Source organism: Cervus elaphus, chromosome 11 (assembly GCF_910594005.1).
Source record: "Cervus elaphus chromosome 11, mCerEla1.1, whole genome shotgun sequence".
NCBI lineage: Eukaryota > Metazoa > Chordata > Mammalia > Artiodactyla > Cervidae > Cervus > Cervus elaphus.
Genome location: NC_057825.1, coordinates 52,022,200 through 52,094,288, shown reverse-complemented (window position 1 = coordinate 52,094,288; position 72,089 = coordinate 52,022,200). Strand labels below are relative to the sequence as shown.

Below are 72,089 nucleotides of genomic sequence, written 5' to 3'. Positions count from 1 at the left end.
ATCCTTTTGTAGTAATCAAAAGTAAGCTAAAACTCATGGGAGAATACATAAGCATTATCAAAGTGTAGAGTGGTGGGTAAAACCAACAACAGAGCATATCCTGAATATTTTAATTAACATTTTTAATATTTTAATATTATTATCTTAATATTTGAGTGTATATATATATTATATATATGTTATATATATATTTATATATATCGTGTATGTGTGAGAGAGAGAGAGAAAGAGAAAAGGGGTAGGAGGAGCAAGAGAAAAAGAGAGGGAGAAAGGGAGGAGGGTGAATTTGACAAGTAACATTGATATTTTAAAGTTATATGTTTCTAAAGTCATTGTGAACATCTTATGTTCTTTATTATACTCATCCAGGGAATATCTTGTAAAACACATTTCACAGGCAGGCAAGATATTTCACTTTTTTTTCTTTCAATGGTTTAATCCACTCGTGATTTCAAAACTTAAATACTTTTAAAGATTCTGTCCCTTTGGAAATGCTAATCTCAAAAGGATTTTTCTTTCTTTTTTTTGATGTAAAAGTAATCATTTATGTCTTGGCAATTATATACTGCATTCTATTTTATTTCTATTGCATTTTTCAGATTAATCTTATTCTTCTATTATTCTAGTTACAATCCTGTCCGTTTCCAGTAATGCTGTTAACACAAAGTTAAAAAAAGTATTCTTAGAAAAGAAAAAGATTTATGCTGAAGTTTTATAGAAGCTTATTTTCCCTTACTTTTCCTTTTTGCTTCAAAACATTGCACTCCAGTAATGCTTTTACATTTGAGGCTAAGTCTGCAGCTGAGAAATATTGATTCTTTTATCTGCAGGATGTTCTTGTCCACCGCAGACAGCATAAATGAATGAAAATACATTTATTTCCATCCCTTTCAGAAAAGGCTTGCAATCTGTCTATGGCCTTTCATGATCAAGACACCAAGTCCTTTGGCTTAATGTTATGTAAAGCATAAGTACAGAACAGCCTCAATAAAAGTTTCTACCTCAGGAAAGTGAAAGAATCAAGAGGGACTTGAAATCTTTTGTATAATAATGCATGTCATTCAATGTTTATTAAGTGACTTCTAAAACTAAAAACTAGCTTAAAGTTTAGAGATAGAATAACCAGAAGTGTGAATGCTCCATAATTTCTTGAAATATCATCCACTCTAGTAAGAAAAGATCAGCTCTATGGAAAACAGCATTAGTATTTGAGAAATTCCTAAAAGGAGAATCTTAGTCTATCAAATGACCCAGATTATAGGTCCAGTTATCAGCAATTAAATTCTCAAATGTAAAATAAAGTTCAAAACACTTACCTTACAGTACCCTCTAGCAGCCTAAGTCACTTATTCTGTGGATATATTGTTTTGTTCTTTGTATTCTTATGGTTCAGTTACTGGTATTCCCTATTATGTCTTCAATATTTTCATATTTCCAGGTACATCATAATATTTCAAACTGTTGTGCTGGGGAAGATTTGAGAGCCCCTTGGACTGCAAAGAGATCAAACCAGTAAATCATAAAGGAAACCAATACGCAACATTCACTGGGAGGACAGATGCTGAAGTTGAAGCTTCAATACTTTGGCCACGTGATGCAAAGAGGCTGCACAATGGAAAAGACCCCAATACTGGGAAAGATTAAAGGAAAGAGAAGGGAGCAGCTGAGGATAAGATGGATAGATAGCATCATCGACTCAATGGACATGAATTTGGGCAAGCTCCGGGAGAGAGTGGAGGACAGAGGAGCCTGGCACGCTGCAGTTCATGAGGTCACAAAGAATCAGATAGGACTCAGCAACCAAACAGCAACAAATAATGATAACCAAATATATAACTATGTATATATATGTATGAATTTGTTTAATGAAATATCGAAAAGCAGTTGTAGTGGTTGAGGACTTTCATCTTGTGCTTGAAGGTTATTGAGGAATCACTGTTTAACATCTAGGGGTTTTTACTTAAAGTACATCAGGTGACTTCCATATTATCCCTTCAGATGACCATATTTCCTTTGTTGTTGTTGTTCAGTCACTCAGTCATGTCCAACTCTTTGTTATCCCAGCCCAGGGACTTCAGCGTGCCAGTCTTCCCTGTCCTTCACCATCTCCCAGAGTTTGCTCAAACATATGTCCATCGAATTGGTCATCCATCCAACTGTTTGGTAGTTAGAATAGGAAAAAGGAGTCCAGAAAGGCAGTGGCTAAAAGATAAAGAAGGGAAAAGCCCACAAAAATAGAACAAAGGAAGGTCCGAGGACCAAAGTGAGCACCTCAGGTAAGACAAACAGCACTTCTGGCTAGCCCAATCTATATAGGGAAGGCCCAGGGAGAGGAGGGGGAAAAAAAAAAATATATATATATATATATATATATATATATATATGTGTGTGTGTGTGTGTGTGTGTGTGTATATATTTATAAAGAGGACCCAAAATTGGGCTGAGAGCTTCTCTTCATGTCTTTTGGGTTGGCCCACCCTCGCGTCTCAAGGATGTATTTTTCTTTACTTTCTAAATAAAACTGAGCTGTAACATGGGGCTGTAACACTGGTCCACCCATCACTTCAAATTTTTGTTGCCAAGAGGCAGAACTGAGGAAATTACAAATTTCTCTGACACAACCATCTCATCCCATATTTCCTTACCTATTAAAGATATTTTTCACATGTTCTACTGTTCAAGCGCATGAAGCATGAAATTATTATATATTCCTGATTCTAATTTGCCAGGCTTTTGTCTCTGTTGACCTTATGTCTATTAAACCCCAAATGCTTTAGCTAATGGCCAAGGTGTTACTTATTTATAAGAAATGAAACTAAATTGAGAGGGGGCTTTCTCAATTGGATTAAATGTGAAGGTTGCACTAGCATACTGAAACTATCATTCTTGCTAGTAATTTTTTTCTTTCATCCCTGTATTAAGATGTTTATAGTCTGTATGTTAGGGTATATGAAGGAAGAAAAGTAAAGGGGATCTTAGAAAATTAAATTATTAGGTTAGCTTTACTTTCTCAATCTTTCTTGATAAGACTTGTGCAGAATGTCCATTTAGAATTCAGCTAGAAGTACACAGAAATTTCTATGACAATCAGCCAGGCATATCTCAGGCAAGCCATGGTTTACTTCTGAAGAATTCCCTCATGCGCCCAGGTGGTCTGGACTAAGGAAAATTAGGTTTTCTCACAGGAAGCAATTGTTTTTTTGAAACTGTGTGTATGTGTGCGTATTTCCTCAAAAACAGGGCCTCAGGATAAGATAACTTGTAAATGAATGATTTGTCTCATTTTTCTCTAATGAAAGATAATCTATGCCAAAGCACAGAAGAGAGGAAGATCTTCTAGGACAAAAGAATTGTACCAGCAATAGTGATAGTTCTTATTCCTGGAAATATTTAATGTTGGTTCAATAAGATAAGAACTGTGACTCACATAATTCTCTAGCCTATTTATACCCACATTTAAATAATTAAACATTATGGAGATAGCAATGCTTACCCTTAGTTTGGAAGAACAGAATTAAAATGGATTTCCTAGAATAGGAGTAGAATCAGAATTTAATACCATTTAGTAGAATCCATCAATTTACTTAAGAGTTTGTCATTTACAAAGTTCATTTGTGGACATTATCATAGATAAATCACCAGCAAAAATGATGAGGTAAGACAAAGCTATTAATCCTTTTATGAATATAAGAAATTAACTGATTTATCATAATCAGTTTTCAAAGATCAGAAAAATATCATCATGACAGTCTTCCCTTAATCACTCAATTGCAAACAACTCCATCATCCTCCAAATTTTCAGTGAAATATTATAGCTCTATACTCACTATTCTCACCTATAAGCTTCCCAGGTGGCTCAGATGGTAAAGAAGTTGGCTGCAATGCAGGAGATCCAGGTTTGATCCCCGGGTCAGGAAGATCACCTGGAGAAGGGAAAGATTACCCACTCCAATATTCTTACCTGGAAAACTCCATGGACAGAGGAGCTTGGCAACTACTGTCCATGGGGTCGCAAAGACTGAGCAATTAACACTAACTAACTACTCTCCCCTATAGACTCTAACCATGATGAATAAGCATATCTAAACATATTTTGCAATTCAGAATGTACAAGGCACTGATTTAACTAAATGTTTGTATTTATTCACTTGCTTTTCCTAACAGTATTATCTCTAATTTGTAAATAAAGAAATTAAAAACTCAGTAAAAGAACTTGTAAAATATTACTCTAGCAGTATGTGGCAGAGCCAAAATTAAAACAGAAACCTCACGTTTTTATACACCTCATACTGTCTCTTTGAGTAAAGAATATCATATTTACTCATATACTACTTAGAATGTATAGCAGAATGCTTTGAGAATACTAGGCAGTAAGGAAATGCTCATCAAATGACTGAACTAAAAATAAACAGGGAGTGGCAGCAGTCTGATAGCTACCAGGTGGCAGGTATCATTCTCCTTCCTCAGTGCCCTTAGGGCAAAACTTCTATATAGTCTGGCTCCTATCCTTACCTCCTCAGTGTGATTTTCTCAGGGTGACTGGAGATGCTGTGCCTTGGACTCAAAGTCCCAAAAATTCCCACCCAATAAAACATAGTTACAACAAACTATCAATAAAATAAACTAAATAGGACTTCAAATAAAGAAGAAGAAAAAAAAAAAAAAACATGTTCAAGAATAAAGATGAAAACAGGTCAACTTGATCTTGACAACATAATCAGAATCCTATCAGTGAGCAAACATAAAAGGGCCAGAAATAGTCTTAATATTGTTCCCTCAACAAGCATATAGATCTTAGACAAACAAAACATAGTTTAATATAAGCTAGAAGACAAAATATTGAAAGAAAAGTGAATTTGTGTGAGGCAGCTAAGTTAAAGGTGAAAGCTGTCATATAACAAAGGATTTCTGTCTAATGCAAACGGTGTGAACTGCATAAAGGTTTAATTTGTTTGATAAAAGTGATATCATGCATTTAGACTTAACTAAGACATTTCAAACTAATTATTTTTCGTAATTTTAAGTCCCTGTTTTTCTCTGCTCTTATGATATGTGTATCATTTAAATCTATATACCCAATCTATATATCACAAACTATTATAGCATAATATGTAAACAAATATTTGCTGACTTTATGAAGGGCAATATTATCTCTACAAATAAAATAAGAAAAATAATTTTAAAATGTAGTAATATACTCAATACTAAATAATATAAGAAAGATATCATTATATTATTAAAACTTCATGTTAAAATTCTGTATTCTATGAAGCTTAAAATACCTATTTGCATACACAACATAGTTATATGAAATATACTTGAAATATGCATACAGATTTTGGAAAAGGAGAAGCATGACTGATTAAAAAATGATGTCTGTGGAGGAATAACGTAGATGAAATGCAAATTTTAAAATATTATTTTTTCTGATTATGCAAAGTTGGCAAAAGTTGTGAACAGACTCCAAAATGCAAGGAAGGGATACATAGCTTAAATATATTTTAAAACGATCACCTGAAATGTGATTAGTTCTAACAGTCTGAATCAAACCCGTAAGAGACCATAGAATTCATAGCAGCATAATTCTGGGATCTTACAGACAACATTCATGTATCTGTCCACTCATGAACTTTTTTTTCTGACTTGTGCCAAAATAAACCTTTAGAAATCCCATTGTTTCTCTATAAGAGGGGGTCATAGATATGCCTACCTGATTTACTTGTTGCATAGATTTTAAATGGTAAGTGTATAAAGGACTTAAGCAGTTATTTAGCCTGTTATATAACATTAGCAATTGCTTTTTTTTTTTTTCTTTTTCCATTTTAGATTAGAAATAATGTCAGTTAGTAACCAATGACTGTGTAAGAAAAAGGGGGAAGGACTTGGTTGGCTCTCAGATTAAACAGAGTATTGGCATACAATGAATAGATTTATCACTTACAAAGTAAAAATACAGAAACACATTTGAGCCAAACAATGTGTGAAAATAAAGTGGAGGCACCTTTGGCATTATGTGTATGTATGTGTGTTCAGTTGTTTCAGTCATGTATGACTGTTTGTGACCCTATGGACTTCAGCCTATCAGGCTCCTCTGTCCGTGGGATTTTCCAGGCAAGAATATTGGAGTGGGTTGCCAAGCCCTCCTCCAGGAGATCTTCCCAACCCAGGGATCAGACTTGCATCTCCTGCATTGCAGAAAGATTCTTTACCATTGAGCCACAAGGGAAGCCTAATGATAGACCTTCACAGTCCTTGTTCAGTCACTCAGTTTGTCAGAATCTTGTGACACCATAGACTGTAGCCAGCCAGTCTCCTCTGTCCATGGCATTTCACCAGCAAGAACACTGGAGTGGAGTGCCATCTCCTCCTCCAGGAGATCTTCCCCACTCAGGGAATGAACCTGTATCTCCTGCACAGGCAGGTGGATTCTTGGCTGCTGAGCCACAAAGGAAGCCCCAAAATGGACTTCAGGTCTACACAATGCAAGAAAAAAAGCTTAAGCTTAGCTTTTCTTCCCAAAGCCCTCATTTCCTCAAAGTCATCACACACCAATGGCCCATCATATAATGATCATTGATGGCATTTTGGAAAGCCCCTAATCCAACCGATAAGAAGAGGCCCACCAACTATATTTCTTGCTTTTTTTGTTGTTGTTTTATTGGGGCATAGTTGCTTTACAACATTGTGTTAGTTTCTGATATACAATGAAGAGAATCATTTATGTGTATCCATATATCCCCTCCCTCTTGGGCCTCCTTTCCATTCCCTCCATCCCATCACTCTAGGTCATCATAGAGCACTGAGCAGAGCTCCCTGCTCTGTACAACAGCTTCCCACTAACTATTCCACACATAGGGGTGTATATATGTCAGAGGGCAGAAGACCTAAATAGACATTTCTCCAAAGAGGGCATACAGATGGCCAAGAGGCAGAAGAAAAGATGCTCTATTTCCTGCTTTTAACCAATAAATAGTCGGGCTTACCCTGCTTTTAGTTGATTGCCTAACTTTGCTTTTGATTTCCTCTGCCCAGTTCTTCAAATATAGTACACTTAAACTTAGAATATGATCACACTCAAGTAATGTTACTTTTCTTTGACACCTGACCCTATTCCAAGATAAGGAATTGCTTTATTCTAGAGAGACTGCAAAAGTTTAAAAGTCAAAAACACAAAGCAGAATTCATAATGGAAATTTAATTTTAGAAAGTATAAATGTTTTTCACAAAAGTAACTATAGTTATTATATAGCACACACATGTATATCTATCTATTTCTATTTCTGCGTCTATTATTTCTATTCCATCTCCATGAGATTTTGCTGCTTGACGTTTTTCGGACTTGTGGTGGATGGAGAGCAAATGTGACACTGACCCATGACTTCAGTCTTGGCTTTGTGACCCACTCGGAAAGTATGCTGCTAACATATGTGATACAAGCACAGGCTTGAAATGTTTTTAAGAGTGTGGATGTTGCCCTCTAAAGCTCCTGCCTTCATCATAATAAGAACTTCTTCCCTGCACCTTATGATATGGATCCAAAATGAAAATATGTAAAGCATACATGAACCCAATTTGCCAATTCTAGCCAGACCCCACTGCTAGAAAAAGAGCTTCCCGGCAGTCCAACCAGGCTAACAAAACCCAAACACCTAGCAGACAGACAAGGTGCAATAAATGATTGATATTCAAAGATGCCAATTTTTAAGTGTTTTCTTATACAAGAATAGAAAGTAACCAATAAATACTATCTGTCAGTTAAATAAATGCATTACAAGCTATTTTATTATAGCATATGTATCCTCTCTATATTGGCACAGGTGAGCTTTGAATATTTTATTGATTCTGTTTGGTGAAAGAAATACTGCAAATATGTAAATAATATTGCCCATGTAATATAACAATGAATAAATATAGATATAAGATGCTTTAAAATGTTAAGTTTATCAGTATGACAGGACATTTAAATAATATTTACAGTAAAAAAAATAACCATTATACACACTCAAACTATGCCCATAGGATGAAAATAATATATGTGTTCTCTGAATCTTCACATATAATGCCTTCAGTCATTAAATCATTTCCTTTAGTAAGATTTTTAAAGAGATCTTGGCAACACATAGTCAACTCCAGAAACAACATATTAACCATTAATTCAAACTAGTGTCTATAAAAAGTCATCATATTTAAAACTAGAATGTTTTCGTGAATGTATGCTCAACTTTCTTCCAGGTTATATATTTTCCAAAAAGTGTGGCTACAAGTTGCTTCTGAATTTGTCACACAGACTTCAGAAAAATACGTTGTTAGTAAGCACTATTCATTTGAGTTTCATTGACATGAAAGAGTTACCACAGCTTTGCAAGTTTCCCACATTACAAACATTATCAATTAAAACGAAAGGAATTCCATAGATAGTGAAGTAATATTCAGTCAAGATATAATAGTAGTAGTAGTGGTGTTAGTCACTCAGTCATGTTTGACTTTTTGTGACCCTATGGTTTACAAATAATATCAAGATCCTTGCTGAGACCTTCCAAAGCTTTTTTCTTTATAAGATGGAAGTTTGCTCTTACTTTTCCATGCTTTCCACATTAATTGGAAATGGCCCTTAATACCTGTCACTCAAAATATCCACTGGATAGATTCTTTTCCTTGAGAAGAATTAAAGACTTATCTAAATAGCATATCAAGCCATTTAGATCTACTTGCAATTTCTCCTTAAAGTGGCCCTAAATATTCTGTGCATTTCAATAAAAGAGAAATATTTCACTGTTGAAACTTTGTGACACCATAGAGATGATTATTTAACTAGAATGATTTTCAGTAATTTCATCAGAAGCAATTCTTTTTAATATTAGAAACATCAAGAAGTTCACATTTACCTATTTTGGAAGTTCCAGTATATGAAAATTTAGCCTGTTTATTTTTTCCCCAAAGAAATTCACCACACTATCAGTAATTATGAGTAAGTCGCTATGATGTATGCATATGGAACATTTTCAGATTGAGATCTTTTTTCAGGTTTCTTTGATAAGGTTAAGGTTTTTCATATAATAGCTCTTATTTATGATTCTAAAATTCAAATAACCACTTATTTAAAATCTGAAAACATCTTTTCTACTCCCTCATGAAAACTTGACTGTAAGTTGGAAAAGGGGCCAAGAATTTTGCTATTTTTTCTCCTCCTTTTGGTTTCAGAGACACAGTCTACCTTATATCAAAGGCCTTTTGGGGGACATAACAATTTAGTAACTTAATGGAGTTCATATAACATAATTGCACTAAAATCTTTCATGAACTATTCTATTTTTCCTCTATATAAATCTTCTTAGCTAACTAGTCTAGAATAACAAGTGAATAACACCATCACTTCTGAAAAATGAGAGTATCAAGAAAAGATAAACTGAATTTTACATATGCAATTTATTTTTCAGACATTTTAAAGAAAATTGGCTTTTACATTCTGGATTCATGGAATAGGCATTGAGGCTCCAGTGGTTCATTTTTTTCCAAAATGAACATCTTTTTATTCATAGTGTATTATTGCTCTTCACAGCTATATCCTCAGTCTTCACAAATTGCTCCAAGTAGGTTATTGATTTCACTTATACTTTCCTGCCTTTTTATTGGGGAGGAGACATTTCTGCTCATTCTATTTCATAAGCATGGATATACAAGAGAAAGCTGAAAGAAGAATAGAGAGGATAAGAAGGGATTGGGAAAAAGATATGTATAGTTCCCACATAGCAGATAAAAAATAATTTCTATTTGACAGGGCATGATATATTGTAGCAATTCAGAAAATCTGCTATCTAATTGTCAAAAACAATTTATTTTGAGTCTTTGTAAACTTTGTTTTGCCTTTAGACAAGAAAACTCCAACAGAATAAAGAGTAAAGCTTAGCGAAGCTAGTAGCTCCTTCCACAGGAGGGTTTACTGTTAGCAAACCAGACTGTGCCATCTCCAATTTCCATGACCATTTAAACACATTGTTCTTCAAAGTGAACAAATTTATCCTCATCTATAATTAATAATTGTTTGGTATACCTCCAGGCTTTTTTTTTTTTTTTTTTTTAGCTCATTAACCTCACACTAGTTATTCTAGCCCACAAATGATCTTAATGAACTTTTGTGACACTTTTATTTGTTAACAGAAGATTTAGTATGTAATCAGTCTCAATTAATTGAATATACCTCAAGTTTTTTGCACAGACGATCAACAACAGAGCCAACACTCAAAGCCATTTTTGAAACCAGTCCTTGTTTTATTCCCTGCGCTTATTTACTCTTGGTTGCAGATTCCTTATATGATACATTTTTTTTTGTGCCATCTGAAGACATCTATAAATACATCTAGATAATATGTGCAGGATCAAGTATACATTTACTTTGTGTATATAGAAAATATGGACTCACCTCCTAGATGACTAATCATCTTGTCTTTCTTGTTTCATTAAACAACTTTAAAGTGAAAACACCTGACTTTTCTCTATTTACCAGGGATTTGTACTGTGAACTTCAATGGAGATCATGCTTTTGAATTATAAATTATTTGAAAAAGTTATTGAGAATTTTTTTTAAGAAACTACAAGACTAATTTTGTGAGGAAATTGCATAGAAACCCTAATTTCTAATGTTCAGCCTTTCTCACAGGCCATAGATATAAAGAGGTGAGTAAAGACAACATTATAAACATTATCTTATATCAAAATTTAGAATGGAGTTAGTTTCAAAATCCAGAACATTTGTAAGAGAGATTCTTTAACTCTTGTGTTTCGATCCTGGTTTCAGTATTTTCAGGCTTGCAAAGCCAAGAAAGTTACTCAATTTAAGTGTCTCCCTCTGTAGAATAATAATTATAATACTAATTGTACAGTGAGGATTAAGTGAGATGGTATATGGGAACATTGTTTTGTCATCAGTGAAATACTTCCCATATATGAGAGAGGATGTGATGTTTATGGTAGACACAGGGGAGCTCTTTAAAAGATAAATCAAGAGGTTGAGTGATAGAGAACTATCTGTGGATGGGATATCTACACAGAGGGAATACCACGGTGCTCAGCAGAAAGGCACATGTCATCAAGTATCATTTTTCTTTAGCTATTTCTGTAAGATAAGGAATTTTGGTTGCCGGGCAGAAAAAAAAAAAAAAAAAAAAAAACACCATCATGTATGGTTTTATTTTACCTGTGCACTGAGTGAAGCTTTTTTTTTTTTCTTCTTCTTCTTTTTTTCAGTAAGTCTAAAGTTCAAAATTGGAAAGGAAGTACATCAAGGCTGCTTATATAACTTATATGAAGATTACATCATGTGATATGCCAGGCTGGATGCATCACACACTAGAATCGAGATTGCCAGGGAAAATATCAGCAGCCTCAGACATGCAGTTGACACCAATTTAATGGCAGAAAGCAAAGAGAAACTAAAGAGCTTCTTGACCAGGGTAAATGAGGAGAGTTTAAGCCAGTTTAAGCTGGCTTAAAACTCAACATTCAAAAAACAGAAGTCATGGCTTCCAATATCATCATTTCATGGCAAACAGATTGGGGAAAAGTGAAAACCATGGCAGATTTTATTTTCTTGTACTCCAAAATCATTGCGGACTGTGACTGCAGCCATGAAATTAAAGACGCTTGCTCCTTGGAATAAAAGCTATGAGAAATCTAGACAGCATATTAAACATCAGAGACATGACCTTGCTGAAAGGTCCGCACAATCAAGCTGCGTTTTTTCCAATAGTCATGTACAGATGTGAGAATTGGACCAAAGGAAGTCTGAGCACTGGAGAGTTGATACTTTTGAATTGTGGTGCTGGAGAAGACTCTTGAGAGTCCCTTGGACTGCAAGGACATCAAACCAGTCAATCCTAAAGGAAACCAACTCTGAATATTAATAGGAATGATGCTGCAGCTGAAGCACCAATACTCTGGCCAACTGATTTGAATAGACAACTCATTAGAAAAAATTCTGATGCTGGGAAAGAGTGAGACCAGGAAACTTGTGCCATGTATTATTATTGTCTTAAAAAGTAAAAATATCCAAGCTGGTTAGTCAAGTAAATAGGGTTCTGGCCAACACTTGTTTTTCTCAGTTCTGTCTCTTGCCACCTCTCTCCTCACTCTGCAAACAGTTTCACTATATACTCCAGTACTGGCAGCTTTGTGACCACAATCATTTCCCTACTATACATCATGTCTTCCTTTTGCTTTTGTTGTCATTTTGCTCGTATTAACTAACAAAGGCCCTCAATTTTTGAGACATGTCTTTCTTTTCCCCACTCTAGAAATTCATGGTAGATTAGTGAACCATCCCAGGGATGGTGGAGCCTGGTGGGCTGCCGTCTATGGGGTCACACAGAGTCAGACACGACTGAAGCGACTTAGCAGCAGCAGCAGCAGAATTTAGTGCAGGTTATATAATTTACTGGGCTTCCCAGGTGGCTCAGTGGTAAAGAATGTTCCTGCCAAAGCAGGAGACACGGAGTGGATCCCTGGGTTGAGAAATTCCTCTGGAGAAGTAAATAGCAACCAACTCCAGTATTCTTGCCTGGGAAATCCCATGAAAAGAGGAGCCTGATGGATTTCAGTCCATGGAGTCACAAAAAGAGCCGGACATAACTTAGAGATTAAACAGCAACAATAACATATCATTTACTAGGTGTTAGACACTAGAAATGTCTCTTATTCCCACTGGATTATTGTTTCCACTCTAAAATTAAATAAATTTAACAATTATGTTCAAACTACCACACAATTGCACTCATCTCACACACTAGTAAAGTGATGCTCAAAATTCTCCAAGCAAAGTTTCAACAATGTGTGAACCGAGAACTTTCAGATGTTCAAGCTGGATTTAGAAAAGGTAGAGGAACCAGAAATCAAATTCCCAATGTCTGTTGGATCATTGAAAAAGCAAGAAAATTCCAGAAACACATCTGCTTCTACTTCATTGACTACACTGAAACCTTCGACTGTATGGATTACAACAAACTGAAAAATTCTTAAATAAAGAAGGGAATACCAGACTACTCTACCTGCCTCCTGAGAAACCTGTATGCAGGTCAAGAACCAACACTTAGGACCAGACATGGAAGGATGGACTGGAAGCAAATTGGGAAAGGAGTATGTCAAGGCTGTATACTTCCACCTTGATTATTTAACTTATATTCAGAGTATATAATGTGAAATGCCTGGCTGGATGAAGCACAAGCTGGAATCAAGATTGCCGGGAGAAATATCAATAATTATAGATATGCAAATGATACCACCCTTATGGTAAAAAGTGAAGAGGAAACAACTTGATGAAAGTGAAAGAGGTGAATGAAAAAGCTGACTTAAAACTCAACATTCAGAAAACTAAAATCATGACTTCTGGTCCCATCACTTCATGGCAATTAGCTGGGGAAACAATGGAAACAGTGACAACAGTACAGATTTTATTTTCTTGGGCTCCAAAATCACTGCAGATGGTGACTGCAGCCATGAACTTAAAAGTTGTTTGCTCCTTGGAAGAAAAAAATATGTCAAACCTAGACAGTATAGTAAAAAGCAGAGGCATTAATTTACCGACAAAGGTCTGTCTAGTCACATCTATTGCTTTTGTAGTAGTGATGCATGGATGTGAGTGTTGGGCCATAAAGAAAGCTGAGCACTGAAGAATTGATGCTTTTGAACTGTGGGGCTGGAGAAGACTCTTGAGAGTCCTTTGGGTTGCAAGGAGATGAAACTAGTCAATCCTAAAGTCAATCAGTCCTGAGTATTCCTTGGAAGGGCTGATGCTGAAGTTGAAGTTCCAATACTTTGGCCAACTGATGCAAAGAACTGACTCTTTGGAAAAGACCCTGATGTTGGGGAAGATTGAAGGCGGAAGGAGAAGGGGACAACAGAGAACACGATGGTTGGATGGCATCATTGACTTGATGGGCATGGGTTTGAGCAAGCTCTGGTGATAGAAAAGCCTGGTTTGCTACAGTCCATGGGATCACAAAGAATCAGAGACAATTGAGCAACTGAACTGAACTGAACTGAACTGAATAATAATTATCTGTGCTCAATTTATTGGTTTTTTTGTGAGAGTAAATGAGATGCAAAAAATGTTACTTCAACTTTAATGGGATTTATTATTAAGAAAAATTGCTAAGGTGATCATTGTTATGTAGAAACTTCTGCTGGTATCTCTTCTAATCTATGCTTTCTTTTTTGCATTATTCATTTAAAGTTTAAGTAAAGCAGGAAAAAGAGTAGTAACTTGTTAATCCTTCAGTGATGACTGCCTTGCATAGATTCATTACATCAAATGTGTTTACATTTTTAAATGATTTGTCAGTGTGGACTTTATAACCAAAAAATTCTAGAGAAGATATAGTGGGAATTTGACTAAGATCTGAGCATTTTTATAGGTCTGTGGTTATATTCAATAAGGTTTCTTCTTATGAGGAGTAAATTGTGTGCAGGCTAAAAGAAGTGAATTATTATGGAAAGTAATGCTTTCTCTCTGTCCTTAAAATCATGGCATAGATAAATACTGAATATAAAGCAAACTTTCATCATCTTTTCATAATTTCTCTTGATATGATAATTTATTGGCATATGCTCTTTAGCTTGTATTAATAGAAAAAATAAGTCTTTTTCAAAAGCAATGTTTATGTGAGCAAGAGTGAAACCAATGCAAACAATATACTTCAGAAGATTATATCAATTCAAGTTTATCAGTTGTGCCAGTTTGTGGGCAGGAGCTGTTGTTAATGGGAGGCTATTCATGAGCAGGGTCAGGAGAGAAATGTGAAACCTCTATGTCTTACACTCAACTTTGCCTAAAACTACTCTGAAATATAATCTATCAAAATATTTTCCAAAAGAGTTTAAAAAAAAGTCTCTAAAATGCCCAAGCAATTTATTAAAAAAAAGACTTTTCCTTAAGGAAAATAAGAGTGTGGCTGAAGACTTTTTGATCAAATCTCAAAGTAAAAATTAGCACACTTGCTTGCAACTTTTAGGAGATTTAAGACTCAAAGAAGTGAAATACACAATGGAATTGTAATTTATGACAAAACTGATAGGATTTTTTTTGGGGGGGATGCTTTAAAATACAAAATTTTTATGAAGATCTATAAATTTGTAATAAATTTATAATTTATTCATTATTATATAAATGCATAATTTATATTTTGATTCATAGCATTCTGTTGATTTTTTTTTCTAAGCAGCCTACTTCTATGAAGTAGGCTGTTATTTATTTTTGGTTAAAATAATTTTCTAGAGTCATTTATCTAGTATACCAAAGATCCAAATATCAAATTATAGTGTACTGACAAAGAATAAGAGGCAAATCATAATAGCTGGAAGGTATTAAGTTCCAAGTATGTCGTGTTTACTTTTGAATAATAGCTGTATATTTTATTAGTGGCATATAAAGTTAAATACAATCAAATGATTTCAAGCTTCAGAGCACATTAAAAATTAGCTAATGTGCTTTTGGTTTTCATTCTTCTAGTTTTTATGTCTATTTTTTCTTCCACTGGAAGTCATGTAAAAGGAGTTTTTTTTTTTTTTTTTTAACACAAACAAAAGTATTAGCTGACTCTACCAATGCTGATAGGTAATATAAATGTTGATGTACCCTTTCCTGGTTTCAGTTTTCCCCTCTGATCTACATTTGTTGAAAGCTAAAAATTTCTCTAATGATTTATTTAAAAAACTAAATAAATAGATTTATTTGCTATTTTAAAAGTTGACCCTGAAATTAAGGATTGTTGTAAAGGGAGAAAATAATGCAAAGGGAGAAGAATGCTGAACGGGTAGCCAGTTGCTTCTATAATCCAGAAGAAACGTGTCAGTGTCATGAACCAGAAAGGTAGTCAAAAACAGAATCAGAAATAGTCACATTCCATAAATATTTTGGAAACTGTCCCAAGGATATTTCGTGATGAATTTATTATTGGGGTATAAGAGAGAGGGAAGTGAAGAAGAGAAAAAGAGGGAGGGAAAGAGAAAGGGAGGAAGACCAGTTCAGTTCACTTCAGTCGTTCAGTTGTGTCCGACTCTTTGCGACCCCATGAACTGCAGCACACCAGGCCTCCCTGTCCATCACCAACTCCCGGAGTCCACCCAAACCCATGCCCATTGAGTCAGTGATGCCATCCAACCATCTCATCCTCTGTGGTCCCCTTCTCCTCCTGCCTTCAATCTTTCCCAGCATCAGGGTCTTTTAAATTAGTCAGCTCTTTGCATCAGGTGGCCAAAGTATTGAAGTTTCAGCTTCAACATTAGTCCCTCCAATGAACACCCAGGGCTGATCTCCTTTAGGATGGACTGGTTGGATCTCCTTGCAGCCCAAGGGACTCTCAAGAGTCTTCTCCAACACCACAGTTCAAAAGCATCAATTCTTCTGTGCTCAGCTTTCTTTATGGTCCAACTCTTACATCCATACACGACCACTGGAAAAACCGTAGCCTTGACTAGGCGGAAATTTGTTGGCAAAGTAATGTCTCTGCTTTTTAATATGCTGTCTAGGTTGGTCATAACTTTCCTTTCAAGGAGTGAGCATCTTTTAATTTCATGGCTGCAGTCACCATCTGCAGTGATTTTGGAGCCCAGAAAAATAAAGTCTGACACTGTTTCCCCATCTGTTTGCCATGAAGTGATGGGACCGGATGCCATGATCTTAGTTTTCTGAATGTTGAGCTTTAAGCCAACTTTTTCATTCTCCTCTTTCACTTCCCTCAAGAGTCTCTTTAGTTCTTCTTCACTTTCTGCTATAAGAGTGGTGTTATCTGCATATCTTAGGTTATTGATATTTCTCCCAGCAATCTTGATTCCAGCTTGTGCTTCCTCCAGCCCAGCATTTCTCATAATGTCCTCTGCATAGAAGTTAAAAAACGAGGGTGACAATAAACAGCCTTGACATACTCCTTTTCTTATTTGGAACCAGTCTTTTGTTCCATGTCCAGTTCTAACTGTTGCTTCCTGACCTGCATATACGTTTCTCAAGAGGCAGATCAGGAGGTCTGGTATTCCCATATCTTTCAGAATTTTCCACAGTTTGTTGTGATCCACACAGTCAAAGCTTTGGCATATTCAATAAAGCAGAAATAGATGTTTTTCTGGAATCTCTTGCTTTTTCAATGATCCAGCAGATGTTGGCAGTTTGATCTCTGGTTCCTCTGCCTTTTCTAAAGCCAGCTTGAACGTCTGGAAGTTCACGGTTCACATATTGCCAAAGCCTGGCTTGGAGAATTTTAAGCATCACTTTACTAGCATGTGAGATGATGCAGTTGTGTGCTAGTCTGAGCACTCTTTGGCATTGCCTTTCTTTGGGATTTGAATGAAACTGACCTTTTCCCATCCTGTGGCCACTGCTGAGTTTTCCAAATTTGCTGGCATATTGAGTGCAACACTTTCACAGCATCATCTTTTAGGATTTGAAATAGCTCAACTGGAATTCTATCATCTCCAGTAGCTCTGCTCATAGTGATGCTTCCTAAGGCCCAATTGATTTCACATCCAGGATGTCTGGCTCTAGGTGAGTAATCACACCATTGTGATTATGTGGGTCATGAAGATCTTTTTTGTACAGTTCTGTGTATTCTTGCCACCTCTTCTTAACATCTTCTTCTGTTAGGTTCCTACAATTTCTGTCTTTTTTTGAGCCCATCTTTGCATAAAATGTTCCCTTGGTATCTTTAATTTTCTTGAAGAGTTCTCTAGTCTTTCCCATTCTATTGTTTTCCTATATTTCTTTACATTGATCGCTGAGGAAGGCTTTCACAAACAATAAATAAACAAAGAAAGAGGATGAGAGTGGCTACAGATATGTTGGCTTAATCAGCTTGAGTGTTGGTGTTGTCAACAATTGAGAAGAATATTAGTTTAAGGCACATCCTTATTAAACATCAGTATGTAGCTATTATAGAGAATGAAGTATAATAAAAATAAGTTCAAAGGGGACTGCAGAATAAATACATAAATTTTGGGGCCATTTGTGCACAGATGACATTTAAAACTATGAGAATTTAAGAGATCATCTAGGTAGTGGATAAAATAAAAATAAATAAACAAACAAAGAGAAGTTTAAAGAATAAGACATGGAGAATTTCAAGGAAAATATTTTTAGAGATAAGAAACATAAGCAGAAATATAAACAGGAGAAAGGACTCTGATGAAATAGAAAATCAAGAGAATGCTATGTTCTAGAAATCATTAAAAAATAATTTTTAAAGGAGACAGAAGATATTAAGAAGAGGTTGCAAGAATACACAGAAGAACTATACAAAAATAGATCTTCATGACCAAGATAATCATGATGGTGTGATCACTCACCTAGAGCCAGACATCCTGGAATGTGAAGTCAATTGGGCCTTAGGAAGCATCACTATGAGCAAAGCTAGGGGAGGTGATGGAATTCCAGTTGAGCTATTTCAAATCCTAAAAGATGATGCTGTGAAAGTGTTGCACTCAATATGCCAGCAAATTTGGAAAACTCAGCAGTGGCCACAGGACACGAATAAGTCAGTTTTCACTCCAGTCACAAAGAAAGCAATGCCAAAGGATGCTCAAACTACTGTTCTATTGCATTCATCTCACACACTAGTAAAGTAATGCACAAAATTCTCCAAGACAGGCTTAAAAAATACATGAATTGTGAGCTACCAGATGTTCAAGTTGGCTTTAGAAAAGGCAGAGGAACCAGAGATCAAGTAGCCAACATCTGTTGGATCATCAATAAAACAAGAGAGTTCCAGAAAAACATCAATTTCTGCTTTATTGACTATGCCAAAGCCTTTGACTGTGTGGATTACAACAAATTGTGGAAAATTCTGAAAGAGATGGGCATACCAGACCACTTGACTTTCCCCTTGAGAAATCTGTATTCAGGTCAGGAGTCGACAGTTAGAACTGGACATGGAACAACAGACTGGTTCCAAATAGGAAAAAGAGTACGTCAAGGCTGTATATTGTCACCTTGCTTATTTAACTTCTATGCAGAGTGCATTATGAGAAATGCTGGGCTGTAGGAAACACAAGCTGGAAGCAAGATTACTGGGAGAATTATCAATAAGCTCAGCTATGCAAATGACACCACCCTTGTGGCAGAAAGTGAAGAAGAACTAAAGAGCCTCTTGGTGAAGGTGAAAGAGGAGAGTGAAAAAGTTGGCTTAAAGCTCAACATTCAGAAAACTAAGATCATGGCATCCGGTCCCATCACTTAATGGCAAATCGATGGGAAACAGTGGAAATAGTGGCAGACTTTATTTTTCTGGGCTCCAAAATCACTGAAGATGGTGACTGCAGCCATAAAATTAAACACATTTCCATCTAGTCAAGGCTATGGTTTCTCCATGTGAAAGTTGGACTATTAAGAAAGCTGAGTGCCGAAGAAATGATGCTTTTGAACTATGGTGTTGAAAACTCTTGAGAGTCTCTTGTGCTGCAAAGGATCCAACCAGTTCATCCTATAGGAAATCAGTCCTGAATATTCATTAGAAGGACTGATGTTGAAGCTGAAACTCCAATACTTTGGCCACCTGATGTGAAGAACTGACTCATTTGAAAAGGCCCTGATGCTTTGAAAGATTGAAGGTGGGTAGAGAAGGGGATGACAGAGGATGAGATGGTTGGATGGCATCACCAACTCAATTGACCTGAGTTTGAGTAAACTCCAGGAGTTGGTGATGGACAGGGAGGCCTAGTGTGCTGCAGTCCTTGGATTCTCAAAGAGTTGGACATGACTGAGCGACTGAACTGAACTGAAAGGAGACAGAAATTATTAGGTGACTACCATAGTTTATGAGTCAAGTAAGATGGAAATTTAGCATTGACCATAGGATTTCATCATATATAGATGCTTGGTGACCTAGATTAAGACAGTTTGGGAGGAATAGTGATGGAAATAATGAATTGAATACATACAAAGAAATTGACAAGGGAAAGTTCAAGGCACTAAGCCCAGAAATCTTTGAAGTTTAGTTTTTCTGTAAAGAAAAGCAGAGAATGGCATTTGAGATGGAAGTGTTAATGGATTTAGAAGACAGACTTTGAGGAGAACCCAAGAATACCTACACCGTGTTGTTTATGCCTCTTTGTAACCCTTTATAGGTTATACCTATGAATCACTTCAAACTTACATTATGTGGCAAAAGTAATGAATGTTACTTCCATGACATCTTTATATTAGAATCTTTCCAGAATTTCTCTTCTTGCTGCTTTTGCCTGACTATCTATAAGTCCTATAGTCACAAAACATAAACTTTGGCAAACACCTAACTGTGCTTTGACACAAACTATCCCCAGTTCAGCCCAGAGAAAAGAAACCATCGTTGGCTCACTTCATGAATACAGCTGTGCAGAGGGCCCAGCTTAGCCATGACCAGACTCTTGACACATAAAACCTATGAGGAGACAATTATTATGTTATTTAGCATTTCTATCTAGGAATGAGATTCAAACATAGAAGAGGCAATACTTGAAACTTAGATTATTGGGAAATTGCAGTTACTAGAATTGGTGATGGACAGGGAAGCCTGGAGTGCTACAGTCCATGGGGTCACAAAGAGTTGGACATGACTGAGTGACTGAACTGAACTGTGAAGGACTATGTCTAGGCGATGACCATGGGAAACAATGTCTAAGGTTGATGGAGATTAATATGAGAAGACAATTTCAAGGTGGAGACCAGTTTGTTAATAGTGATATATATATATATATTCAAGTCACCTAAAGTTTAGAATAAAATAGTCTTGGAAAACATGGTAGTGAAGTATAATCTAAATAGTTGAAAAATTAAAACCAGTAAACAGTGGGTTGATAAATAATTATAATAATGAGGCATATTTAATGATATAGCTTGCTATCAAAATATTCAACACAGTTGGCATAGTGGGAGAAAAGCAGTACAGAAGAAGTGGTACAAAGACTATGGAATCAAACAGATACTTCTGAAGAGAGCGACAGGGTTACCTGGTTCTCAGGAAAGACTAGAGTATCAATTATGTCAAGAATGAAATATTAGTCAAAAAGACTAAGGATCTAGGTCGTTTGTCTGGCATGAATTATAAACTACAAAGGGCACAGTCCCAGAAGTTGTCAAAAGTGAGAAATGGCGACAGAAGAGGTAATACTTATATAACTGCATGGAGTTTATAGTATAGATGTCAAGATAAAATCTGGAAATATGGGACTTTGTGGGGAGACTGATAAGGGGAAAAAAGATGTAATAAAATCAATCTTCAGTAAATTATAATTATCATAATTCTTGTTGCAGATAAAAAGAATAAATTTTACATATATATATATATATATAAATTAGGTATGGAAGATTTCATGCATGAAACCTTGCATGCAAAACTTGATAAAAACATAATAAATGAATGAAATTTAGGTATGTATAAAGCCTGAGCTTATTTTATTCAAAATGCATTCATTAATTTATTTTGGACATAAGAAGAAATCAGACAAAATCCTGTACTCACAGAACTTTAACGTCGGCACCATTTGTCAAGTTAGACAAAAAATATTATATTAGTTAATATGGTAAAAAAAAGATAAGAAAAGAAGAAAACTATCAAGAAAAATATGCCAGGTAAGATGATAGAAAAATATCAAGGCTTTTTGGGGAAAATATAGAAACAATAAAAACTATTACAGAAAGGTTGTAAGAAAAGGGTTCTTTGAGGAGGTGACTTCTGAGGAGCCAATGGAAAATGAGGAGGCAGGTCATAAAGTGCATGTTCTAAGAGAATACTTCCCAATCAGATAAGAATTGCATCCATGTTCCTGAGATGGCAATCTTGCTTCATTTCAGGAAATATAAAAGAACAAGTGACACTTCTGTGAAATGATCTTACGATATAACAGGAGAAACCCTGAAGAAAAAATTCATGACATTCCCCAAGGAAGGCATCCTTGGTCAAGGTAAAAAAAAAAAGTTTTTGTTTTAGATATGAGAGTGAAAATGAGCTGTAGCTCTCCAGGCTCCTCTGTCCATGAAATTATCCATGCAAGAATACTGGAATGAGTAGCCATGGTATGACAAGAAACCATAAAAGAATATTGAACATGTAAATGTCTTGATTGTATTTACTTTTAAGTCAAATTATGCTGGTCACTTTAAATGTCATAGTATAGACAAGTTAGGAAGCAGCTAACGTGTTCTAGGAAGAAACCATTGTGGATTGTAATAAATACAGGAATAATGCCTCCCTCATGAGGAAAGAACAAAGTGTGCTTGTAAAACAGTTAACAGGGCAGAATTGAGGGTACATGTTGAGGGTAAACAGATAAAAATTTGGAAATATAAAGTAAATCAGACAGTAAAAGAGCTTGGTTTGCACTTAATTTTATTTATTTTGACTGATTTTGAAATAAGAGAAAGAAAAGGAAATTACTGGTAAAAGCAGGAAACCTACATTACAGTGACAAAGAAAGAGTTCATGAAATGTGGGTTTCTCTTGACTGATGATAATAGAATGGAGAGAAAATGATTCATAAAATATATTGTAAATGATGAATATGTTAGAATAATAGAATGATTCTCATAAATAACATCCATTTTTTATATAATACTCTGTAAAGGTATAGTGGGACAACATTGTTTACCATTTGAATTTTACAGATATTGTTGTTTAGATAAACTTCACATAAAAGGATGCATTTTATGAATTATTATTATCCAGAAAGTAAAGAATCAAACTTCTAGTTTTTAAAATAAAAATATTCAGAAATAGGTACACTGCTGGTTTCAACTATGACATGTAAAAGATTTTTAAAATGTCATTCTTGTTCTAACATTAACAGAAAAAGAAGCTGAACAAATTGAAAACCAGTGACTTTTGTTATAGTCATCAGAGAACTGAGGTCACAGGGCAGACTCCCACCCTGCAATTTAAAGAGATGGAATATAAAATATCCAGTGAGATCATCTTATCTGAAGCAAAAGCTGATGTACATACACTACTAAGAACACTTTTATAAGAATTTTAATGAAATGATGCAGAATGAGTGTAGATTAATTTAAGACTGAGAAACTTCTTGGGGCCACAGTCTTACAGGGACTTGACATTACTGTAGACATTATCACCTGGAACCTAACTGGGTTATAGAAATAAGGAGCCTAGGAAACTGCCCTTTCTATTGTTTCAGGCAATGGAAAGGGAAAAGTAACTGGAAATATGCTCAAAGGGCTGTCCATAGCAAATATGTTCTTTTCAAGGAAAGGAACATTACTTAAAACTTAACATACCAAAAAACAAGATCATGTCATTCAGTCCCATCACTTTATGGCAAGTAGAAAGGAAAGAAGTGGCAAAAGTGAGAGATTTTCTTTTCTTTGACTCCAAAATTACTGTGTACGGTGACTGCAGCCATGAAATTAAAAGATACTTGCTCCTGGAAGGGAAGGTATGACAGACTTAGATAGTGTATTAAAAAGCAGACACATCACTTAGCCAGCAAAGGTCCATATAGTTAAAGCTATGGTTTTTCCTATAGTCATGTACTGAGTGAGAGTTGGACCACAAATGAAGCTGAACACTAAAGAATTAATGCTTTCAAATTGTGGTGCTGGAGAGGACTCTTCAGAGTTCCTTGGACTGCAAGAAGACCAAACCAAAGAATCCTAAAGGGAATCAACCCTGAATATTCATTGGAAGGACTGATGCTGAAGCTGAAGCTTCAGTACTTTGCCATGTGATGCAAAGAGGTCTCAAAGAGTCGGATACAACTTAGTGACTGAGCGACAGCAATAGCCACAAGAATCACCAGGTGACCTACCCTATAAGAAATGTACAATTAATTTCTTTATAGCAATTTAAAGTAGGTTAGAAACTTGAATCTACATAAATTAAAGAATTGCCAAAGAAGGAACAAGTGAAGGTAAAATAAATGTTTTACTTTTCTTATTCTTAATTAATTGACTAGACAATTTAACTCAAAATAATAATAGTAACAATATATTTGATTTTTAAGTGAAATTAATAGCAACAATATTACAGAGTTGGCAGGGGGAAATTCAGAATACTCTGTTGTATGATACTAACACTACCTAAGAATTGGTGTAATGTTATCTGAAAGTGAACTTAGATTAGTTTTAAACATATATGAAAAATCTAGTGCAACTATTAAAAACAATATAATAAGATCTAGCCATGATTTGTCTACAAGAAAAAAAGTAGTTATAAAAACACAAATAGATTAAAAGTAAAGAAAATGAGAAATACATACCAAGCTAACACTAAAAATAATTGAAATAGATACATTAATTTCAGAAAAAAATTCATTCTGCAGCTAATATTAGAGAATGAAAATACATGAGGAAAAACTGACAAAAGTATAAGGAAAAACAGACAAAACTATGTTATGTTTGTAGACTTCTATAGCCATTGAACAGGAAAAGATGTCAGGTATAAACTTAGGAAATCTGATTAGTTTATACACTTTAGTAAAGTAAGTAAAGTTGCTCAGTCGTGTCCAACTGTTTATGACCCCAGGGACTGTAGCCTACAAGGCTCCTCTGTCCATGGGATTTTCCAGGCAAGAGTACTGGAGTGGGTTGCCATTTCCTTCTCCAGGGGATCTTCCCAACCCAGGGATCGAACCCGGGTCTCCAGCATTGCAGACAGACACTTTACCATCTGAGCTACCACTTTAGCTAATGATAATTTATGATAATAAAATATATACACCAAGTCATGCTAATGTATAATATTAATGACAGAAACTGTGTGTCAGGGGTGTATTTTATTAACTCTATACACTGCTTTCATTTTTCTGAAAATCTAAAGCTAATCTAAAAGCTAAAATCTATTAATAAAAACTGGGAAACAAAGTGAAAGCCTGTGAACACTGCAGTACATGTGTGAGCCTGCCATCTGATCAGGCCACAGTCCGTGAGCTGTCCATGGGCTGAGAAGTGCAGCTTTCTCTGTTTTCTGGCCTCTAAGTCCCTGCTTGAACCAGTTTTCCAAGATTATGAAGCTCCCCCTTGGGTTCACCTGTGAGGGAGCTTCCCAGTGCCCAGGAAATCCTCCTGTTTCAGGGCTCCCTCTCTCCATCAGGGCACAAGTTTTTCAGAATTTCTCAGTCTTTTCCCTTTTTATGTCTCCATCCTCTCTCCTACCTCATATCAGGAAGTTTATTCTGTCCCCCTGGAGGGCTGGGGTCTTCTGCTGTCACCTGGAGTTTGCTTTGTAGGAGTGTTCAGAGGCTGGCCATCTCCTCACCTTACTCTTCCACTATTTTCTTCCACCTCTTTCCCTGAAAAAAAAAAAAAATATACAGTCTAAAAGGACATTTTAATAATGTGAGAAGTAAAAAGTGAATTAAATAAACTGAATAAAATGGAATTCTAAAAAATGGTAGCCACAAATTAAAAAAAACACTTTTACCCAAATATCTATTACGTTACTGAGCATGATTTTAATCTTCCTGCCTTTTACTTTTTATGTTTCTACTGCACATATGTGATAATCTCTAGAGATTATATAATCTATACATAAATCATGTTCTGTAATAAGTATTTTGATTTTGCTGATAGAGTTTTCTTTGACAAAACTTTTTCATTCCATCTATTTCTTCTTACATCAGATATTTTTGCATTCTTCTCTCTCATTATAACACTTTTTTTTACGTAATGGAGTTCTTGTATTCTTGCCGGATATTTAAAATACAAAAGTATTAAAATAAGTTTCTTTTTAGAGCTTTCAATAAAATCATTTTTCATTTTAGGGAGAGTTTCTTTTATATATTCACCATAATGTCATTTTTTCTCTAATGATTTCTAATGAAGGAGGGTATATAGACATAGATACAAGCACAAATTTATTAAGGTCCATTTATCCAACTATCTAGGCAAAATCGAGACAACAAATATATGAATACACCACTCCTCACGAAGTTTATATATTCCCATTTTTAATAACTACCCTCTCAGACTTTATCATCTATGACATAAACTCAAACAACAGTTAATCTGCTTTCAATACTTTTGGATTAGTTCACATATTATAAAAATTTATACGAATTAAATTATACAATGTATATTTATTTTTGATCTGGAATTTTAGCACCCTCTTCTTCCTCTTCATTTTTTTTTGATTGTTGAGTATTATTTCATTGTTTGGCTATACTGTACCTTACGTATCTATGTTTGTATTGTTTTCAGTACTATTGCTACAGGTAAAGCTGTCTCTAATATTTGTGTAAAAATCTTTGCAAGGAAGTATGCTACAATTTCTTTAGGAGAAAGGCCTAGAGGTAACCTGGTAAATGATTGTATAGTTTTAAATATACAAACCTCATACATACTATTCATAAACACATATATATAATTTAATCAAATGAGAATCTGTATATATATATATATGCAAAATATTTAATTTTTAAGAAATTGCCAAACTGTTCTCATGACTATGCATTTTTTACAGCCCCACTTGCAGTGACAAAGTTCCAGTTGCTCTGCAACCTAGATAATACCCGATGCTGTCAAACTTTAATTTAAAATATTCTAATGTGTGTATAGTGATTACTCATGGATGCGTTAATTAAGAATTCTTAAATAATTAATGATGTTAAATATTCTTTCAAGTATTTAACTTTCATCTCTATATAGTCTTTGATAAGTATGTATTCAAATAATGGTGCCATTTTAAAAGTGAGTTGTTCACTTTCCTATTACTAAGTTTTTAGAGTTATTAATGCATTCTAGATGAAAATCCTTTTTCAGATATATGATATATAAATATGTCATTCCAATTCATGATTTATCTTTCTGTCTCCTCACAGCATCTTTTGAAGAGTTTTAAATTTTTATGAAATCCAGCTTAAAAAAAAAAAAGAAAATGTATGTGCATCATGCTTTTGTTGTCGTGTTTTTAAATAAGTGCTTAACTCTATAATAAAAACAAAGAAAGAAAACTTTTTTCATAATTTTCTTCTAGAATTCTAATGGGTTTATGTTTAGGTATAGGATTTATTCTTACTTAGGTATTACGTGGGGTGAAAGGTAAAGATCCAAATTCATATTTTTACATATGAAAATCCACTTTCGCCAACTTATGCGAAGAGCCAGCTCCTTAGAAAAGACCCTGATGCTGGGAAAGATTGAAAGCAGGTGGAGAAGGGGATGACAGAGGACGAGATGGTTGGATGGCGTCACTGACTCAATAGACATGAGTTTGAGTGAACTCTGGGAGATGGTGAAGGACAGAGAAGCCTGGAGCGCTGCAGTCTGTGTGCATGGGGCCTCATGGAGCTGGACACGACTGAGCAATTGAACAGCAACAACAATCCAGTTGGTCTTGGCTTCCCTGGTAGCTCAGTGGTAAGAATCTGCCTGCAAGGCAGGAAATGTGAGTTTAATCCCTGAGTCAGGAAGATACCTGGGAGAAGGAAAAGGCAACCCACTCCAGTAGTCTTGCCTAGGAAATCCCATGGACAAGAGGAGTCTGGGAGGATTCAGTCCAGTTCAGTTCAATGGCTCAGTCATGTCTGACTCTTTGCAACTCCATGGACTGCAGCACACCAGGCCTCCTTATCCATCACCAACTCCTGAAGCTTACTCAAACTCATGTCCATTGTGTCAGTGATGCCATCCAACTATCTTATCCTCTGTCTTCCCCTTCTCCTCCCGCTTTCAATCTTGCCAGCATCAGGGTCTTTCCAAATGAGTCAGTTCTTCACATCAGGTGGCCACAGTATTGGAGTTTTAGCTTCAACATCAGTCCTTCCAATGAATATTCAGGACTATTTCCTTTAGGATGGACTGGTTGGATCTCCTTGCAGTCCAAGGGACTCTCAAGAGTCTTCTCCAACACCACAGTTCAAAAGCATCAATTCTTCGGCACGCAGCTTTCTTTATAGTCCAACTGTCACATCCATACATGCTGCTGCTGCTAAGTCGCTTCAGTGGTGTTCGACTCTGTGTGACCCCATAGACGGCAGCCCACCAGGCTCTGCCATCCCTGGGATTGTCCAGGCAAGAACACTGGAGTGGGTTGCCATTTCCTTCTCCAATGCGTGAAAGTGAAAAGTGAAAGTGAAGTCATTCAGTCATGTCCGACTTTTCGTGACCCCATGGACTGCAGCCTGCCAGGCTCCTCCATCCATGGGATTTTTCCAGGCAAGAGGACTGGAGTGGGGTGCCATTGCCTTCTCCCATCCATACATGACTACTGGAAAAAACATACGCTTGACTAGATGGATCCTTGTTGACAAAGTATTGTCTCTGCTTTTTAATATACTGTCTAGGTTGGTCATAGCTTTTCTTCCAAGGAGTAAGCATCTTTTAATTTTATGGCTGCAATCACCATCTGCAGTGATTTTGGAGGCCAAAAAAATAAAGTCAGCCACTGTTTTCACTGTCTCCCCATCTATTTCCTGTGAAGTGATGGGACCAGATGCCATGATCTTAGTTTTCTGAATGTTGAGCTTTAAGCCAACTTTTTCACTCTCCTCTTTCACTTTCATCAAGAGGCTTTTTAGTTCCTCTTCACTTTCTGCCATAAGGGTGGTGTCATTTGCATATCTGAGGTTATTGATATTTCTCCCAGCAATCTTGATTCCAGCTTGTGCTTCTTCCAGCCCAGGGTTTCTCATGATGTATTCTGCATAGAAGTTAAATACGCAGGGTGACAATATACAGCCTTGATGTACTCCTTTTCCTATTTGGAACCAGTCTGTTGTTCCATGTCTAGTTCTAACTGCTGCTTCCTGACCTACATACAGGTTTCTCAAGAGGCAGGGCAGTTGGTCTGGTATTCCCATCTCTTTCAGAATTTTCCAGTTTTTTTTTTTTTTTGTGATCCACACAGTCGAAGGCTTTGGCATAGTCAATAAAGCAGAAATATATGTTTTTCTAGAACTTTCTTGCCTTTTCCATGATTCAGCAGATGTTGGCAATTTGATCTCTGGTTCCTCTGCCTTTTCTAAAACCAGCTTGAACATCTGGAAGTTCTCAGTTCACGTATTGCTGAAGCCTGGCTTGGAGAACTTTGAGCATTACTTTCCTAGCGTGTGAGATGAGTGCAATTGTGTGGTAGTTTGAGCATTCTTTGGGATTGCCTTTCTTAGGAATTGGAATGAAAACTGACCTTTTCCAGTCCTGTGGCCACTGCTGAGTTTTCCAAATTTGCTGGCATATTGAGTGCAGCACTTTCATAGCATTATCTTTCAAGATTTTAAATAGCTCAACTGGAATTCCATCACCTCCACTAGCTTTGTTCGTAGTGATGCTTTCTAAGGCCCACTTGACTTCATATTCCAGGATGTCTGACTCTAGGTGAGTGATCACACCATTGTGATTACCTGGGTCATGAAGATCTTTTTTTGTACAGTTCTTCTGTATATTCTTGCCACCTCTTCTTAATATCTTCTGCTTCTGTTAGGTCCATACCATTTTTGTCCTTTATTGAGCCCATTTTTCCCTTGGTATCTCTAATTTTCTTGAAGAGATCTCTAGTCTTTCCCATTCTGTTGTTTTCCTCATTTTCTTTGCATTGATCCCTGAGGAAGTTTGGCCCCAGGTAAATAGCAGGGAGGGAACACAGATCCACCCATCAACAGAAAATTGGATTAAAGATTTACTGATCATTGCCTGGTCCATCAGAATGAGATCCAGTTTTCCCCTCAGTCAGTCTCTCCCATCAGAAAGCTTCCATAAGCCTCTTATCCTTCTCCATCAGAGGGTAGACAGACTGAAAACCACCATCATAGAAAACTAACCAATCTAATCACATGGACCACAGCTTTGTCTAACTCAATGAAACTATGAGCCATGCTGTGTTGGGCCACCCAAGACACACGGGTCATGGTAGAGATTTCTGACAAAATGTGGTCCACTGGAGAAAGGAATGGCAAACCACTTCAGCAACCTTGCCTTGAGAACCCCATGAACAGTATGAAAAGGATACAATCCATTGAGTTGCAAAAGAGTCAGACAGGACTTAGTGACTAAACAGCAACATCCAACTGGTCTAACAAATAATCTTCTCCATAACTGCCTTGGCAACTTAGGTAAAAATCAATTAACCATATTTGTGTGGGTCTTTTACCAGACTTTCTATTCTATTCCATAGAAATATTTGTCTAGCTTTATTGTCTTTGTCTCTGCAACTTTAAAGTTTCCTTTCCTTTTATATAATGCACTTTAAATGTGTTCTTCATTTAATCAAACTAGAATATATGTATTGCTTTTCATTATATGTTATTTCCCTACAAAAGCAATCAGCCTCATCATGATTTTCACACATTTTTATCAAAAATCTATCATAAAATTTTGCTATTTGCAAAATTTGATTACAGTTAATTCCCCTACACAATTCTAATGATACTTGTTTCACATATTTAGTGTTTTTAAAGTAGCAAGCAAAATGTTTTTCCAATGATATTCATTGACTTTGGTTCTATTTATCAGTTTAACAAGTTTTTATTTTTTCAAATTTTTAATCATTGATCATTGTTAAATTCTTATTCATGTTTCATTAACTTTTTCTTATTAATTTTATCATTTATTGAGTTGTGTGTAGATAATATTCATTTTTTTTCTTATTAAAGAGAATAACCTTAAAACTAAGCAGCATCTGAACATGACCCCCAACATTATGCAATTAGGCCCAGAGAGTGGCATGGTATTTTTATTATGATAGTTCAATTACAAAGAAGCTGAGCAAATGTTTTCTTTGTTTCTATTTTGTCTTAATATCATGTCACATACCGGATGTGGCTTTGCCAGGCTTTGTAGAGGTGCTTCTCAAGTTCCCACCAGAGGGAAACTCAGCATAATATTAGGAAAAAGTTGAATTACTGAAAATACTCTCTCCATTAAGTTTTTGACCTAATCTGACTTGCTCTGTCTTTGGATTTCTCAGCCTAGTGGTCCCTAGAGAATGGATTCTCTCAATAAACTTTCTTTTCTGTGCCATGATTCATTTAGGTCCCAGCCTTCTTCCCTAGAAGTTAAGGGAGTGATTTTCTTAAATAAGATAGGCTCATCTTTTTTTTTTTTTTTTTTTTTTTAGAACTCGGTAGTGTTTTGCCTGGGCCCCCCAGGTGGTTCAGAGGTTAAGGAATCCTTCTGCAGTGCAGGAGATGCAGGTTCAATCCCTTGGCCGGAAGATCCCCTGGAGGAGGGCATGGCAACTTACTCCGGTATTCTTACCTGGAGAACCCCATGGATAGAGGAGCCTGGTGTGTTACAGCTCATAGCATCAAGAAGAGTCTGACATGACTGAAGCGACTGAGAATGCACATGCAGTGTTTTGTCTGAAAGGGTTTTTGAGAAGATCCACAATTGCCTCTGCATATACTTTGCAAACATTAATATTTTGTATGTGGCATATGAGGGTCACACTTTATTTCCTTTGTTTTCATATTATTTGGTCATTCCAGAAGGTATCTTTTGAAGAGCTAAAAATGAAAAAGTTGTACAAATGTCAACTCTAATTCCTAACTTCCAACTGCTGTAACTATCCTTGTTTTATAATAAACAAAATAAACATCAAGCAAGGCTAACTTTCCTTCCTATTTGGCTCTCAGATATAATTCTTTAATATACTTGGCCATTTATTTTGTGTGTGTTAAATAAAGTTTTATAAGATTATAAGAAAAAATTTTCAAGAATTTTAAATTAATTACAGAATAAATAATTGTCACATTTAAGTTTCTTGAGAAATATGCTATATCATCCCACTTGTTCACATTTTCATTTTTCTCTCAGATTTTGTAGCTTATGTAATATAGGTCTTTCATTCTTCATGTCAACTATTCCTAAACACTTGATGTTATTGCTTTTAACTTAACTGGTATTTTCATTTATATTTTAACAAATTATTCATGATTTTTTGATGTGTAGAATTTTAGGAAATCTAAGACTTAAGATACAAATAAAATTAAATGTTTATAAAAATCAAAGAAGAGTTGCATTATTTTCCCTCTGCTTCCTTAGCAATAATATTATTGGCATTGAAAGTTGTCCTTTATTCAGAATATACATTTATTCTCAAAACTTGTTACAACTATCTTTGTTCAAATTTTCTTTATATTAACTTCATATAAATGCCATTGTAAAAGATGTGATGTCTTATACACGGTAAAATACTAATTCCTTATACTTCAAAGTTCATAATATGAAGACAAACCTCTCAATTTTTATTTATATTTTAGAGTCAGCATACAAATATCTCTTTAAAAAGTGTTCTTAAGAAGATCTTAAGTTGTCTTGAGCACTTAATGAAACATTACATTTTGGCATAAGATAAAATATAGAGCTTTTCACATGGTTTCAAACAGTAATCAAATAGGGCAGTTGAATACAAAACAAAGGTGCAGAAAATTGAATTCTAATTACTGCTATATAAATATTAATTCTAATAAGAAGAATAGGATTTTCATAGATTTTTGATTTATGAAACTTAATGAAAAAAAATCACATTTGGTTGCCACATAAAGAAATCTTCACACAAAAGCATCTAAGTTTTTAATGTTTGCAAATGAATTGGTAAATAAATTATTGTTTATTCAATCAGTTAATGAAGCAAACAGCATGACTTAAAAGAAATTAAGTTCTTGAAGAAATGTTATAGAGATAATGAAGTAATGGCAATATTTTTACTTAAAATACAGAAAGGAATGAAGCAGTCCAGGTAAAAGGAAATGAAAACTTAAATGAGACTTTAAGATTAGTTGCATTTTGAATTGACAGAAACAGAGATGTAAAACCATTCATAGTAATTAGAATAAAGTAAAGATATAATTGTGGAATTTACAAACTAAACTTACTTGGGTTCATAAGGGGAAAAGGGAATGGCAAAAAACAAAAGCAAACAGCAAAGCTTTTAAGGTAGAGTTATGCTTTAGAGAACCTTATATGTGAAGTGATGTTTGTTTGATTTTATTTTGAAAGCTAGTGCTTCTTAACATTTCTTTGTTGTTGTTTAGTTGCTAAATCTTGTCCAACTCTTCTGTGACCCCGTGGACCATAACCTCCCAGGCTCCTCTGTCTATGGGATCCCCAGGCAAGAAAACTGGAGTTGATTGCCATTTCCTTCTTGAGGGGATCTTCCAGACCCAGGGATTGAACCCCTGTCACCTGCATTTGCAAGCAGCTTCTTTATCACCAACCCACCAGGGAAGGCCATTTCTTTAGTCATAGATATCGTTTGAGAATCTGATCAAAGTTACTGATGGTTCTACTGTGTGCTACAGTTGACTCTTGCTGGCCTGTAGATGTTAATTCCTACATTTTTAGAAATTTTGTGAACCAGCTAGCATTAACTACTTGAAAGGGGTAGTTGTAGGAGTATTACTGCTATGGAATTAGGCAATAATAAAATTTGGCTTGTTTGCTATTTTCTCCCTTACTCCAACTCCTTTCTCTCCCTACTCACCTTCCTTTATATTCTTTCTCTCTCTGTCTCTTCCTTTATTTTTCAGTTTTTAAAATTTAATTAATTAATTTATTTATTTTTGTAGCAGAAAGCCAGCTGTTACTTACCAGACTGCTAATTTTTTCATTATCAAATTTTATTTACTGTTACATATTTTACAGTGTACAAGATGGTTGGATGGCATCACCAACTCAATGGACATGAGTTTGTACAAACTCTGGGGGATGGTGAAGGACAGGAAAGCCTGGCATGCTAAAGTCCATGGGGTCACAAAATTAAACACAATTGAGTGACTGGAAACAACATATATTTGAGATTTTGCAAGCAACATTGCAGTATACATTTTTCATAAAACCTTTGAAATGCTACATGGATTTATTCTATTTTATTTATTTGAGTATAAGATTAAGAATCACTCTATACTTATTTAGGAGTCATTGGATTATTAAGTTAAAACCTATATTTCTAAACTTAGTAAAGTTAAAATAATCCAGCAATGCAGTTTAAATTTCTTGTAGGATAGAGAGAAATAATTCAGGCTCACAAGCTGTAATTTATTGTAATAAATTCAGATTGAGTTGCTTGTTTACTTAAGCTACCATTTTGTAGTACTTATTTTGTCACCAAATGTTGTAATAATCACTGTAGGCACCTTATTTGCTTTTACTACACAACAACCCAATGTGTTAGATACAATGATCTCAAATTTACAGAGATGCTAACTGGGTCTTAGAACTAGAAGTGACTTCTTCATATTTATGGTTCATACCTGGTAGAGCCTGGACTTGAACCAAATTTAGTTTAAAACAAAATGTTCTCAAGGCCATAAATGAATGGGAAGGCTTTGCACCTAATCAGATGACTCCAAAATAGATCATATCTTCTTTACAGAAGAAGCATGATGTCATAAATGAAACCTGACCAGTCAGGATGCAGTTTTAGAGTTGAGGTAAATGATTTCAGTTTAAGTTTCAATAAAGTTGAAGTATACACATAGGACATTTCAGAGTTCTCAGAGTTAGAGCTTATTCCACATTTTCACGCTCAGGTGCTCAGTCGTGTCTGACACTTTGTGACATCGTGGACTGTAACCCACCAGGCTCCACTGTTCATGGACAAGAACACTGGAGTGGGTTGCCATTTCCTTCTTCAGGGGCTATTCCCCATCCAGGGATTAAACCTGGGGCTCCTGCAATGCAGGTGGATTCTTTACCAACTCAACCAGAACTTGTTCTAATCCTGTCCTATTAGCAAAGTAGATCAAATATTTATATTGTAAATGTTTCTCACATTTCAAACCAGAAGAAGCACTAACCGAAGAAGCAATTTAGCAGAATTTGGTTAAGAGGAAAACCACTGTATCCAAGTAGGGAATATTGAATGAATTTCCCAATCATTTCTCTTTTGCTACTCTCAGTAACTCTGAGAAGACAGTCAACAAGATTATGAATCACTAAGGTTCTCATTTATCTTCATATATGTATCTAGTTCTTAAAGAGTTCTTGACCCATGAAAATTGTTCAGTATATGACAGTTAAATGGGTTATTATTCCCATTTTGTAATTGAAAAAAATCAGGTTTTCCTGAGTTCTTTGAACTATAAGTAACAGGAAGCAGAATTTAAACACAGGAGTTCAGCACTGAAGTTCAGGATTTTACACATCAGCTGGCAGACTTAAGTTTCTGAACCAGCCTGTGCTCCCAGAAGCCTTGAGGATGATGACCTATTCTCCTTCCTGTCTCATGCGATTTTCATTTGCTCTTTTGTCAGATGGCATCAATTCAATAAATTAAAGAAAACAGATGGAGAGGCACATCAAGCCAGCATTACACAATCCCTAAAGTAATTAAGCAATTACTTGCAAGAACACATTCCTCCCTCAAATATAATAATGTGTTGCATTATCAACATTTTTCTTACAGAGGATTAAGAGCATTAAGAAAATTAAGCATCATTAAAAGGCTTGCCGTAAAATTACATAGTAAATTATTAAAGTTAAACCCTTTTTGCTTCATCAATGGGTTTTTGTTCTTTTATTTACTAGGGATCAATTTAGTGAAGGGGAAAATAGAATGAGAGAAAATGGAAAACCAAAGAGACTGGCATGGATTTATCATGCCAGAGATTAGTGGCAAGCTTCCAGTGGGTGCTATAAAAACCTTACTTAGAGGCCTCTTCTCTATAAATTATCTAGCAACATAAATTGGAAATGAAAAAGAAAAGAGAGACTCATCTGTGAAACCAATGCTGACACACAATTACTTTTTAGCATTCTCCAAAGCAAACCAGCTGCTGCCTAGAAGCCAAAGGTAATCTTTACCACAAGGACACACATATACATACACATACACTGTGTTGTCTTTGCATTGCATGAGGAAAGACTGAGGAAAAAGAGGTGAGTCATTGACATTTATGGGAGCACAGGCTGACACAGAATTGTCACTTGTCTCTGTCAGGCCTGAGGGAATTTAATCCCTAAGCATCAGATTGTACCCAGAGGTCAAACTGGCCCTTTCTTCTACTTTCCTTAACACCAGTGGTTCTGTTTTCAAAGCGCTGCAGAGGAATCAACTTACATGTGTCTGTAAAACGACTGATGAGTCTGCAGGTTAGAATGACTATGATCACTTCTAATACATTAGCAATATTTTATTAGCGTCAATTTTATCACATGGCCCTTGTCATTGGCTCCAAAATGTGAAACACAGGATCATCAATTAAAAGACAAAACAAACAAAAAAATTGTCAAATGATCCTTGAACCTCACATGATATTACAAAAAATGTGGTTATCTTGTCATGAGAGAGCATTCTCTGAGGAAGAGATCCTTCATGTGACCAGATAATATTTACTGTATCAGTAATATAATGGGGAGTTTAGATTTCACATGCAGCTATTAAACATGTGATTTAGACAGAAGCCAAATATATTAATGAAGATCTGAATGAAGTCACTCTTATTCTTTGCATATCTCTACCAGGTAGAATACTGAGAACACATATCTTTCAGAAATTTTAGAGAATAGAAAGATGAGAAATAATATTAATTTCAGACACTGAATGTGTTCTATAATAATTTGTGAGGAAGAAATCAGAGAGGTAGAGAGGGTCACTATTTTTTGTCTTTTAAGCATTATTTCTTAAAATACCTGTTTTAATAAAGTATCACTTAGATTAATTTTGTGGAGGAGCCTTTATACAACTAGATTTTTCAAAAGTGTAATAGACAAAACTTAAAACAGTGCCGCAACCAATGACCATACATGTTGTGCCATGGATTGCTAGCACCAATATCATTACAGAGCTGAATAGAAAAATGTATTATTTTGGTCTCACATTCTTAATTAGATAAGATTAGTGTGGAACCCAGAAAACAATGAACAGGAATTGATGTGAAATGCTATTATTTTGCTTAACTATTAATAAAGTATTTCCACCAATATGTGTTGAGAAAAAAAATATTGTACACATAGTTTATTCATTTGAAAATACCCTGACGTATTCAATAAATTAGATAAGGCTTTAAGAATGCTTAGGGAAACAAAACAGACTTCCTGAGAATCATCTTGGTTAGACAAAAATGGTCCAAGACTGCTAGCTTAGTCAGAAAGACAAACTGAGAGCTATTCTTGAAAAGGAAGAGAAGTGCAAAGATGGCAGTATGTTCAGAGAAAGCACAAAAGGTGCCATTTGAATTATCTGAAAAACAAAAGGGACTATGTGCTATTATTTTTATAGCTTTGAAATTTAGACCTGAAGAATACAAAGGCCATCAGTATCACTATTTGATTGAATCATTGTGGTGATTAACTATGTGAAACATCTATCTCCTTATATTACTGATATTCATATTGTTTGATCATATATAGCTTCTCTTTTCAGCAAAAAGCTTTCTTGTGTTAAAACCAACATATGTATTCTTCCTTGGGAGTGAATATTAACAGGCTTTGGGTGCGGTGAGCAAAAGGGTTAAAGTTTGAATTTTTCCACTGAATTCAACTATGAATTTTACTTAGAATAATCAGAAACAATCCTTACATTCTGAACATCTAAAATCAAGTTGCTTTTTTATAAAACTTAAATGTGACATTTACTTAACTAAAGATTGTTAAGGTTGTGACTGTCTGAATCAAGTTGATGAGTACAGAACTGTTGTGCTAAATTGAATCACTGAAGAGCTGAGTCAAAAGCCACCTAAAACTTTCTGTTCTTTTTAGCATAGTTTAGGCTTGATCACCAAAAATAGTTTCAAATCCTTTGTTCAGTTAGACATGTTACAATATATAATGTAAAGAACTTGAAGGAAAAAATCAATATGTAAACTTCAGCAGACCAAAACCTAAAGAAATATCATTGAAAAGTAATTGCAAAAAAATCAGGAATTGATGTGAAATGTTATTGTTGTTTAGTCACTAAGTTGTGTCTGACTCTTTGTGACCCCATGGACTGTAGCCTACTAGGCTCCTCTGTTCATGGGATTTTCCAGGTAAGAATTCTGGAGTGGGTTGCCATTTTCTTCTCCAGAAATGTTATTATTTTGATCTAAATTATTAATAAAGAATTTCCACAAATCTATGTTGTGAAAAAGTTATTGTACACATTTCCTGTTCATTTGAAAACACCCTGCTTTATTCAATACATTAGATAAGGCTTTGAGATTGCTTAGTGAAACAAAATAGACTTCAGAATCCTATAGATTCTATCCAAAATAGAGTTCTTCAAAATCCTATGACTAATAAATAGACTTAGTCAGAAAGACAAAGCAGCTGTTGTGAATCTTGAGAGGAAAAGAAAAACAAAAATTGAATCGAAATAAAGCAATGGTTTTATGATGCTGAAACTGTTAACTGGAAGATGCTGAATATTCATTGGAAGGACTGATGCTGAAGCTGAGGCTCCAGTACTTTGGCTACCTGATGAGATGAACTGACTCATTGGAGAAAACCCTGACACTGGGAAAGATTGAGGGAAGGAGGAGAAGGGGAGGACAGAGAATGAGATGATTGGGTGGCATCACCAATTCAATGGACATGAGTTTGAACAAACTTGTGGAGAGTTAAGGACAGGGAAACCTGGCATGCTGCAGTCCATGGGGTCCCAAAGAGTCAGATATGATTGAGCAACTGAACAACAACAGAAATATGGCAATGATCATTGTGTGAAATCTAAAGACTTGTGCTTGATTTCAAATTTCGCAGTTGATTAAGGACCACATTCTCACTTAAGAAGAGACAAATGAATTTGCTGTTCTGTTCATATAGAGTCCTAGGATAGGACAGGTGAACAATACTTCTTCTATGTTATACCTAACTGTGGGATGCAGCTTGGAGTTCCGAAGGCCAGGATTAGGTGGTAAACTGAGAAATTAAGCTCAGATTGTGTCAGGAAACAGAGAATGACCTTGTTCCAGTAAAACACCAGCCCATTATCTAAAGAGCTTCAACAAAACAAAAAATTATTGTTCACTCACATCATGTGTCCATTGTAGGTGAGCAGGTATACCCTGCTAAACATCATCTTACAGATATCAGAAAGATAAATACTCTAATAGGAAATAAGTTTAGCAAAAAAAAAAGAAAGAACGAAAGAAAGAAAATCAGACAGATAGTCATTCAGTTCAGTCACTCAGTTGTGCTGACTCTTTGTGACCCCTTGGACTGCAGCACCCCAGACTTCCTTGTCCTGGGGTCAAGGACACCATCTCCTGGAGCTTGCTCAAACTAATGTCCATTGAGTTGGTGATGCCATCCAACCATCTCATCCACCGACTTACCCTTCTTTTCCTGTCTTTAATCTTTCCCAGAATCAGGGTCTTTTCTAATGAGTCGGCTCTTCTCATCAGGTGGCAAAATTATTGGAGCTTCAGTTTCAGCATCAGTCCTTCTAATGAATATTCAGGACTGATCTCCTTTAGGATTGACTGATTGGATCTCCTTGCAGTCCAAGGGACTCTCAAGAGTCTTCTCCAACACCACAGTTCAAAAGCATCAATTCTTTGGCACTCAGCTTTCTTTATGGTCTAAATCTCACATCCATACATGTGAAATTTAGACCACATAATGGAGCGTTTTCGGTGAAGTTATGTCTCTGCTTTTTAATATGCTGTCTCTGCTTTTTAACATGGTGTCTTGGTTTGTCATAGATTTTCTTCCAAGGAGAAAGCATCCAGTAATTTCATGGCTGCAGTCATGATCTGCAGTGATATTGGAGCCCAGGAAAATAACGTTTGTCACTGTTTCCATCATTTCCCCTTCTATTTGCCATGAAAGGATGGGAACAGATGGCATGATCGTTGCTTTTTGAATGCTGAGTTTTAAGCCAGGTTTTTCACTCTCCTCTTCATTTCCATCAAGAGGCACTTTGGTTCCTCTTCACTTTCTGTTATAAAGGTGGTGTCATCTGCATATCTGAAGTTATTGATAGTTCTCCCTGCAATCTTGATTCCAGCTTGTACTTCAACCAGCCTGGCCTTTTACATGATGTACTCTGCTTATAAGTTAAATAAGCAGGATGAAAACATACAGCATTGACATACTCCTTTCCCAGTTTAAACCAGTCCTTTGTTCCATTTCTGGTTCTAACTGTTGCTTCTTGACCTGCATACAGATTTCTCAAAAAGTAGGCGAGGTGATCTGGTATTTACATCTCTTTAAGAATTTTCCATAGTTTATTTTGATCCCCTAGTCAAAGGCCTTACTGTGATCAATGAAATAGAGGTAGATATTCTTCTGGAATTTTCTTTCTTTTTCTATGATTCAACAGATGTTGGCAAATTGATCTCTGGTTCCTCTGCCTTTTCTGTATCCAGCTTGAACACCTGGAAGTTCTTGGTTCACATATTGTTGAAGCCTAGCTTGGAGAATTTTGAGCATCATTTTGTTAGTGTGTGAGATCAGTGCAACTGTGTAGTCATTTGAACATTTTTTGGCATAGCCTTTGGGACTGGAATGAAAACTCAGGTTTTCCAGTCCTATGGACATTGATGAATTTTCCAAATTTACTGGAATATTGAATGTGGCACTTTAAAAGCATCATCTTTTGGTATTTAAACTAGTTCAGCCCAATTCCATCACCTCCACTAGCTTTGTTTGTAGTGATGCTTCCTAAGGCACACTTGACTTCACATTCTAGAATGTCTGGCTCTAGGCAAGTGATCACACCGTTGTGGTTATCTGGGTCATTAAGATCCTTTTGTGTAGTTCTTCTGTGTATTCTTGCCACCTCTTCTTAATATATTCTGCTTTTGTTATGCCCATACTGTTTCCGGGCTTTATTGTGACCATCTTTGCATGTAGTGTTCCCTAATCTTTCACTAATGTTCCCTATATCTAATTTTCCTGAAGATATATTTAGTCTTTCTCAATCAATTTTTTTCCTCTATTTCTTTCCACTAATCACCGAGGAAGACTTTCTTATCTCTCCTTGCTATTCTTTGTAACTATGCATTCAGATGGATATATATTTCTTTTTCATCTTTGAGTATTTGCTTCTCTTCTTTTTTTGTTTTACCATTTATTTTTATTAGTTGGAGGTTAATTACTTTACAATATTATAGTGGTTTTTGTCATACTTTGACAGGAATCAGCCATGGATTTACATGTATTCCCCATCCCGATCCCCCCTCCCACCTCCCTCTCTACCCCATCCCTCTGGGTCTTCCCAGTGCACCAGCCCCAAGCACTTGTCTCATGGATCCAACCTGGGGTGGTGATCTGTTTCAGCCTTGATAATATACAAGTTTTGATGCTGTTCTCTCAAAACATCCCACCCTCGATTTCTCCCACAGAGTCCAAAAGTCTGTTCTGTACATTTGTGTCGCTTTTTCTGTTTTGCATATAGGGTTATTGTTTCCATCTTTCTAAATACCATATATATGTGTTAGTATACTGTATTGGTCATTATCTTTCTGGCTTACTTCACTCTGTATAATGGGCTCCAGTTTCATCCATCTCATTAGAATTGATTCAAATGAATTCTTTGTAATGACTGAGTAATAGTTCATAGTGTATATGTACCACAGCTTCCTCATCCATTCGTCTGCTGATAGGCATCTAGGTTGCTTCCATGTCCTGGCAATTATAAACAGTGCTGCGATGAACATTGGGGTGCACGTGTCTCTTTCAGATATGTTTTTTTCAGTGTGTATGCCCAGCAGTGGGATTGCTGGGTCATATGGCAATTCTATTTCCAGTTTTTTAAGAAATCTCCACACTGTTCTCCATAGCGACTGTACTAGTTTGCATTCTCACCAAGAGTGTAAGAGGGTTCCCTTTTCTCCACACCCTCTCCAGCATTTATTGCTAGTAGACTTTTGGATAGCAGCCATCCTGACTGGCGTGTAATGGTACCCCATTGTGGTTTTGATTTACATTTCTCTGATAATAAGTGATGTTGAGCATCTTTTCATGTGTTTGTTAGCCATATGTATGTCTTCTTTGGAGAAATGTCTGTTTAGTTCTTTGACCCATTTTTTGATTGGGTCATTTATTTTTCTGGAATTGAGCTTCAGGAGTTGCTTGTATATTTTTGAGATTAATCCTTTGTCTGTTTCTTCATTTGCTATTATTTTCTACCATTCTGAGGGCTGTCTTTTCACCTTGCTTATAGTTTCCTTTGTTGTGCAAAAGCTTTTAAGTTTCATTAGGTCCCATTCGTTTACTTTTGCTTTTATTTCCAATATTCCGGGAGGTGGGTCATAGAGGATCCTGCTGTGATTTATGTCAGAGAGTGTTTTGCTTATGTTCTCCTCTAGGGGTTTTATAGTTTCTGGTCTTACATTTAGATCTTTAATCCATTTTGAGTTTATCTTTGTGTACAGTGTTAGAATGTCTGCTAGTTTCATTCTTTTACAAGTGGTTGACCAGTTTTCCCAGCACCACTTGTTAAAGAGGTTGTCTTTTTTTCCATTGTATATCCTTGCCTCCTTTGTCAAAGATAAGGTATCCATAGTTTTGTGGATTTATCTCTGGGCTTCTATTCTGTTCCATTGATCTATATTTCTGTCTTTGTGCCAATACCATACTGTCTTGATGACTGTGGCTTTGTAGTAGAGTCTGAAGTCAGGCAGGTTGATTCCTCCAGTTCCATTCTTCTTTCTCAAGATTACTTTGGCTATTCAAGGTTTTTTGTATTTCCATACAAATTGTGAAATTAGTTGTTTTAGTTCTGTGAAGAATACCATTGGTAGCTTGATAGGGATTGCATTGAATCTATAGATTGCTTTGGGTAGTATAGTCATTTTGACAATATTGATTCTTCCAGTCCATGAGCACAGTATGTTTCTCCATCTGTTTGTGTACTCTTTGATTTCTTTCATCAGTGTTTTATAGTTTTCTATGTATAGGTCTTTTGTTTCTTTAGATCTATATACTCCTAAGTATTTTATTCTTTTTGTTGCAATGGTGAATGGTATTGTTTCCTTAATTTCTCTTTCTGTGTTCTCATTGTTAGTGCATAGGGATGCAAGGGATTTCTGTGTGTTAATTTTTTATCCTGCAACTTTACTATATTCATTGATTAGCTCTAGTAATTTTCTGGTAGAGTCTTTAGGGTTTTCTATGTAGAGGATCATGTCATCTGCAAACAGTGAGAGTTTCACTTCTTCTTTTCCTATCTGGATTCCTTTTACTTCTTTTTCTGCTCTGATTGCTGTGGCCAAACCTTCCAAAACTATGTTGAATAGTAGTGGTGAGAGTGGGCACCTTTGTCTTGTTCCTGATTTTAGGGGAAATGCTTTCAATTTTTCACCATTCAGGGTGATGCTTGCTGTGGGTTTGTCATATATAGCTCTTATTATGTTGAGGTATGTTCCTTCCATTCCTGCTTTCTGGAGAGTTTTAATCATAAATGGATGTTGAATTTTGTCAAAGGTTTTCTCTGCATCTATTGAGATAATCATGGTTTTTATCTTTCAATTTGTTAATGTGGTGTATTACATTGATTGATTTGCTGATATTAAAGAATCCTTGCATTCCTGGATCAAGCCCACTTGGTCACGATGTATGATTTTTTTGAATATGTTGTTAGGTTCTGTTTGCTAGAATTTTGTTAAGGATTTTTGCATCATGTTCATCAGTGATATTGGCCTGTAGTTTTCTTTTTTTGTGTGTGTGGCATCTTTGTCTGGTTTTGGAATTAGGGTGATGGTGGCTTCATAGAATGAGTTTGGAAGTTTACTTTCTTCTGCAATTTTCTGGAAGAGTTTGAGTAAGATAGGTGTTAGCTCTTCTCAAATTTTTGGTAGAATTCAGCTGTGAAGCCATCTGGTCCTGGGCTTTTGTTTCCTGGAAGATTTCTGATTACAGTTTCAATTTCCGTGCTTGTGATGGGTCTGTTAAGATCTTCTATTTCTTTGTGGCTCAGTTTTGGAAAGTTATACTTTTCTAAGAATTTGTCCATTTCTTCCAAGCTGTCCATTTTATTGGCATAGAGCTGCTGGTAGTAGTCTCTTATCATCCTTTGTATTTCAGTGTTGTCTGTCGTGATCTCTCAATTTTCATTTCAAATTTTGTTAATTTGGTTCTTCTCCCTTTTTTTCTTAATGAGTTTTGCTAACAGTTTGTCAATTTTGTTTATTTTTTTTCAAAAAAAACAGCTTTTAGCTTTGTTGACTTTTGTTATGGTCTCTTTAGTTTCTTTTGCACTTATTTATGCCTTAATTTTTAAGATTTCTTTCCTTCTGCTAACCTTGGGGTTCTTCATTTCTTCCTTCTCTAGTTCCTTTAGGTGTAGAGTTAGGTTATTCATTTGACTTTTTTCTTGTTTCTTGAGGTAAGCCCGTAATGCTATGAACCTTCCCCTTAGCACTGCTTTTACAGTGTCCCATAGATTTTGGGTTGTTGTATTTTCATTTTCATTCTTTTCTATGCATAGTTTGATTTCTTTCTTGATTTCTTCTATGATTTGTTGGTTATTCAGAAGCATGTTATTGAGCCTCCATATGTTTGAATTTTTAATAATTTTTTCCCTGTAATTGAGATCTAATCTTACTGCCCTGTGGTCAGAAAAGATGACTGGAATGATTCCAAATTTTTTGAATTTCCCAAGGTTAGATTTATGTCCCAGGATGTGATCTATTCTGGAGAAAGTTCTGTGTGCACTTGAGAAAAAGGTGAAGTTGATTGTTTTGGGGTGAAATGTCCTATAGATATCAATTGGTCCATTGTGTCATTTAAAGTTTCTGTTTCCTTGTGAATTTTCTGTTTAGTTGTGAGTGGGATATTAAAGTCTCACACTATTATCGTGTTACTGCTAATTTCTCCTTTCATACTCATTAACATTTGCCTTACATATGGCAGTGCTCCTATGTTGGGTGCATATATATTTATAATTGTTATATCTTCTTCTTGGATTGATCTTTTGATTATTATGTAGTGTCCTTCTTTGTCTCTTTTCACAGCCTTTATTTGAAAGTCTATTTTATCTAATATGAGTATTGCGACTCCTGCTTTCTTTTGGTCTCCGTTTGTGTGAAATATTATTTTCCAGACCTTCACTTTTAGTCTATATGTGTCCCTTGTTTTGAGGTGGGTCTCTTGTAGACAGCATATATAAGGGTCTTGTTTTTGTATCTATTCAGCCAGTCTTTGTCTTTGTTTGGGGCATTCAACCCATTTACCTTAAAGGTTAATGACACAATGTCTGTGTCTGGAGTGGGCTTTCTGTATTCTGGTGGTCTGTGGTTCCTTTTTATTGTGGAGGTTTCTCCCAGTGGGTGGGGTTGGACAATTGGCTTGTCAAGGTTTTCTGGTTAGGGAAACTTGTGTCCGTGTTCTGGTGCATGGAACTGGATTTCTTCTCTCTGGAGTGCAATATAGTGTCCAGTAGTGAGTTTTGAGATGGGTCTATATGTTAGGTGTGACTTTGGGCAGCCTGTATGTTGACGCTCAGGGCTATATTCCTGCATTGCTGGAGAATTAGCATGGTATGTGTTGCTCTGGAACTTATTGGCTCTTGGGTAGTGGTTGGTTTCAGTGTAGGTACGGAGGCTTTTGGATGGTCTCTCATTAGTGTTCCCTGTAGTCAGGAGTTTTCTGGTATTTTCAAGTTTTGGGCTTAAGTCTCCTGTCTCTGGATTTCAGTCTTATTCTTCCAGTAGCCTCAAGAGTTCTCCAACTATACAGCACTGATAATAAAACTTCTAGGTTAATGCTGAAAAGATTCTCCACCTTGAGGAACACCCAGAGAGGTTCACAGAGTTACGTGAAGAAGAGGAGAGGAAGGAGGGAGATAGAGATGAGCAGGAGGAGAAAAAGGGGGACTAAAGAGGAGAGAGACAGATCTATGCAGTCCTCTGTTCCCTAAGTGTTCTCTGTAGCCCAGACACCCTCAGAGATTGACAGAATTGGATTGGGAAGAGAAGGGGGAGGGAGGAAATAGAGGTGATCTGGGGGAGAAAAAGGTGAGTCAGAAGGGGGAGAGAGTAATCATCACACTCCTGAGTAAAAATGGATACTGAATATTGGATTCTTAAATGTCCAAAATTGATATCAAATACTGAAAAACAAAGATTAAAAATCTAGAGTAGAGGTTAGACTCTTAAAAATATAATATTAAAAACAAAAACAAAAACACAAAAAATTTTAGAGATATATATGAAGTTCCATTTAAAAATAGGGCCTCTTTTTTTGGAAGGTTATAGTGAAATGAAAATGAAAATTAAGGAGTAATAGAGGAGTAATAGAGGACTTTAAAAGTAAATAAGAGAAAAAAGAAAAAAAATAATTAAAAAATAGTAAAAATATATGAAAATGAAAATGAAAGTTAAGGAGTAATGGAGGAGTAATAGGGAATTTTAAAAGAAAATAAAGGAGAAAAAATTAAAAAAAGGAAAAGAAAAAAATTTTTAATTAAAAATAAAAAGTAAAAATATATCTAGGAATTTCTCTGATTTCTCTGGAGCTGTTGAGGTCAGTGTGGGTTTGGTTCAGTTTCAGATGCTTCTTGTTCCAGTTTACACTTCTTGATATCTATAGGCCCCTTCCGGTGTAGTCTGTGTTATCTATACGTATTTTAATCTGTTGCACCGGTCACTTCTAAAGAGGTTCCCTTTGTTTATTTGGCTTCTGTTTGCAGGTCTCTTCAGTGTCTAATTTCTGCCCTGACACAAGCGGGTGGAGGCGGTCTCATGTTTAGGTTCGCTGGTTCAGTGGTGCTGAGGGGAGGGAGGGGCGCTGCAGACAAATGTCACTGGCGTGTGTGGGGAGCACCCGCGGTGTTCCAGCCACACTGGCTTTGCCCCCGCTCACGGGAGTGTGCTTTCCCGGTCTACACTGCTCAGGCTCCAGGCTGCTCTATAGGGAGCGGGCCCTGCGTGGCGTGTGGTTCCGGTTTTCAGGTCCTCCACAAAAGCGCGGATTGGTTGGGCCTGCCTTTTGTGCCTTCCCCTACCCGAGCAGCTCAGGCAGCCAGGGGCTTGACTGGTGCATTCTCCCTGCTGTGGTGCACCTTATCCCCTCCGCGGTCCCTGCCTCAGTTTCTGCGCGTGCCGGGTCGGGTGCGCCTTATGTCTGTTCTGGGGAGCTGGTCTCTTGCCATGACCCTCCTGGCCGATGTCAATCATCCAGAAGCCTCTTTGCAGTTTGGTAGGGGATGCCGTCTCTGGGGTCAAGTTTGCCGCTCCCCCTCCCCCCCCACCACCTCCTGCCTCCAGCAGGGGATGGACTGGTCCGCCACTGGCTAGCTCTTCTCTGGGATCGCTCAGTTCTTCCTTTGTTCTGCAAACAGGCCCGCAGTGTGTTCGGGCCGGTTAATTTTCTCTCTCTCTCCTGCTATCCCACAGTTTAAGTTGCTATCTCATGTTAGCTCCCTCCAATTGCCCTCAGGGCATTCAAGCCTGGTCCTTACCCTAAGCAATGCTGCCCGCTCCTCTCCATTCTGTCCCCACTTGCTGGTGGCAGATGCGGGCGTCTGGGGTACTTTTCTGCTGGGAGTTGCTTTTAGGCATGTAATCTGTGGGTTTTATTTATTTTTCCTCCCAGTTAGGTTGCCCTCTGAGATTCAAAAACTTCCCCCAGACCAGCCAGTGAGAGGGTTTCCTGGTGTTTGGAAACTTCCTCTATTACGACTCCCTTCCCAGGATGGGTCTCCATCCCTAGCTCTTTTGTCTTTCTTTTTATCTTTTATATTTTGTCCTACCTCCTTTCGAACACGATGGGCTGCTTTTCTGGGCGCCTGATGTCCTCTGCTAGCGGTCAGAAGTTGTTTTGTGCAGTTTGCTCAGCGTTCAAGTGTTCTTTCAATGAATTTGTAGGGGAGAAAGTGGTCTCCCTGTCCTATTCCTCCACCATCTTAGCTCCTCTCTGCTTCTCTTCTTTTGTCACTTATTTGTAAGGCCTCCTCAGACAACCATTTTGCCTTTTTGCATTTCTTCTTCTTGTGGATGGTTTTGATCATCGCCTCCTGTACAATGCCATGAACCTACATCCATAGTTCTTCAGGCACTTTGTCTATCAAATCTAATCTCTTGAATCTATTTGCCACTTCCACTGTATAATTGTAAGGGATTTGATTTAGGTTATACCTGAATGGTTTAGTGGTTTTCCCACTTTGTTTAATTTAAGTCTGAATTTTTCAGTAAGGAGTTCATGATTTGAGTCACTATCAGCTCCTGGTCTTGTTTTTGCTTACTGTATAGAGCTCCATCTTTGGTTGCAAAGAATATAATCAATCTGATTTAGTATTGACCATCTGGTGATGTCCATATGTAGAGTTTTCTCTTGTGTTATTGGAAGAAGATGTTTGCTATGACCAGCACATTCTCTTGGCAAAACTGTTAGCCTTTACCCTACTTCCTTTTGTATACCAAGGCCGGTTTTGCCTGTTATTCCAGGTATTTCTTGACTTCCTACTTTTTCATCCCAGTCCCCTATGACGAAAAGGACATCTTTTTTTGGTGTTAGTTCTAGAAGGTCTTGTAGGTCTTCATAAAACTGTTCAGCTTCTTTGACATTAGCGGTTGGGGCATAGACCTAAATTCCTGTAATACTGAATGGTTTGCTTTGGAAATGAACAGAAATCATTCTGTTGTTTTTGAGATTATACTCACTTACTGCATTTTGAACTCGGTCCTTTTTAGTTCACTGATTCCTAAAATGTTGATGTTCACTCTTTCCATCTCCTGTTTGACCACTTCCAATTTTCCTTGATTCTCTCCTATTTGACCACTTCCAATTTTCCTTGATTCATGGTCCTAATATTCCAGGTTCCTATGCAGTATTGTTCTTTGCAGCATCGGACTTTACTTCCATCACCAATCTCACCCACAACCGGGCATTGTTTTCACTTTGACTCATCCTCTTCATTCTTTCAGGAGGTATTTCTCCACTCTTCTCCAGTAACACATTGGGCATCTACCAAACTGGGGAGTTCATCTTTCAGTGTCCTATCTTTTTGCCTTTTTATACTGTTCATGAGGTTCTCAAGGCAAGAACACTGAAGTGGTTTACTATTCCCTTCTCCAGTGGACCATGTTTTGTCAGAACTCTCCACCATGACCTGTCCATCTTGGGTGGCCTTACATGTCATGGCTCATAGTTTCATTGATGGTACATTAGTGCAAACATGGCCAGTCTCCATGCCAGAGGAAAAGATGATTTTGAAGAATTTCATTAGTAATAGTTTACCATAGCCCAGAAGTATAACACATCATGTTTGCTCACAGCTCAGTGACCAAAATGAGGTACACAGTCCACTTGACTACAAAGGCACAAAAGAAGTCAATCACCATATATCTGGGAGGTAGAAAGGGAAGGGAAACTATTTACCAATTAATAATGACAGCTACTATATCAAGATGTTTCTGTATCAGTCTGAGTTTGAGATTTAAGGTAAAGGACTTAGCAGTAAAAAAAAAAAAAAAAAAAAAAGAAAGAAAAAAAATACATTGATTTATAGAATAATATAACTCCTCAGAACTCTTATTGAAAATTTTAAAAAGACTACATAAAAATTTTGTGAAGATATGACCACTGAACTCATGACAGGGGCTGCTTCCTATCCTAGGTATGGTAACCTTTCTGATATGAACAAGCAAAACCTGGAAGGTGAGGCTGCTCTCTGTGAAGCAGACTTTTTTTTTTCTTAAATTGATTTTCATATGAGGAATTTGAAAGACCCTGGAGAGCCCTCACAGTTCTGTCAAGATTCTTTTTTCAAGTTTAACCTGTTTATTTTCTGGTTAGCTTCTGAAATACTCAGGACATTTTAGAAATGTCCCATAGGTATAACCTGGATTCTTGGCATCTCCTACTTTGTATTATAGCTTTTCTAATATAATGGGAGGGAGACTACTTCCAAACTGGTATCAGGAAGATAATAAATGTGAGAGACTCTATCTGGGCATTGTCAAGGGAACGCTAGTATGGTAAAGGGATGCATGCATGCTTGTGTAGAGTGGTGAGACAGTTGAATAAATAATGTTCTCATGGTTCTGGGGACACAGCAAGAGGAAAGTGGAACTAATAGAATCTGTGGAAAATACTCTTTGCCTTCCCATAATTAATAATAAATCTAAACATTTATCAAGTTCTTATCTATGGCAGGATCTGTGGAAAGTGATATACTATGCATTTTTTTAAATTTATTTTTTAATTGGAGGAAAATTGTTTTACAATGTTGTATTTGTTATGAGGTCAGTAACATGATATACACAAAAGGAGGATAGAGCAAGACAATGTTAAATAAGTTTCCAGAGAACACAAAGCTAGAGACAGACCCAGAATACTAACCCAGATAGACAGAGTCCAGAATTGACTGGAGTGTGTGTTGCAAGGTGAGTGGGAGGTAAAAATAAATGATGTCAAACTTAAATTCATGACTTGATATGGAGAATCAGGTAAAGACAGACACATAGAGTGTGTAAAAGACAGTGAGAGAATTCACATTTAGTAGCTTGGGAGGAGTCAAGAGACACTGAATAATGAAAAATAATGTGATGACAATGCATATTTTCTCTCATCTCCAGAAGAATTTTACAATGTGTCAGGACGTGCGACTATACAACTGTCTATATTATTCAAGATTTGTGTACTAAGGAGTCACCACCACCCAAATAACATTTATTAAACTTAGTCTGGTACATGGGGAGGGGAGGGAGGTTCAAGAGGGAGATGATATGTTTATAATTATGGCTGATTTGTATTTGTGGGGTTTCCCTTGTGGCTCAGAGGTAAAGAATCTGCCTGCCAATGCAGGAGATGTAGGTTTGATCCCAGGGATCAGGAAGATCCCCTGGAGAAGGAAATGCAACCCACTCTGGTATTCTTGCCTGGGAAACCTATGAACAGGGGAGCCTAGCAGGCTACAGTCCATAAAGTCACAAAGAGATGGACATGACTTAGAGACTGAGGACACAAGCACTCATGGCAGAAACCACTACAACATTGTAAAGAAATTTCCTCCAGTTAAAAAGTAAATTAAGTAAATAATTGAACAATCTGATACATGAAAGTCCAAGGTGGGATGCATGAGACAAGTGCTCGGGCCTGGTGCACTGGGAAGACCCAGAGGAATCGGGTGGAGAGGGAGGTGGGAGGGGGGATCGGGATGGGGAATACGTGTAAATCTATGGCTGATTCATATCAATGTATGACAAAACCCACTGAAATGTTGTGAAGTAATTAGCCTCCAACTAATAAAAAAAAAAAAAAAGAAAGAAAAGAAAACAACCAAAATAGAATAGAAACTAATTCAGGGATAATCTAAAGTACTGTAATAAAACTACAAGCAATTATGACAATAAGCAAGCAGGACTAGAATTTCTATGGATACAAAAGTCAAGAAACTCAAGGCTGCTTGGTTAAGGGTAGAGGCAGAAATTGACTTAGCAATTGAGTTCAGATTCCAGTCAGCCTTGCTTACACTTAAATAGACATTTAAGAGATAGGCAGATTTTAAAATTTAAAATATTTGTATAGATGAAAGAGACAATGTAAGAAAAGATTTCTATCAGTAATCACGTAAAATAATGATTAAAACATAGATGCATATATGAAATAAATCAATTTTGAAAATTATAGCTAAGATATGGAATTTCACTTAATATTATTCAGAAGATATGTGCTGAGTGGGGTAAGCAAGAACTACAAACTAATAAATAAATGTTAATCTCAGTAAGCATCAAAGTAAACATTAAAAGGTAAGCTGGGAATTTTGGTATAGGGTTTAGACATGAAAGGAGAGGCCTTTCCAAAGGTAATAGCTATTCAAAGGTTAGAAATGTGAATAACTGGAGCCTATAGTGGTGGTCAAGTGGCAAAGAACCTACCTGCAAGGCATGAGCCACAGGAGACACCGGCTCAATCCCTGTGTCTGGAAAATTCCCTGGAGGAGACAATGGCAACCAATTCCAATATTCTTGACTGAAGAATCCTACAGAGGATCTTGGTGGACTACAGTCCATAGTGTCACAAACAGTTGGACATGATTGAAACAACATAGAGCACACACATGTGCACACACGCACACACACACACACACATGCACACACATAGAGGGAGAATGTATTTGGGACTTTGGCCCAATGACATTCCAAAAGTGAAATCAATGACTCGCAGTAAGATCATGAGTTACTTATTCATATTTTCAGGGAATGATACACAATTTTCAGACTCAAGATTTCCAAGCAGCACAATACCACTTATAGCAGACAGGCTTAATGATAAGAACCAAAATCTTTGTGCAGAGTTATATTTAAGTAAATGGGCATACTAAAAGGTTTAATTTAGCTTATTGAAGGAAATTTCAAAAAGGTTCTTTACTTGATAAAACAGGATAAAATATATCCCTACATAGACAATTTAATGAAAAATACTAATAGAGTTTAAATATATCCATGGTCTTGTCCCAATAAATATTCTTAATCTTTCTCCCACTGTTACCATAATATCAATAAGAATATTTGCCAATCCAGTACTGTTATAGTTGCCTTACAGGGATTTGGGGAAATTGACTGGAAATGGACATTAGGAAAATTTCTAGAGTGCTGGAAATATTATATATTCACAGAGTTCTGAGTTGCTTGAATATACATACATATATGTTAAAGCTCATCAAGCTATCAACTTAAAATATATATTTTCATGTAAATTGTGAATATCATGCTATATATAGTACAATATAATAAAACAGAGTGAGGAAGATGAGATGGGAAAAAAGGAATTGATAGAAAGTCCATATAGATAACTACTTTAAATTGATTAGATGTAAAAGTATGTGATAAGATATCTCACTAACTATTAGAAAAATAAGTGCTATCAGGAACCATTCTTACTGAATTTCTTGTTAGTTCTGGGATGATCCACTAATGAGGGAAAAATGATGATGCTATAGTAATGTTTTAAGTAGGAAAAAAAGAATAAGACCTAGAATACTCTTGGTGAAATTGATTTTTATAAAAGCTGCTAAGTTCAGCTAAATTAGTAGAAATATGGTGCATGTGAGTTCAAAATATGGTAGGTTTGTATGTATGCTAGTTGTAGTCTATGAGATTTCTCTTCTGATTGCTTCAAAGTTTTCACAAAATTAGAGAGGGAGCTTTATCTGGAGTGTGGAAGGACTAGAGAGTAATTTGTATTTGAAAGAGAAGAAAGAGGAAGAACCAGCCAAACAGCAAAGTGGGGAAATAAAGACCGATATCTGGCGACATCAAAGCTCCAGTTGGTGCTTGTAATTATGGATCCAAAAACAAGTATATTAAGGCAGAAGAGCTGGATTTTCTAGGAAATGTATGTTAAATTTAGGAAGATAACTACTGCACAGTTTTGCTTGGTCCTTCAAAGCAGAATGAGCACTCAGCCAGCACATGAAGACAGGGGCTCAGAAACATACTTGGAGTCTATGATTGAAAATCTTAGCTCCTGGCCCTTTTTTCTCACCTTCTCTTGTTATAAATCTTGATACTCTGATATCTTGGCATCGTCTCCTCTCTTCCAATTATCTTTTCAATTTCTTTACATCAGCCACTATTTTTATAGTCATATCCTAAAGTTTGACCACTGCCAGTAACTGCAGTTATGTAAGAATCTTGCTGTAATCATTCTCCATTCTGACTTGTATCTCTTACAAATTACATCCTTTGACGGAACTGTGATACCATTACATTGATCCCACTATCTATGCCATCTCCCTCATTTCCCCTCACACCTTTATTTTTCTTCCCATGGTCTTTCACTACAGTCTCTCCTTTGCCTATATGCTGGTTTTGGTAGCTTTCTCTCCATTTGGGAGAAAAAAATCAATTTTACTTCATATTGACTTTGTCTACGTTCTTTCTTGCCATGCATCTAGACGTGGCTGTAGAAAACCACACAGGTATGCTATAGTCTCACCTAAGTGAAGGAAAAATAACTTTAAAGGAGTTGTTCATCATTTTTAACCCTTTCCCTAGTGTGTTTCATTCCATACTCATTCCCCAATCACTGTGCTAACATACACTGAAATACCTCAGATATGTTACAAATTTGCAAACTATTGTTCCACTGTTCATAGAACAGTTAGATGTCTGGGCTGACTTATAGATCCTAGTTACCCTGCAATTACTCCCAGACACCTTCAGCTATGAGCACACTTACATGTCTTCCAGTGTTTTGCACAAATATTTTCCAAGTGTACCATGACTTGAAAATATTTTGAAGTACCATACAAGGTGATTATTTTACAACTTTGTCTTTCTTCTTAAATGTTAAAAAATTCTCTCTCTTCCTTGTTTTATGCTGATTATTTAATTTCTGATATCCCTGGAAAATAAACACTATACAAGAACATATTAACATCATCCCCACTGGGCTGGGACTTCCCTGATTGCTCAGAGGCTAAGGAATCTGCCTTCTATGCAGGAGATACAGATTAGGTCCCTGGGTCAGGAAGATCCCCTGGAGGTGGAAATGGCAACCCACTTCAGTATTCCTGCCTGGAAAATCCCATAAGGCAGAGAAGTCTGGAGGGCTACAGTCCATGGGGTCACAAAGAATCAGACACAACTGAGTGACTAAACATTCATTCATTCTAGACTGACCAACCTGAAACCTTAACTTTGTATTCTACCATCCTTTCTTTCACTGTGGATGAAGCTCCTGTTCAATTCAATTATATTATGTTTCACTAGATTCCATTATGAATCACCTACTCAATAATTATACTCCTATAATTTTGTTTTTTTCCCTACATCTTACATTTCTGCTCTTTTATCAGTTTATATTCTATCAGTTCACCTCTCCTCTCAAGAACACTTTATCCTGAACTCATCTCCTGTTCTCCTTTAGCAAACTCTTCAAAAGAGCTATCTTTAGCTTTTTAATCTAAATTTCATCTTCCCCTTCTCTCCTAAATGCATTCCAATTAGATTTTACACAAACTGCTCTGCAGAGATATTGCTTGATAAGATCATCAATGGCCTTCATGTTGCCTATCATCAATACTTAGCTTTACATTAATTCCCTTTTATTGTGGACAGAATAAGGAAACCCCTAAAGGTTTCCATATCCTAATCCCCAGAACCTGTTAAGTTTTCATGCTACATAGAAAAGGGGAATTAAGTTTACTAATCAGATGATTTAAAATTCCACTAGATTATCTAAGGGGACCCAGTGAAATCACAAGGGTACTTAAAAGTGGAAACAAGAGGCAAAAAAAGTGTCAGTGCTAGAATAATACAAAGTGAGGAAGATTTAACTGACCATTGCTGGTCTGAAGATGGACGGGGACCATGAGAAAGGAAGGCAGATGATCTTTAGGAGCTAGGAAATGTACAGAAAGAGATTCTCCCTCAGTGTCTTATCATCCATTCAGAGTGCCTTACCAGCAAGTGAAGGGCTACATGTGAGTCCTAGACTTCATTTTCTCTATCTATGGTCATTTTTTTTTTTTTTTTACACATTCTATTGATTTTGGACCTGTTGAAAGGCTGGCTCCCTAAATTATCTTTTTAAACTGTGTCTCTCTTCTGAATTCTAGACTCATATGTATCTACCTGCCCCCTTGCTATCTCAACTTGAATGCTTATTATGATTTAATGCACCGTTCAAGACACACTCTTTCTTTCCACCAACACCGATTCCCCAAAATAATAGTGGCTCATAAGCAGACTTCTACACTTAATTAAATGACATAGCTGTTTTCCCATTTGCACAAAAAGTGTTGTAGTTATCCTGATAACTTTCAAGTCCTAAGACCAGTTCATTAGTAAATTATGTTGTTTCTATCTTCAGATTTGCAAATAATCTACCTCTCCATGTCTTATTTCACTCCTGACCTGCTATTATTCATACAAACAAGTGTCTCTCCACTTTATGATTTTCTCAGTCATTTTTCCATTGGTTTATAATAAATGCAGTCCCCCATGGACCTACATGGTTTACCCTTTCACTCCCTTCAAATCTTTCTCAAATGCATCATACTAAAAGCTTTCTTTAGTACTTCATGAATCACATTCCTTTTTCCCAGGATCATTCTACACTTATTAGACTACTTTATTATACTTAAATACCTGTCACATTCTTATACAAAATTTCTTTCTTCTTTGCTTATTATACTCACATATTAGAATATAAGCTCGATGAGGTTAGGTTTAAAACAAACAAACAAACAAAAACTCTGTATCCCTTCTATGAAGAACAGGATGCAGCAGTGTGTTGTTGTTTAGTCACTGAGTCGTGTCCGACTGTTCCAGCAACATACAGATACCCAGTAAATATGTATTGCTTCAATAAATAAAACTGTGAACAAGACTCTAGGAAATACTACATTTCACCAAGTGCACAGATGCCTAGTTTTCATCCCAGCCCTTATATTATCATAAATAAAGTTCAATTTGGTATCAAGGGTGTTCTGCTTCCATTATCTTGTATTCCTCAGGAATATTAATTTCTTATTCTTAAATATAGAAATTCTACATTTTCAATGATGTCATTTGCAAATGACAAAACTAAGAGAGGCAAGAAAAGACACTGTTTAAATTTGTGTTTTTCATTCTAAGAATGAGTTTATTACCTCTTAGAGATTGTAAGGGGCTTCCCAGGTATCTCAGTGGTAAAGGATCTGCCTGCTAATGCTGGAGACATGGGTTAGATTCCTGGGTCAGGAATATCCCCAAGAGAAGGAAATGGCAACCCAGTCCAGTATTCTTCCCTGAAAAGTTCCATGGACATAGGAGCATGCCTGGCTACAGCCCATGGGGTCTCAGAGTCGGACATGACTTAATGACTAAACACACACACAACACAGAGTGTAAGACATTTTTTAATCGTTGGAAACAAAGAGAAATTATCAAGTTTAGATATGATGCATACAAAAAACTAGAGGAGAAAGTGAAAGTTAAAGTCGCTCAGTCGTGTCCGATTCTTTGAGACCCCATGGACTATACAGCCCATGGAATTCCCCAGGCCAGACTACTGGAATGGGTAGCCTTTCCCTTTTCCAGCAGATCTTCTCAACTGAGGGATCGAACCCAGGTCTCCCGTGCTGCAGGCGGATTCTTTACCAGTCTAAATTGGCAATATTAATAATCTTAATTTCCCTAACCCAATTAGGTATTTAAGTAAAGCTAGGATTCAATATCTGTGAGTGTCATTTTCAGCCTGTTCAGTGGAGTTCTGATCTATTTTCAGTGTATCATTACATAGAGGAAGTTGCCTTCTGAATCTAACCTGGATTGATGGATTGTTTACCAGCCATGCTTATCTGTGGCAAACCCTAAACTTCAAATTTGCCCTCTCAGTTCTATGAATATGTTATAAATTCGTATCCATTTCTGAAACTTATGCATCAGTTTCTCTTGTTTAGGGGACCATGTGGGTACTAAAAAGAAAAACTGATCCTGTTACTAAGTTCAGAGCTCTGGGCTTCTAGAGTTATTTGGTTTCTTGCTCCTGTAATTCTCCACTTCATTTAGAGCTCTCAGATAATTTAAAACATATTTTGCACATGTTTCTTTTAGTTTTATATTTATGTTCAGTGGAAGAGTTAATTTGAAATGACTAGCGTTTCTATAGCCAAACCATCTTTTTTTTTTTTTTTTCTTTTTTTTTTTTCAAACCATCTTAAATGAACCTGATCTCTCCTGAAATGACTAGCTTGACACTGTTAAAATGTGCATTTCCTTGGAAATACTTTAAATTTAATTCAATTAAAAAACAACAAATTATTAAATCTTGGAGACAAAAGCAACTGACATTAATTTCATAGGAACACATGATATAATTGGATGTTCAAATGATTTTTAAGTGAAATATGTGTTATTGATAATTATATCAGACAATAGGTCTATGCTTGGGTTGTTCTGGAAAAAGCAGAATGCAAAGCAAATGTATGTTGCCAAGGTATAATTCCTCCACATTAGAGTTTTCTGCAAGAATTACGCTTGAGGTGACATGAAGATATATATATATATATGTTCATGAAAAATTTCCCTTTCTTCGGTGAATGGTATGCATTAATAAATGAAAGGAGGTGATAATCAGATGAACCAGGCCTTCAAACATGTATATAACTTTACCATGAATATATACCTTCATAGGAAAAATATGGTAAAGTCATAGAAACATCAATGGCCTTTGTACATTTAAAGAGACAATATTGTAGTAGATAACATGAATATCGTTCAGTTGTCTATACAATATTTTAAAGAGTCTTAGCTGATTTACAAAATATATGAAAGGTATATAACACAAAGAAGGTGTGACTACCTAATATCTGTAATTTCTAGGGTACAATCAATCATTCTAAAGTGAAGTATTATTAGTTTTCTATCAATTTAAAAGTGATTGTCCTGAAATGTTTCATGTTTTTGTTCTAATTTAATTTCCTCGGTGACTAAGGCACTAAATCCTTTTAGAAGTTCAATAAATATTATCTGAATATTTAGCACCATATAACAGCACCAACTACATTTTTGCTAGATTTTTGCCACCCGTCTTCTCCACACAGTCTCAAAAGCTTTCAAGAATAAAAATGTACTGCATACCACAGACAACAAAAATAAATAAACAAATAAAATGATTTTCACACAACTCCTTAAATGTAAATATCTTATAGAATAAATACATGTTTCCTTTTATTTTACTTTAAAATAAGAAATGGCTGACCTTCAGTTCAAAATAGAGGTTTATATGGAAACCCAAATCTCTTTAACATGATAGCAGTAGCTAATATCAAATCTTCTGAGAATCATCCCTAATAGGTGATGTGGTTAGAATACAGGAGTGGTAATTGCCTGAGGTGATGGAAATGATAGAGAACAGTGTAATATATAGTGTATCATATCAGAAAGTTTATATTATACAAAAAGTCTCTAATAACTTTAATCAAATTCTATTTAATTCAAGCAAATTTTGCACAACCACACCACTTTATATATAAGATTGTGATGATTTGTAGTCAGATATGACAAACAAATATCTAGGGGTTTCTCAACAAACAATATGAAAATATGCACCTGCCTGATTTGCTGGGAGTCCAAAATCTCTTGCCTTAGAACTACTTTAGCCTCTAAATATATTCTGCCAAGGAACATACTATTGTAGAAAGATGTGGATATACTTGCTTCTTGCCACCCACACAATGAAAACCAGACTGAATTTTACTCTACATCAGAATATGTCAGGAGTCCATTATCATAGCACATTAGCTTTGCTTACTTGGCCAATTCCTCAAGAAAATGATCTGGGTCAAGGTCAGTTATATTCCATCTGACAAACCACAAATTAATATTGCTGTTCCTCTTTTTTAAGTGAAGGTAAGTTCACTGATGCATATGTGTGTGCCTGTTAGTTGCACAGTTGTGTCCAACTCTTTGTGACCCCATGGGCTATAGCACACCAGGCTCCTTTATCCATTGGATTTCTCCAAACAAGAATACTGGAGTGGATAGCCATTCTCTTCTCCAGGAGGTCTTCCTGACCCACGGATTGAACCTGGGTCTCCTGCCTTGCAGGCAGATTGTTTACCATCTTAGTTACCAAGGGATCTCTTACTGATTCATACCCTTTATCAAAGGGTCCTTCTTATGACAGATCATTGTTCAGTGTCCCTGGTTATTTCTGAGGAATATCAAGATGCATTTAGATATTGGAGAATATTGTTCAAGGTCTCAATGCTTTACCTCCAAGAAGTGTTTAGTTTTTAGATGCACTTTTATCATATCTCCAGATTAATTAAATTTGTATCATTTTTTTCATTTATTTTTATTAATTGGAGGCTAATTACTTTACATTATTGTAGTGGTTTTTATATATCAATTGTTTCTCCCAGAGAGGGGGCACATTTACTGTCTTAAGAACTAACCACCCTTTAGGTCTCTTTTCTTTTCCAAGACCATTATTGCATAACCCCTGGACCATTGCCATAATGAAAACTTAGCATATGTCTTGAGAGAACATTTCTGCCTCTGTCTTGAGAGAACATGTCTGTCTGTCTTGGTCAAACACTCAAAAGCATCAATTCTTCAACACCCAACTTTTTTCACAGTCCAACTCTCACATCCATACACAACCACTGGAAAAACCATAGCCTTGACTAAATGGACCTTTGCTGGCAAAATAATGTCTCTGCTTTTTAGTATGCTGTCTAGGTTGGTCACAACTTTCCTTCCAAGAAGTAAGCGTCTTTTAATTTCATGGCTGCACTCACCATCTACAGTGATTTTGGAGCCCCCCCAAAATAAAGTCAGCCACTGTTTGCACTGTTTTCCCATTGATTTACCATGAAGTGATGGGACTGGATGCCATGATTCTAGTTTTCTGAATGTTGAGCTTTAAGCCAACTTTTTCACTCTCCTCTTTCACTTTCATCAAGAGGCTTTTTAGTTCTTCTTACTTTCTGCCATAAGGGTGGTGTCATCTGCATATCTGAGGTTATTAATATTTCTCCCAGTAATCTTGATTACAGCTTGTGCTTCCTCCAGCCCAGCATTTCTCATGATGTACTCTGCATATAAGTTAAATAAGCAAGGTGACAATATACAGCCTTGACGTACTCCTTTTCCTATTTGGAACCAATCTGTTGTTCCATGTCCAGTTCTAACTGTTGCTTCCTGACCTACATACAGGTTTCTCAAGAGGCAGGTCAGGTGGTCTGGTATTCCCATCTCTTTCAGAATTTTTCACAATTTATTGTGATCCACACAGTCAAAGCTTTGGCATAGTCAATAAAGCAGAAATTGATGTTTTTCTGGAGCTCTCTTGTTTTTCCAATGATCCAGCAGATGTTGGCAATATGATTTCTGGTTCCTCTGCCTTTTCTAAAACCAGCTTCAACATCTGGATGTTCATGGTTCACATATTGCTGAAGCCTGGCTTGGAGAATTTCAAGCATTACTTCACTAGCCTGTGAGATGAGTGCAATTGTGCAGTAGTTTGAGCATTCTTTGGCACTGCCTTTCTTTGGAATTGGAATGAAACCTGACCTTTTCCAGTCCTGTGGCCACTGCTGAGTTTTCCAAATTTGAGTGTAGATTGGATCTAAACTCCCCCCAGATCAAGCTGTGTTTGATGGCTTAGTTAACATGTAGTCTTACTTAATGAAAGAAAAAAGGAATCAACCTTGGATTTAGACCCCGGGAACTGGTGGGACGAAACAGATTCAGTGGCTTCTCCCTCCCCTAAATCCTAGAGACTGACAATCCATTGTAAAGAGTTCCTTCGTTTTAAATTCTAGGCTTCTTTGCAGAGTTGAGTAGTAGAACATTTGTTCTTAAACAAACAGATGATTATCAAATCAATTAAACTGGCCTATGACAAACACTTGTCATTTTGTCTTTATGGTGTTTTTGAGTTTCTCCTAGTGACGGACCTTCTCAAGAGTTTCCATGATTCATCAGTATTTAGTTTCATTGTACCACCAGTTTGCAAAAAGCATCAGATGTTATTTGAGCAAAGAAAGCTATTCCTCTTAGTCTCATCAGAAGTATCAGAACAATGTTTTAAGTAACAGGAAACAATACATTCTCTTAAACACATGAATGACTATTTCACTGAGTGAATCATTTAATTTACTGTCTTATGGAAGTAATTTTACTGAGTAATAAAGATATTACATTTATATGAAATAGTCTGCAGTTCAGTATTTCACAGAAATCAGTATTAATTTTGAATAAGCCAAAGTAGACTACATATGATTCCCCCTATTACTACTGGTAAAATGATATTTTCCTTAATCACAGTTGTCTGATCTCCCTATGGCTTCCAAAACTCTAATGTCTCTGGATTCTGATTATGTAAAATGTTTTGCAATGGTAACTTGGTTACATTAAGAGTGATAAAACACGAACTTAAGACTTGATGGAAAGGCATGAGGGCATAAGGCAACAAGCAAAATCACATAGCCTATCCTTACTCTCATTGGAAAGCAGGCACAGAGCTATTTAAAACATTCTCTAAGAATTCTTTCTAAAGACTTCTTGTCTGGTTTCACTGGATTTTTTGAAATTGTCTCCTTTTTTTGTTTCTCTTCTTTCAGTTCAGTTCAATTCAGTCGCTCAGTCGTGTCGGACTCTTTGTGACCCCATGGACTGCAGCACACCAGGCTTCCCTGTCCGTTACCAACTCCCGGAGCCTACTCAAACTCATGTCCATTGAGTCGGTGATGCCATCCAACCATCTCATCCTCCGTCGTCCCCTTCTCCTCCTGCCTTCAATGAATAGGAGCTATTTTGTGAGTGTAGACAGAAACCCAAGAGAGATTGTTCAAGGAGATTAAACTGTTCTGGGTCTTCATTGCTGTTCTCTATTGGAGGAGAGAGGCGACCACTCCCTAGATGCAGTGAGTGGGCTTCTCATTGTGGTGGCTTCCCTTGTTTGTGGAGCATGAACTTTAGGCATGTGGACTTCAGTAGGTGCAGTATGTAGGTTCAATAATTGCGGCCCATGGATTTAGTTGCTTCTTTGCATCTGTGATCTTCCTGGACCAGGGATTGAACCTGTGACCCCTGCACTGGCTGATGGATTCTCAACCTTTGGGCCACCAGGAAGTCCTGAGACTAACTTTTTAAATTTTACATCAACTAGTCTGTGATTTCCTCAAGCTGGTTTCCAATATGTGGTGATCTGAATAGAAAAAAGAAATGGTATGTATCTTCATTCTACTTGAATAAAGTTATACATGTTTTTGCAAACAATTACAATTTTCCCTAAATTACTATTTAGATATGTATTGTCCATATACTGAAATGAAAGTGAAAGTCGCTCAGTCACCTCCGACTTTTTGCAACCCCATGGACTATACAGTTCATGGAATTCTCCAGGCCAGAATACTGGAGTGGGTAGCCTTTCCCTTCTCTAGGATATCTTCCCAACCCAGGGATTGAATCCAGGTCTCCCGTATTGCAGGTAGGTTATTTACCAGCTGAGCCACAAGGGAAGCCCATTCATTGAGACCTTGTCTTTAGATTATTCTAGTTTTGCCTTAATAAATATCAGCACCTAGAGGCTTTGTACTTTTTATGAAACTTGGGTTGTATGTGATGCTAAAATGTTGCTATGCAAAGAACACCTACTACTTAGACTTGCTTCCCTTTCCATACCATAGGGTACACCCTTTTATAGGCCAGAGTTATTTTCTGTGGTGTATGCCTTCATTATGGGTACCACTGCCATACCAATTTAATGAACAGCACCACTGCCGGCATTTTGTCACTCATGTATTAGAAACCATGGCAACTAGATGGCTGACCTGGACCAGGGATTGAACCTGTGACCCCTGCACTGGTTGATGGATTCTCAACCTTTGGGCCACCAGGAAGTCCTGAGACTAACTTTTTAAATTTTACATCAACTAGTCTATGCTTTCCTAAAGCTGGTTTCCAATATGTGATGATCTGAATAGAAAACAGAAATGGTATGTATCTTCATTCTAGTTGACCATTAAAATTCATGATCACTTCCATATTAGAGTTGCTATTGTGCACTAAACAGTAACATCAAACATATAAAAGTATAAAATACTGGTAAATGCAAACACATATACAAATAAATAATTCTGTTATACTACAAAGGTAGTGCCTAAATCACATGGGATTTTATTATAAAAGTTAAAGAAAAAAGTATTAAAAATTATTATATGTACAAAATCTTATTAGTCACAACTGAAATATATAAATTGCCATATCATATAAAGTGTGAGGGAGGAATATATAAAAGTGAAGAGTTTTATATGTCATTGAAATTAAATTGTTATCAATATAAAATAGATTATTATAAGACATTTTATGAAGGCCTCACTGTAACACAAAGAAAATATTTGTAGAAGACACACAAAAGTAGGAATCAAAACATAGCACTACAAAAAATAAAGGAAATATTAATACAAAAAAGTGACCAATACATCTAGAGTAGTTATTACATGTTGTTTAGTATATCAGTTCAGCATAATGTCACTTTGATATCTTTTACTGAAATGTACTTGATGTGCAATATTATATTAGTTTTAGGTATCACTACACAGTGATTTGGCATTAACATATTTTATAAAATGATCAATATAAATCCAGTAACTATCTTTCACCATACAAAGTTATTACCATATTCTTGATGATACTTATGTTATATATTATATTCCCATGGTTTACTGTATAACTGGAAGTTTGTACCTCAGTCTCCACCAATTTCACAAAATCCTCCACCACCATACTCTCCAGCCACCACCTTTTGTGTTCTTTATATCAATGAGTCTGTTTTTATTTTGTTGTTTGGATTTTTAGATTTCACATATTGGTGAAATCATATAGTATTGGTTTTACTGTGTCTGACTTATTGCACTTACTATGATACCTTCTAGATGTATCCATGTTGTCAGAATAGCAAGATTCTATTTCTTTTTATGGCTAATGAAGCCGAATCTGGCCTTGGTACCCCAACACTGAATTAAATCATGGAGACAGAGTTTTGGGTGAAGTAGAAAAGAACAGATTTATTGCTTTGCCAGGCAAGGGGAGCTACAGAAGGCTAATGCCCTCAAAACTGTGTCCCAACCTGGAGGGAGCAGTGGGAAGTTTTATAGTAGTGGTTCAAAGAGGGAGTGATTAGCTTGCAGACATTCTTCTGACTGGTTGGTTGTGAGGTAAGTGGTAGTCAGCATCATCAGCCTCCTGGTTCCAATCAGTCTGGGGTCTACATGCTTTTGCACAACATACAGTTAAATTCTTCCATCTGGTGGTGGTTTCAGTATCTGGAAAACAGCTCAAAGATATTGTCATGTGCATCCCTTGATGGGGAACTAGGACTTTGACCCAGGGCTGCACTGTTGTTTCTCTTGATTATTCTTCCATTGTCTCCTATCCCTTCCTTTCTTTAATTAACAACTGCTTGAACCTACCTATTGGAACTCAGGGAAAGGCAACAATGAAGGCTGTTTCCTATAATGAAACAAATGGGGGGCACAGGGAGTCTTTTGTGCCCAGGAGCCCCACAGGGTCCTGCTTCAGACCACTAGTGTGTTAGTTGCTCAGTCTTGTCAGACTCTTTGTAACCTCATGGACATTAGACCACCAGGCTCTTCTGTACAAGGGATTTTCTAGGCAAGAATACTGGAGTGGGTTGCCATTTCTTTCTCCAGGGTTTCTTCCTGACCCAGGGAGAGAACCCAGATCTCGCAGATTGCAGGCAGATTCTTTATCATCTGAGCCACCGGGGAAGTCCTAAGTGTATTCTGTTGTATATAAATATCACATATTTTTAATCTGTTCATCTGTTGATAGGTTGCTTCCATATCTTGGCTATAGAAAAAATGCTGCAATGAAAATAATGCTGCATATATAATATTGAATATATTTTTTCTTTCTTTGGGTAAATAATCGGATACAAAAATAATGGTTCAGGGACTTCCCTTGTGGTCCAACGTTTAGGACTCTGTGCTTCCACTGAAGGGGCCAGAGTTTTGTTTCTCTAATCAGGGAACTAAGATCTCACATGCCATGCAGTACAGACATAAAAAAAATAAAAAATAAAAAAAAAGGCTGCTTAATAGAGAAGTGCCATTTTTAATTATTTTAGGATCTTTCATGTCTCTGATAATGACTGAATCAATTTATAACAGTGCATATTCAGTTCGGTTCAATCCCTCAGTTGTGTCTGACTCTTTAAGATTCCATAGACTTCAGCATGCCAGGCTTTCCTGTCCATCACCAACTCACAGGGCTTACTCAGACTCATGCCATCGAGTCAGTGATGCCATTTCATCCTCTGTCATCCGCTTCTCCTCCTGCCTTCAATCTTTCCAAGCATCAGCGTCTTTTCTAGTGAGTTAGTTCTTCGCATCAGGTGGCAAAAGTATTGGAGTTTCAGCTTCAGCATCAGTCTTTCCAGTGAATACTCAGAACTGATTTCCTTCAGGGTAGACTGGTTGGATTTCCTTGCAGTCCAAGGGATTCTCAAGAGTCTTCTCCAACACCACAGTTCAAAGTGCTCGGGCCTGGTGCACTGGGAAGACTCAGAGGGATTGGGTAGAGAGGGAGGAGGGAGGGGGGATCAGGATGGGGAATACATGTAGATCCATGGCTGATTCATGTCAATGTATGACAAAACCCACTACAATATTGTAAACAATTAGCCTTCAACTAATAAAAATAAATGAAAAAAAAAAAAGAAAGAAAGAGAGAAAAAAAAAAAAAAAAAGCATTAATTCTTCAGCTCTCAGCTTTCTTGATAGTCCAACTCTCACATCCGTACATGACAACTGGAAAAAACATAGCCTTGACTAGACTGACCTTTGTTGACAAAGTGATGTCTCTGCTTTTTAATATGCTGGCCAGCTTGATCATAGCTTTCCTTCCAAGGAGAAAACATCTTTTAATTTCATGGCTGCAATCACTATCTGCAATGATTTTGCAGCCCCCCAAAATAAAGTCTATAACTGTTTTCACTGTTTCCTCACCTATTTGCCACAAAGTAATGGGACTGGATGCCATGATTCTAGTTTTCTGAATGTCGAGCTTTAAGCCAACTTTTTCACTCTCCTCTTTCACTTTCATCAAAAGGCTCTTTAGTTCTTCTTCACTTTCTACCTAAGGGTGGTGTCACCTGTATATTTGAAGTTATTGATATTTCTCTCGGCAATCTTGATTCCATTTTGTGTTTCATCCAGCCTGGTTTTTCACATGATGTACTTTGCCTGTAAGTTAAATAAGCAAAGTGACAATATACAGCCTTGACATATTCCTTTCCCGATTTGAACCAATCTGTTGTCCATGTCCAGTTCTAACTGTTGCTTCTTGACCTGCATACAGATTTCTCAGGAGGCAGGTCAGGAGGTCTGGTATTCCCATCTCTTTAGGAGTTTTCCACAGTTTGTTGTGATCCACACAGTCAAAGGCTTTGGTGTAGTCAATAAGGCAGAAGTAGATATTTTTCTGGAACCCTCTTGCTTTTTTGATGATCCAGCTGATGTTGGCAATTTAATCTCTGGTTCCACTGCCTTTTCTAAATCCAGCTTGAACATCTGGAGGTTCATGGTTCACACACTTTTGAAGCCTGACTTGGAGAATTCTGAGCATTATTTTGCATGAGACAAGTGCAATTGTGTGGTAGTTTGATCATTCTTTGACATTGCCTTTCTTTGGGGTTGGAATGAAAACTGACCTTTTCCAGTCCTGTAGCCACTGCTGAGTTTTCCAAATTTCCTGGCACATTGAGTGCAGCACTTTCACAGATCATATTTTAGGATTTGAAATAACTCAACTGGAATTCCATCACCTCCACTAGCTTTGTTTGCAGTGATGCTTCTGAAGGCCCACCTAACTTTGTATTCCAGGATGTCTGGCTCTAGGTGAGTGATCACACCATCATGGTTATCTTGGTTGATAAAGATCTTTTTTGTATAGTTCTGTGTAGTTTTTTTTTTTTTTCTCTCTTCATCCTAGCCAACACATGTTATTTGTTTTCTTTTTGAAAATAGTCATTCTGAAAGACATGAGGGACTATCTCATTGTGGTTTTTACTTGAATTTCCCTGATGATTAGATATTAAGAATGTTTTCATGTGTCTGTTGGCCACTCATTTGTCTTCTTTTGTATGTATATATTTAGCTGCTTTGGATCTTAGTTGCAGCATGTGGAATCTGTTTTGTCACGTAGGATCTTTCTGTGGCACACAGGCTGCAGAGGCCTTGGGCTTCAGTAGTTGTAGAACGTGGGCTCTAGCTGTGTCATGCAGGCTCTGTAGTTATGGGGCGTGGACTTAGTTGCTCTGTGCCATGTGGAATCTTAATTCCTGGACCAGAAACAAACCCCATCCCCTACATTGCAAGGTGGATTCTTAACCATTGGACCACCAAGGAAGCTCCTGATTATCTTCTTTGGAAAAATGTCTATTCAGGTCCTCTTTCCATTTTTTAATCAGGTTTTCTGTTGGTGTTGAATTGTGTGAGTTCTTTGCATATTTTGAACGTTAACCTATTGTCAGATATATTTGCTGAAATGTTTTCCTATTCATTATACTAGCTTTTTCTTTTGTTGATTTTTTTTTTTTTTTTTTCGCTGTGAAGAAGCTGTTTAGTTTCAGGTAGTCACATTTGCTTATTTTTGCTCTTGCCTAACTCAATAGATCCAAAACAATATTTGTAAATATGATGATAAAGTACTGCCCATATTCTCTTGTAGTCTGTAATCCATCTTAGTTTCATTTTTGTGTATGATATGAGAAAGTAAGTATAATTCTTTTTCATATAGCTGTCCATTGTTCCTAATACCATTTATGGAATAGACAGTCTTTTCCCACCTGTCTATCTATCTATCATCTATTCACCATCTATCATCTACTATCTATCTATATCTTTCCCTACTTCTGCATATTTCCCAAATATATTTCACCAAGTGTTTTCAGTCCAGCTGATGGAAAATCCATCCTGCCAGTTGCTTAGGCTAAGCCTCTTAAAATTATTCTTAATTATTCTCTTTCTTCCAAACTCTGCATGGTCATCATAATATCTAAAATGTGACTATTTCTCACCATTTTCGCTTGCTTTGTTCATGGCATAACTCAAAGGCCCAGAACAGTGCCTCATATGTGGTACTCTTTGAAAATAATTTGTGAATAAATGGATTAAAAATGAACAAATGGGTTAAAGAATTTGGAGAGATATTAGTAAAGTGATGAAAACAGATTTTCATGATTTTCTTGGGTAAAAGTGAACAAACAAAGTAAATATTGGGCAGAACTCTTTTGGGGAAAGAGGCAAAGGAGAAATGGTAGGCAAAGTTCATGGGAAAAGCAAGTTAAAATAATTTTGTGAAACTCCTTATAGCAATGAGTGCTTTGAATTACAGCCTAGAAATTTTGTAAGTTCCATTATGTGGAATGTGTGAAAAGGACATTAAACCTAACTAAGAGTTAAGTCAAAATAGGATCATCCAACAAGAAAGCTGAAATTACTATGAAATAAATTTTCTCATTAAAAGGGGAAACCTTAAATTTTTGCAACCTTAAAAAACATCACTCATTAAAATGCTTAAAATGTCAGCTGATTCTTAAATTACCTTAATTAGAAACAATGCCAAACACTTTTATATTGCTTTAGACTCATCCTAATTAAAAAAGGTCGATGTTCACTTTAAAGAAAGACCAAGGGATGTCAGCAAAAAATGTAAGGAGATGTCAAAAATACAACAATATTTTGGTATCAATGTCTGATAAAGTTGAATAAATTGAGTTCACACACAAACAATACACTTTTAAAAATCGCTGTGATTCCATTGACAAAGTATCAAATACACAGTATAAAATCATATTTCTATTCTCTGAATAAAGTTTCCTTAAATCATTTCTTCAGTCACTTATTAAAGAAACTGATTCTATGGAAGACAAGTACAAAAATATGCTTTGTATACTGCAGACACTATAAGTATGAAGCTTCTTGACTATACATGATATAAGGATAAAAATTCTGTCAGTTTTTTCACTACTATCTCCCTGACATCTATCACAATTTTGAGCACATGGTAGATGCTCCAAAAATGTCAAAAAATCTGAAAATTCCATTTATATAATAAGGTATGCACCTGTAAATATTAATTAAAATTCTTCCTTTATATATAACTAACTCCTCATATTTTCATGGCAATTTTAACTCTTCTGTGTACTTTAATAAGTAATCTCTTTTGATTTTAACAACTCCACTGTATAAAGCACTTTTCTTTTACAAGTTAGGACACATTAATTGATGTATCCAATTCACAGAGCAGAGCCACTAAAAATCAGAGGACTAATATTTTCTTCCCATGAAATTATGTTGTCTCTATGATATATTTATACTATAAAATAATGAATTAAGGAAATGGTTCAAAAATACCTGTAACATGGTTATCAAATATAGTTTATATTCCTTCTGGTAAGCAATTCAAGAGTAATATCTAAATCCAGTTTTCAATAAGCAATCATTATATCACATATTTTTTTCTTTTTTTTTTTGACCATAATTTTTAGATTATGGTTGCTGTATGAAATACAAAGGTAAAAGTATTGACTTTCTAAAGTAATTCTTCCTGATCATTTTCATTTCTCTGATCTAAGAGGCTAAAACTAGGAGGTAGATGGAAATAATTAATTCTGTCTTATGGTTCTGAATAATTATTTAAATTGCATGCTTTATAAAATTGGTCAACCAATGTGTATTGATAGCATTATATTGAGATTTTTAATTGAAATATCTTATTTTTCCCTACAAAAATCCTATGAGGTAGGTATTTGTTATTTTGTTCAGTTGCTAAGTCATATCTGACTACATGAGGCCTATCATTTATCATCTATCTATTATCTATCTATATTCTTCCCTACTTTTGTGTATTTCCAAAATCTACTTCACCAAGTGGCTTCCCTATCCTTCACTTTCTCCAGGAGTTTGCTCAAATTCATGTCCATTGAATCAGTGATGCCATCCACCCATCTCGTCCTCTGCTTCCCTCTTCACCTTTGCTTTCAACTTTCCAGAATCAGGATCTTTTCCAATGAGACAGCTCTTCACACCAGATGACCAAAGAATTGCAGCCTCAGCTTCAGCATCAGTCCTTCCAATGAATATTGAAGGTTGATTTCCTTTAGGATTTACTATTTGATCTCTTTTGAAGTGGGAGGGACTCTCAAGATTCTTCTCCAGCACCACAGTTTGAAAGCATCAATTCTTTGGTGCTCAGCCTTCTTTATGGTCCAACTTTCACATCATACATAACTACTGGAAAAGACATAGTTTGACTATAGGGACTCTGGTTGGCAAAGTACTGCCTTTTCTTTTTAATATGCTGTGTAGATTTGTCATAGCTTTCCTCTCAAGGAGCATGCATGTTTTAATTTCATGGCTGCAGTCACCATCTGAGTTGATTTCTGAGCTCAAGGAAATAAAATCTGTCAGTGATTCCACTTTTCCCCCTCCTATTTGCCACGAAATGATGGGACTGGATCCCATGACAGTCAAGTTTTAAGCCTTTTTTTTTTTTTTTTTTCCTCTCCCGAGGCAAGGAAAACAATTTTATTCAGAAAGCAGCTGACAGACAAGATAGCAGGATAGCACCTCAAAATAATCATATTATCGGAGTTTGGATGCCAGTTTCTTTTACAGATCAGAGAGAAAGAAGCAATGAGGAATTAAACTCAAAAGGCAGAATAGAGAGTGAGAGGCAGTGAGGAAGTAGAGTGAAAGGGTCTTCAGTATAACAGAACATCTCCAAGGGAGCGGCCAGTCTTTGGAATGTCTGTGCAGTTGTTTCAGCTGTGTCTGGCCCTTTGCGACCCCATGGATTGTAACTAATCAGGCTCCTCTGCCCATGGGATTATCCAGGCAGGAATACTAGAATGGGTTCCCATACCCTCCTCCAGGGGATCTTTTGACCCAAAGATCGAACCTGTGTTTCCGGTGTCTCCGGCATTGCAGGCAAATTACACCAGAGCCAGCAAGAAAGCCCCTAGCCTCTGGCAGGGGTGTGCCAATCTCTTCTGTTCACAGGTTCAGCTCAGGTCAGTCACTCAGTTGTGTCTGACTCTTTGCAACCCTGTGGACTGCAGCACGCCAGGCTTCCCTGTTCATCACCAACTCCGGGAGTTTACTCAAACTCATGTCCATTGAGTCGGTGATGCTATCCAACCATCTCATCCTCTGTCATCCCCTTCTCCTCCTGCCTTCAATCTTTCCCAGCATCAGAGTCTTTTCAAACAGGTCAGTTCTTTGCATCAGGTGGCCAAGGTATTGGAAGGACTGATGCTGAAGCTCTGGTATCTTGCTCATCTGATGTGAACAGACAATTCACTGGAAAAGTCCCAGATGCTGAGAAAGATTGAGCACAGAAGGAGAAGATGGCATCACAGGATGAGATGGCTGGATGGAATCACAGAGGCCATGAATATGAATTTGTGCAAACTCTGAGAGATGGTGAGGGACAAGGAGGCCTGGTGTGCTGCAGTTCATGGGGTCGCAAAGAGTCGGAGATGACTGGGTGACTGAACAACAACAACAGCAACATAATAGCAGGAGCAGCAAAAGCAAGTCAAAGAAACAATTTCCAACATGGAGTCAGAACTGGCTTCCTCCCAGCAACAATTCCCACTGTCAAAGTCCATTGCACAATCTTGTAGAAAAAGGAGGTGAAGATCATCTGCCAAGTCAGATGTGTCTTTCTTGGAGTGCCCATCATCTTTGTCAGTGTTTCAAATGTTGAGATCTCTCTTCTTTGTTCCTCTCCTGGAAAGTGTGTATTTTATACCTGTAGGCTTAGAAATACTGAACTTCAAATCCACGAGG

At 36.5% G+C, this 72,089-nt stretch overlaps 1 long non-coding RNA gene across 1 annotated transcript; it reads left to right on the top strand.

The window, feature by feature from the left end:
* Positions 1–39,608: 39,608 nt before the first annotated feature.
* Positions 39,609–60,204, top strand: LOC122702978. The gene is made up of 3 exons (XR_006343390.1): positions 39,609–39,671; positions 44,114–44,117; positions 60,109–60,204. It is a non-coding gene; the product is annotated as an uncharacterized LOC122702978 (long non-coding RNA).
* Positions 60,205–72,089: the final 11,885 nt, after the last annotated feature.